The 72,089-nt window shown below is 36.5% G+C and overlaps 1 protein-coding gene across 1 annotated transcript; it reads right to left on the bottom strand.

Moving 5' to 3' along the window:
* Window positions 1-18,659: 18,659 nt before the first annotated feature.
* On the bottom strand, window positions 18,660-64,049 carry LOC147401642 (uncharacterized). Its single transcript, XM_086444427.1, has 15 exons — window positions 63,288-64,049; window positions 63,058-63,173; window positions 60,085-60,184; window positions 59,846-59,987; window positions 57,976-58,039; window positions 57,134-57,884; window positions 55,242-55,571; window positions 52,724-53,505; window positions 51,161-52,607; window positions 50,889-51,056; window positions 49,667-49,739; window positions 49,506-49,591; window positions 31,540-31,659; window positions 29,969-30,030; window positions 18,660-18,867 (listed from the first exon to the last, which is right to left on the bottom strand). The coding sequence occupies exons 1-15, from the start codon at window positions 63,879-63,881 to the stop codon at window positions 18,696-18,698; spliced, it is 5,007 nt and encodes a 1,668-aa protein (XP_086300553.1). The 5' UTR covers window positions 63,882-64,049; the 3' UTR covers window positions 18,660-18,695.
* Between the last annotated feature and the right edge of the window lie 8,040 nt (window positions 64,050-72,089).

The raw sequence follows: 72,089 nt of genomic DNA, 5'->3' as shown, positions 1-72,089 counted from the left end.
TTTGTCTCTTTTATTTTTTTCTAACAAAAACTCATAAAAAAAATGTAAACAAATCTCTCCCTCAACTCTCAAATGGATCAACTCATTTATAGAAAAAAAATTCAAAAAGTTTGATTCCATATTTTTTTACGAGAACCTTTATGCCATGTTTATTAGATGAAATATACTAAACGGACCTAGACTTGATTCGTTAATCTACCATTTATGGATTAGTTTCCTCACTAATCCAACCAAAATACCAATTTTAAAATTGTAATATTTTTTTAATCTCATTGAGCTTCATCTAATTTTTAATTTATATAGATTTCAGTCAAAATTTAATCATAAAATCATTTTCATTTTAAAAATAGGCATTATTTATTATCTGATCCAAAAGGTTCCTCTTTTGAAAGAAAAAATACTAGTTTTTCTATTTTAAAAGTATGAGAACCGAGAACCAATCCGAACCAAGGTTGGTTTGGATTGGTTCGGTTCTATCGGATAATTGGATTGGTTCGATTCCAAATTTGTAGAATCGATCATGTTTGGTTCAGTTCCAATTTTGTAAAAATCCGAACCAATCCGAACCATGTGCACCCCTAATTTCTACGACCTTGTTGTACAAATTCTATACATATATCGATAAATGTCTTGTGAATTTCTCGAGTCTAGACACATTTTGTTTTGTTTGATTCAGAAGTCAACTCTTTTCTCTTACGTTGGTTTTCAGATATTTTCTGTTAACAATTAAAGTAAATGTACAAGACTTAGACGACAATAAATTCAAGGACACTTTTTTTCCTATTACAACAATGAGATTTTTAAGGACAAATCAAAAATCTATGAAGAGATATGACAGGAAAACAACCAGGAAGGCTATCAAAATAAATTTAAAGCATAAAAATTTGAAGAAAAAATGAAAAGAAAAACATAATTTGATTAGAATGTGATTTGAAGGATTAGTAAGCTCATTGGTATTATTACTAAGAATTGTGATAATCTGACTTGGGCATGTGGCATACTCAACCGAAAAATGCAGACCTACAGTCCTCGAGCCTGTCACGTCAAGGGTGCTGATTGAATATGCCACGTGTCTAAGTCAGATTATCACGACTCTTTTACTAAACGAGGATTGATCAAGTAATGTACGGTGAATGGTGATAAAATGAACAATGAAGTATCTTACATATCTTAATGAAGTAATATAGGGTGTTGTTGAAAAATGGAAAAACAGCTAAAGCTCTACAATCAAAATTCAAATATCTTAAATAGTGTTACCATATCAATCAAATATTAAAAGACAAATGAAGAGGTTTACCTCTAATTTTTCACTTACAGCTTTCACAAGGTCAGTAGATTGTCGCAAATCCTTCAATTTGGCTTCGACTCCAGAAAGCAAGGCTGTACCCACAAACAAACAAAAATTCAAGTATTTTTTACTTCAAAGTTTACACTTTACACTCATTGAATTACAAAGTAACAAGTCTTGTTTATGTAGATTTGTGACTGGTGATGGGTAACAAACCAATCATCCCATACTCTATGATGCTAGGCAATCATGGCATATCATATAGAAAATAAAGAGTACTCATATTAAGTTAATATGAAGCAAGACAACATATGATCTTTCATCAAGTTTTCTCACATGTAGTATGAGTGATAGCGAAGTACAAATTGAATGCTAATAACAAACAATCTCATGAGGCTGCCCATGAGTGATTCAAGAAAGAAGGTTTCATCTAGTCTATTGTAAATCGCTGATTTATTATCAATGAAACCTGCATTTCTCGGTGCTGGTAGGATTTGAAACCAGGTCACTGATATAAAACCCAGAGAGTTACTGGATTAAGGCCATGCAAACTAGGCAACTAATTACCATTTTTCCTAGTAATAACAGGTATGCATACAGAATGCATAGCAACAAATAACATGAACACCTTGTAAAAATTATATGATTAATATAGCCTTCTAAACGGTAAAGTAAATTACAACATATCCAATAAATCTATATATGATACTCCCTGCACTCAATATTGCATGCTTTCTAGAAAGTAATTTTCTATAAAAGGAACTATTGTATTTGATCACTTGCTGCCATTATCCTTCAGTTTTTTGTTGAGACCCACCAACTTATCAATTTGGATAGTTCGACCAGTGGACCATCTTTCGGAATGTGGATGATTTATGACATCTAACTGGTCATCCTAACATATGAACCTTTTACCAATTATTAATCTTATGTATAATTTTACATTTTACCAACCAAGTTTAGTGAAAAATCAGTTGGTTAAGACCATTCAACCAAGGTATTCCCATCCAACAGATGATTAACTTATTTCAAGTTTGAAAAGTCTATGGATTTCATCTTCTGTATAAAAAATGTAGCATAAGACATTTGTTAGTTGTGGCCCTAATCTCAAGTTACTTCAATGGAGGTATGTAGGACTTGGGTTTGTCATTTGTTACTTTTATCTATTTATTTTAAAAGAGATTCCATTACCACACCAACTTTTGCTAATACCACCCCAATTCATATGTAAATCACCAAAGAATTAACACATATACTGTGGTGGCATTAGCAAAAGTTGGTATAGCAATAGAAGCTGTCTATTTTAATAGCCCTTAAAAATCCAAGCCATCCAAAATTTCATAAAGAATCCAATACATTGAGCAACTATAAGCTAAAGTAAATCTATAAGTAACATCATTTATGCCTACCTCTTCATTCACGAAAAGGTGTAAGGTGTTGTTTGTTAAAAACGCCTTGGCCATACATGTAGAAAAGACTAAAATCAAGAAACAAAATAGTTGAACAAATCATTTAGGATGGGTAATATTTCGTGGTTGTAACAATGCAAATTATATGGCATGTAAAACTACATTTATAACCAAAATTTTAATCGATAAGCATCATAAATTGCCGTCAATTCATGACTCTAAAGGCTAAACACATAATCATCAATTATCTCTTTTAGATGATTAATGCACCTTTTGCATAAAATGCACATGCAAAAAAACCGTGGTCCTTGAAAGGATTAGAAAATTTTCTTGTCCCATTGTGTGGATACTTTAGTCATGGAGGGCGACTCATGCAGTAATTTCTAATTCATTGCCCTTGTTCTTGGACTTTGTGAGATGATATTTTTTTTATATTTCAAGCTAGTTGAATTCTACCCTCTTCACTCCATGTACTATTTGTCTGTTGACACTCCAAGGTATTCAACAAGAAAGGCAATTTAATTTAGAAGCTAATTCCCCTTTTTTAATGTAAGTACATTGGGAATGAGGGGAATAGAAACTCTTTTTTATAAGGTGTTTGACGATAAAGAAGACAACATAAAAAAATGTATTTTTCAAGCTAGGTTCTTTGTATTGTCATTTGTCTTTCTCCTCCTAATAAGTTATAACATCTCCTTTTTATGCCCATAAAAATAAATATTTTTTTTTAGAAGCATTTACTTACACCCATGAATCAGAAATAGGAAACTTTTTTAAATGGATTTGTGCCCATTCGATAAATGAATAGTACTAAAGAATAAGCTTCTAGATATGAGGGGGGGACAAATCCGTTTGAAATGGGTTTTAGTTTCCATTACATGTACTCTATATCTTTGTAGTTTATAATTTAAATTTACCTTGTTTTAAGGAATATAGTTGAAGTTGATTTCAGTTTTGAGACTACTTAGCGTGATTGAAAATTTTAATGGGTATGAGTTGATTAATTACTCAACTCACCAATAAATCATACCAATGAAATTTAAAAAAAAAAATTATAACCCCTTACATACTCGATGTCAACCATTTATTGAAGGAAATTTGTCCTCTGAAAAAGGCAAGTAATATACAAGCTGCCCTTTCAAACTTGAACAGGTGGTTCTTTGTGCCCCTTGATATGGAAAATCATCACCAAGCCAAGGTGTTCAAACAAATTACCACTATGTTTGTATGTGTGTTTATTTTGATTCTCATTTCTAATAGAAGTCTTCTTGAAATTTACTACATATATGTTTAATCAACTCAGGGAAATGAAGGCAAGAACCATGGGCATAATGTACTTCTTACAATATATTTGTTTGCTAAGCTTGGTTCTATACTGAAAATCACTCATGATAGTTTCCAAAGTGAGTTGTCGATCAAACTAGATCCTTGAAACAAAATACATAATCTCATTTCAATTTGGATGGAAAAAAAATCATTTTCAACTCAAAGAGGGAGATATCGAATGAAGGTTCGTACCTTGGCTTTTTGTCTACGGAGAGAGGGAGAGAAATTAAAAAAAATCTGAAGAACACATCGGTGTTCTGGTTGGCCGAACGAGCGAAGCGTTTAATCTGCAATAAGGGCAAAAATATAAATGTAAACCCTTTTGTATATGAATAGAGATCTCATTGTCTCACAAAAAAAATCAAATCAAGATCTGATAAACAAGCTTATTTCTCCCCAATTACTTTAATGGCGACGATGGAGGGAGGGTGAAGAGAACAAACGCGCCCTAGCTTCGTTTCTCTTCTCAGCTTCGCACACTGTAAGTTTTTCTAAAATGATAAAGAGACTAGAAAGGGAAATAATGGTGACAAGGGAGGGCGAAACACCACGAAGGTGTTCTACTGACCGAACGATTGCAAGCGACAGAAAGATGAAGAAGAAATGGGTGAGTTTCCTTTCTTCGTATGGTTTAAGAAGCAAATAAGGTTTGGATATTCTCGTGAAAAATTATAAAATTGAGGGTATTTCGATAAAATGAACCGTTAAAATTTTACTCCCCGCAAGATACGAAACTGAGAAGTAGGTTTTAGCGACTTTTTCATAAAGAACAATTTTTTACTCTTGTGCGGAGTAATTCTTCGAAAGAGTTGCTCATCTAAACTATCCAAACAACTTCTAACTCCCCACAAGAGTCAAAAGTTGTCAATGAGTCCTATCCAAAAGCCATCTAAGTTTCTAGCCATAAATACATGCATCAAGGTTGTGATCTCAAGGGAACTCCATCATGGAGTCTCTCTAAAAGCTCAAACCTACATTCATATTCATAAATTTAATGTGACTACATAGGTCATTCGTTTCCATAGAATGCCCTTAATGTCACATTAAAATCAAAACCCTTTGTTAAGGGGACAATTCATTCCAATGCACACACCATCCTTATCATTCATTCTCATGCATTTTAGTATTTTTTTTCCTTAAGTTTTACAAAAATAATGACCAAGAAGGGTAATCACTTTTGGAAATGGGTGCCTTACACCTTCTCTATCATCTAACCGGACCTCATTACCTAAATCTTAGGTAGACATTGCCATGTCCAACACATAAGAGTCATTACAATGCCATAAAAAATAATTTTCAAAAAATCGATTCAAATGCTCATTCACACCCATTTCCAAAAAAGAATGGTGGCGACTCCAAACAATGTAAAATTGAAGTTCATGGAAAACATTTCATGTTTACATCTTCCTTCCAAAAATACCATCATCCCAACTCTAAATTTCGCACCCCTCACCCATGTCATTCTCTACTCTTATATCTTTTCACACTATTTTACCCTCAAAGTAATTTTCCACACCTATAAATGCCCCCCTCACTTTTCAAAATGGACATCAAGTCTAAGTCTAAAAAATTTATCAAAAACTTGCTACTATCTTCACTTCATCTACTTTAAAAAAAATTGTTATTCTCACAACTCTACTAAGGACTCAAAAAGAAGAAGAAGAAGGAAGGAAAAGAAAATCAAGCTCAGGTCTCAAGGTGGGTCAAAGAAAACTTTTTACGCCCATCTCTATCTCTTCTTCATTTCCTTCTTCTACCTCCCCCCTCACCTCTTTAATTTCCCTTTAGAAAGACTTAAGATGTGATGCTCCTCCTCCCCTATCTCCAATAGATCGGACTTCGATTCGATTGAAATTATAGGGGTTATAACCCCTTTCAAAATAAAATCATTTTAATCCTTCAATTAGTTTTGAGGCGACCGGTATTCGAGTCCTTCTCAACCCATTAGAATGGACCCTTAACCATTAGCCAACACTCTCCAAAAATATGTTGTTTCCTAAGGCTAGGTCCATATAAAAATCATCTCCTTCAATGAGATGATCTTTATAAGTTAAGCCGATAGAAAATCCCTACTTAGGGTACAATTCGTCAACACGTGGCAATTTCTTTTCTATTTGTGTTTTCATCCAAAATGATTGAATTCTTTTGAGGTTACCACCACGTGGTGGATAAAAATGGGTGCCTAACACCTTCCATTTTCTCTAATCGAGCCACTTACCTCGATCTTAGGTTGATTGGTATTTATCTGTACGAGAGTCACTAAACGTCAAAAATGACAATTTTTCTAAAAATATACATCGGGTTACCAATCACACACTTTTACAAGAATGAATGGTGACGACTCTAAACCTTCGTAGAAGTTGTACTCGAAATCTAAAAATCACGTATCTACAAAGCTACCATACAAAACTTAGGAACTATTTAGAAATAAATCCCTCTACCAAGGTCTTTTAAGTCATTTTCCCCATTTTAAATCATGAAACATAAGAATTTTTTTAAAATACATTGTCTTTTTTCAAATTTTATAAAATATAGAGGATGTTTTAAGATATTTTTCAAGTAATTAATGGTTAAGTCTTTCATTTAGAAAAGAAAAAAAGACAATTTTCTAAGTTATTTATTTATATATTTAGGGTAAATTATGCTTTTAAACCCTTGTGATTTGGTATAATTCCATGCTTACCCCCTAACACTTTGACAATAACACTTACCTCCCCACTAACATACCATGTTAAAATTCAAATGTTATCTTACTATTTTACCCTTTTATTTTTGTTTTTTATACAAAATAAAAAATTAAATTTTAAGTCATCTACACTCATGCAATGAACTCATTTATTCACAGGATATTTTTGTTTATTAAAATATTAACATTTTAAAAGTGTAAAATTGTCTATACAAAAAGTTAAAAATAATTTTTTAACTGTTTATTTGATGGCAAGTGGACAAAAGTAAATGAGATATATTCAAATAATAAAAACTTTTTTGGAAGAACTATGGTCCTTGTGATGATACTTTAACAGGTCTACATAAAAAAATCTTTCAAATTTACCGTAACACTTTTGATTGCAATGGTTGGAAAAAAGAAAACATGATCCTTCTGAGCTTTGAGTCTGACAGGAATGGAATCTACTATAAATAAAACGTATCCCAAGCTATGAGTCTAATAGGGATTAAACCGATCGTGGAAAGTTGAGATGAGATTTGCAATATAAATATGTACCGACAAAAATGATTTAACGTCTTTTGCTTTGAATGAAGAACCTGTGAAATCTAAAGGAGATCAAATTTCTTTTTTTCTTGATTTTTTTTATTTTTTAAAAATATTGAGAATATCGTGTAGTTTATACTAATATGACAAGGAGCAATATGTAGTTTAGGCTCTAATTGAGGAATACTAGATAGTTTTGACTCATACTAGAGGGCATCATAAAGTTTAGGCTCTTGTTGAAGAGCAATACGCAGTTTAGGCTCTTGCTAAGGAGCAAATGTTAAGAAATTATTTATGCAACATAGTTTTGATAATTATTGACCTCGGGTAATTCAATAACTTATTTTTAAAGAATAAATAAAACTTTTCGTCACAGGCCCAAAATATTAGTTTGGCATGATGCATGTAGAAAACTCTTTATTTTTTTTATTTTAAATCATCATTTTAATATTAGCAAAATGACTAGACCAATAATCTGACATTATTGAATACTGACCAAGGTGTATCTATCAAATAGATAGTAGTTTTCTTCAATTTTCTTTAAGGTCTTTTACAGTCATCCCTACCATCAAATATCGACAAAATGATAGAAAGACTATATGGGCAGATAGTAGTTCATTACTCTTTCACTCCGAGTAGGTAGAGTAGAACTTCCCAAAATAATTAGTTCATTACTCTTTCACCCTGGGTAGGTAGAGTAGGACTCTCAAAAAGCTTAGTTCATTACTCTTTCACCCAGAGTAGGTAGAGTAGAACTTCCCAAAATAATTAGTTCATTACTCTTTCACCCTGGGCAAGTAGAGTAGGACTCCCAAAACAATTAGTTCATTACTCTTTCACTCCGAATAGGTAGAGTAGAACTTCCCAAAATAATTAGTTCATTACTCTTTCACCCTGGGCAGGTAGAGTAGGACTCCCAAAACAATTAGTTCATTACTCTTTCACTCCGAATAGGTAGAGTAGAACTTCCCAAAATAATTAGTTCATTACTCTTTCACCCTGGGCAGGTAGAGTAGGATTCTCAAAAAGCTTAGTTCATTACTCTTTCACTCAGAGTAGGTAGATTAGAACTTTCCAAAAAAAAAAAATAGTTCATTACTCTTTCACCCTAGGCAGATAGAGTAGGACTCCCAAAAAAAAATTAGTTCATTACTCTTTCACTCTGAGTAGGTAGAGTAGAACTTCCCAAAAAAATTAGTTCATTACTCTTTCACCCTGGGCACGTAGAGTAGGACTTTCAAAAAATTAGTTTATTACTCGTTCACCTAGGGTAGGTAGAGGAAGACATTCAAATTTTGCTCAGATTATGCTCACTTTGCTCATATTTTACTTAGTTTCACACAATACATACATTCACACTTGCACTTTTAGTCAGGGAGAATTCACTAAAATTCAAGGATCTGATACTGTCAATGAGAGCTCATGCTCAAGGACCTGATAACTTTTTAGTTTGGGGAGAGTTTTACCCTCAAGGATCCGAACACCCCAACGAATTGCTAAATCAGGCTGCAAAATGAACTGTCACTAGCTTTGACATTCAGATATCGCACTATCTACCAAAATAGATTTGCTATCTAGTTTGCTTCAACCCTCTACCAAAGAGGGGCATCTGTAGACACCCCATTTTTGCACTCGCCTGATTAATCAACTCGTCAACCCGAACACAATGATTCCCAATGATGGATGTGTATTCTATTGCTTTATTTTGTTACCAGATATATTTCAGAAATCCGGATGAGGTATCTCGAACTGACAAAACCTTAGAAACCATGCTACGCTAGGAAAATACGACTTCAGAAACATAGAAATCATCATCATGCAGACCCAAAAAGAAGTTTCACGATAAAAATCACTAAAAATTGACCAAATTACCAAAATACCCCTAACATCAAAATAACCCTAGAGCCTACGTTACGATTAGGAAAACCCTTTCGAACACATAAAATAACAAATCGAAACCAAATAAATCATTTTCCCAATTTTCACAAATTTTGATAAAATTACGAAAATACCCCTCATAAAGTTCACAACCATTTCACACAAAAAATTTACTAAATGACACAAACCAATATTTCCATTGAATTCCTTACGAAAAATCGATTCTAAAACATCCTAAAACATAAAAAACCGACTTGAAACGTGAAAAGTCCTCTCCGGGGGTAAAACGATAATTTCACAATTTTCATAATCAAAATTTTCAAAATTAATAAATAAAATATTAAATAATTAAAGTGAAATATTAATGAAATTAATTTAAAATTTTGAACCAAAAAAATCGATAAATCGGGTTCTCAAGCAAAATTGTTGAGGGTTCGTGAGATATTTATTTAAGGACCCATCCATTTTGGGGTCCAAAGAATTAAAGATATAATAGAGGAGGGTTCTCCAAAAAATTAAAGTCAATCAAGCAAGACTAAAGTCAAGGTATTAAAGTCAATCAAGTGAGACTAAAGTCAAAATTAAAGTCAATTAAGCAAGACTGAAGTCAAGATATTAAAAGTCAATCAATTAAGACTAAAGTCAAAATATTAAAAGTCAATCAAATAAGACTAAAAGTCATAATAGAGTTCTAATTAAATAATAACTCAATCTAATAGAGTTCTAACTAAAACACAACTCCACTTAAAACAATTCTAATTAAAACACAACTCTACCTAAAATAATTCTAACTAAAACACAACTCTAATTAAAAGAACTCTAATTAAACACTAACTCTATCAAAATCAACCCTTAAAAAAATCTATAAATAACGGTGCTCACACCCTATTTTCGTATAAAATCATAAACCCTAAGAGAAGTAGGTCTAAAAGCCCCCTAGCCTCCCATAAACCCTAGTTTTGGAGTCCCAACTCCTTACCTAACATCCCTTCTTCGATTTTAGCCTAAAAAATACCTAAAAGCCCTTCAAAAACACCCTAAAATCCATCACAAACTCGAAGAATCCAGATCCAAAAAAAGAGATATACCTTGCCTTGGAGATCAAAAATCAAATCCGGAGACAGAACGAAGCAAGGAGTACGGTACAAGGAGTAATTTTTGTCGGATCTGAGGGAATAAGGTCTTTGCTATTGGAAAGGTATAACTTCTTACTTTTTTTATTATTATCTAGGTTTTTTTAGCAATGTAACCTATTTGGAAAATTAGTAGAGACCGGCTTTGGCCGGGCGGGGTTGGTGCCTAACACCTTTCAACCCCGTAACATGATCCCCGAATTCAGTTTTTTTCTGTTATAGATTAGTTTTTTTATCCATTTAAAGTCATTGATCGGTTCTTAGACCGTAATAACTAGGTGGCGACTCCCAAACCTCAAGGGTCAAAAGCGGATCCGCGCACCCCGCGGATCGAGGACGTTTTCAGTTGCTTTAAAGAATCAGGATTCGATACCGATGATTTGTGCAGTACTGTCTGGGCTTGTATGAAATTGGCCTTAGCCAACACGGTTCTTAGCATCTTTTCTTGTCTCTTTATGGTTTCTAACAATGCAGGTATTTTTGCGTCGATATCTATTGTTTTTATTGTTGCTGGTTGCAGTACCCCAAAAGTATTCATTATCTATAAAGATCAAATAAAATACAGAGATTTCTCGGGATGTTTGTATTTCTTTCACTTGGCTACCTGTGAATACAAAGAACTAAGTGATAGTATATTATTTATAAAAAGGTAAGATGCATGATGTTTTATTAGGTCAAGTTAAGTTATCTATTTTAAAGTAAGTAATTTTTAAGAAAAAATTTCTTTAGCGTGAAACTGGCATAACACAGAGTTGACATCAGTACGGAATTGGCATTAGCACAGAGTTGGATAGCGTATTTTTGAAAATAATTATATCAACATGGGACCTAACATCAACATGGAGGTGGTATCAGCATGAAGTTAGATTGTATGCTCTTGAGAGAGCGGGTTACATCAACACAAAGTTGACATCGGCACAGAGCCGACGTCAGCGCAGAGTTAAGTGGCATATCTTTTTTTCTTTTTCTTTTTAAAAATGGTTACAGCATTACAGAGCTGGCATCAACACGGAATTGACATCAGCACAGAGCTAGTTGTGTGCTCTTTGATAAAGCGGGTTACATCACACAAGACTGGCATTGGCATGGAGCCGGCATCAACTCGAAATTGGATTGCATATTTTTGGAAATAATTACATCAACATGGAGCTGGCATCAACACAGAACTGACATCAACACGGAGTTGGCAACAGTACGAAGCTAGATTACATGCTCTTGAAAAAATGAATTATATTAGCACATGACTGGCATCAGCATGAAGTCAGCATCAACGAGAAGCTAGATAACATATTTTTTATTTTATTTTTATGATTTTTTTTTCTTTTTAAAGATGATTACATCATCACGGAGTTGGCATCAATACGAAGTTAGCATCAGCACGGAACTAGATTGTGTACTCTTTGAAAGACTAGGTTATATCAGTAAGGGGCTAGCATCAGCGCAAAGCAGGGTTACGTGTTTTGTGAGGTTACATAAGCACGGGATTGACATCAACACGGAGTTGGTATAAATTAAAAACAAGGGACTACATCAGCATGTTGTTGGCATCAGCATGTTGCTGGCATCAACATGGAGTTGGAAAATATTTCGTAAAATAAATCATTGTGAAGAAATCAAGTTGGAAAAACACATACATTTTTTTGTTAACTTCCAATTTAGTTATCTGAAGTCAAGATCGACCAGTCAACTCCCTAGGGAAGATATGGCGCACAACGCTTTCACAAGAGAACTTTTTAAATCATCTCATTTCCTTTATTAAACGTAGTCTATTTCCCTCGTATCAACAGGGCAAGATCATTCTTAGTCTATTCCCCTCATATCAACAGGGCAAGATCATTCTTAGGCATCGAATTTGATCAAGAAATGCAATTGGCACTTTAAATAGCTTTTTTTTTATTTTCAAATCTATTTTTTTTCTTTTAAAATTGGTTGAAATCATTTGGGTTGATGATTGATTGTTGACTTTGTTGGATCTCATATGGATACTAGACTTAGCTCGGATCAAAGTTGGAGGATGGACTTGGTTTGGGTCAAATTGGATTGTGGATCAAATTCGGGTTGACTTTAGATCATTGACCTGGTCTGAAATGGATACGAGTCATAAACCCAGCTTAAAATGGATACGAACCATGGATCAAATTTAGATTGGATATAGGTTATGGACCCAATTTGGAATGTATATGTGTCATGGACCCGGTTCATAATGGATACGAGTCGTGGACCCAGTTCATAATGGATATAGGTCACTCATATTTAGATTGGATACAGGTCGTGGACTCGATTTGAAATGGATATGGGTCGTGGACCCGATTTAGATTGGATAAGGGTTGCAGATCCTGTTTGAAATAAATATCAATCTTGAACTTTACTTTGATTGAATATAGGTCGTAAATCCGATTTGAAATGGATATAGGTCGTGGACCTGATTTGGATTGAACATGAGTCGCGGTCCCAGTTTGAAATAGATACGAGTCGTGGACCTGACTTGGATGGATATGGGTCGTAGACCCAATTTGCATTGATACGGGTCATGGTCCCGATTTGCAATAGATACGAGTCGTGAATCCGATTTGGATGAGTACGGGTCATAGACCCGATTTGGATAGATATGGGTGCTGAACCCAATTTGGATTGGATGCAGGTCGTGAACCCGATTTGCAATAGATACGGGTCATGTACCCGATTTAGATGGGTACAGGTCATAGACTCGATTTGGAATGATATGAGTCGTAGACCCTATTTGGATTGGATACGAGACACGGACCCCATTAGGATTGGATACAGATTGTGAACTCGATTCGAAATGGATATTGGTCATGGACTCGATTTGAAATAGATACAGGTCGTGAACTTGATTGGGTCTCGATAGAGAATAGGCGAACTCAATTAGGATAATAAATGGATACTTTGGAAAGTCAAAATCCTATTTAAAATGGTGACGAGTGGAAGATCCTAAACTTAATTATTCAAATGACCCATTAAAGCATTTTTAGGCCTTAAAATTCAAAACAAAAATAAACCCCAAAACAAAAGTTGTCAAGACTGATATCAGAAATGAAATGAGCAAATTTTTTTTTTAATCTATATTTCAAGTATGGAGCAGGGTATTTTATACATGTCCATGCTTAAAACATGGATCAATATGACTTTCTGGCAAAAAAAAAATTTTTAAAGTTGCTTAGGAGAGTAAGTAAAGGAAAAAAAATAAATAAACCTCAAACTATACAACTTATCTTTGTAGGCTTACTACTTGGGCTTCGAGACTCGAAAACAACTAAGCAAATACATTTTGATTTCGGGGATCGATACATTCTTGAACTCTTGTGTCCTAAAATATCTAATCGGGCATATGCATGCGGCTCATAGGTGGATTTACAATTACCTGATCTTCAAACCTCGATGCATACTGGAGTACACACGTCATTAGTTGGTGATCGGATTTGATGTGTTCATCTTCGACACTTGAAATAACGATCTCAAGTCGTAGAACTACTAAGCATAGGGGCTTGATATTTTTCAGGGTGGGGTGGTTTGTGCAATTGGTTATGTTCACAAGTATATAATGAAAGGAAAAAAGGTAAATAAATATTACAACATTTCATATGTAACAAAAAAATAAACCATGTTAGCAAATAAAATAATATCTTTTTGTTTTTTTTTTCAAAATGGTCAAGTTGACATGAGGGTTGAATCTAACTTCCCCAGCGGAGTCATTAGGTGTAGATGCATGATTCTTTATTTCCAAATATCACTTCTACGAAAGTTTGGAGTTGTCACTATTTAATTTTGTAAAAAGGTGTGAATGGTCGCCCGATGTATTTTTTTTTAAAAGTGTGTCATTTTAATGTTTAGTGACTCTCGTTCAGATAAGATACTGATCAACCTAAGTCGAGGTAAAAGATCTTATTAGAAAGAGGGGAAGGTGTTAGGCACCCCTCCCTCTCCATCAAATGCTGGTAAACTCAAAATAACTCAGTCATTTTTTGGATGAAAACGCAAATAAAATAAAAGTGTCAGATGTTTGACAATTTGTACCCTAAGAATGGATTTACTTTCGGTTCGAATTATAGGATCATCTCAATGAAGGAGATGATTCCTATAAACAATTAGCATTGGGAACTATGTGTGTTCTTGAAAAGTATTGGCTATGGTCATGGGTCCATTCTCATGAGTTGAAAAAGACTCGAATACCGATTACCTCAAAATGATTTAAAAATTTTTAAATCAATTTTATTTTGAAAGTAATTACAGCCATTATACTTTCAACCGATCTGAAGTCCAATCTACCGAAAATAGGGGAGAAGGAGCATCACAACATAAGTCTTTCTAAGATAAAAATTAAAGTGGTGAGGGTGATAGTAGAAGAGGGATATGGAAAGGAGAGAGAAGGGGATATGTGTTCCTTTGATACACCTTGAAGCCTTAATGTCTTCTTTGTTTCCTTCATTCTACTTCTTCTTAAGTCCTTCGTAGAATTTGTGAAAATAGAAATTTGTTAAAGTAGATGTAGTGAGGGGAAGAGATAGTTGAGAGAATTATTTTTTATTTTTTAAACTTAGATTTGGTACCCATTTTATAAGGTAGGGGGTATTTATAAGTGTTGAAGATTGTTTTTTAGGATAGGATAGGGTTAAAAAGTAGAAGAGTTGAAAATGGCATAAGGTTTTAAGGGTGAGGGTATGAAATTTAGAGTGAAGATGAGGGGTATTTGTGAAATAGGGTAGAAATGGATAGTTTTTTATCCAAATGGTTTGAATCCTCCCGAACCCATTAGGTTGAGTATTTTGTGAGGTAAAATGATGTGGCATTTTGTTGAAAGAATGAGATTAAGTATTAGGTGAAATGAGAGGGTATGGTGATTGATTGAAAGAAAGGGTTAGGTGGTTAGGTTTTGGGAGGGTGAAGGAGATGGTGACATGTGTTCCAAAAGATATGATGATGGAGTTGATTGGAGAAAAGGGATGTGGGGATGGCTTGTGATAATAAGTTTAAAGTAAATGATAAGGGGAGGTATGGGTTGTGATGTGGGTTGGTGGTTGTGTTAGAGAAAGGTGATGGGGTAGGTTTATGACATTGAGGATTGGGGTAATTTTGTTAGAGAAAAGTGGTGGGTTAGGTTGGTAGAATGATTTTTGGTAGGTGAGTTGTGGTGAGGAGTGTCCATTTGATGATCAAAGGTTGATTAGTTGATGTGGATAATAGTTTGTGGATTAGGGTGTTAGATTTTGAACTTTGATGTGTTGGGCTTAGGTTTTTTGTTGAATTGACTTGGGTTTACGGTCTGGGTTGTGTGGGATTAGAGTTATGTCAGGTTTGAGTCTTGGCTTGAGTTGAGTTCATTTTAGAGTGACGTAGACAATGGTTTTTAGGGAATTGAGGGTTGGTGGGCTTCAAGTGGGTTTAGGGTAATTTTGATTCCGAGAGTGGAGCGGTGAAAGATGGTGAAGGTGGGGGTATGCCAAGTCTTATTTTGGGTCCATTAAACCTTTAGGGGTCTTAAGAACCTATGAATTGATCAAAATGTCACGTTTCAGCAATTTGGGCTTTTTAGGCCTGTTGATAAATTTTATTAGAAAATCTGATTTTTTAAGTCTTTTTGAGTGGGGGCCTGTTTAAATTGGAGTATCTACATATTATATACAAGCCTTGAATTGAACCAAATTGATCGGTTCTCCATTTTGGTAACCCAAAACCAAACCCAACCAGTGTAAAGTTATTGGTTTGGTTCGGTTCTCGGTTTGAACTAGCACAAGTTGCACCCCTAATGGACACGCAAGCAAGAAAACAGATGCACTAGGCGCTGATCACTTATTTGTTTGATCGTATTAAATGCAATATTGCTTTCTCGGTTGCACTTCATTTCTATATGTAGATAGAAGTGATGACTTAGTCATTGATTGCAGTCATTATACATTCAAGATTTGCTTGTCAAGCTTGAAATGTGGAATCATCACGAATAGAAAAGAAATTATCCAACTCACATAATCGACTTAGACTCAAAAATAGGAAAGTTAAATTCATTTTTATTTGAGTTATCCTCTCAATTCCTATAAAATGCAATTGGATCTAATATGAACTGGCGATTAGAACGTATGTGGATAGAACTTATAACGGGGTCTTAAAAAATAAGTAATTTTTGTTGGGTTGTGTATCGTTTTTTTAGGTTCACTAGGATTCTTGTTGGTTGGAACTTCTAATTACATGGTGGATATATCAAATTACTGTTGCCAACCCCTAGTTATTATTATAACAAGGGATAAACAAAAATCCAAAGCTCTGATTCAAAATTATCTTGATTCATCCTCTCATAAGGAATTGCCAAAACATTTGACTCTTCACTCATCCCGGTATAAAGGATTAGTCAATCAAATAATGGATAACAAGTTGATCGGTTTGAAAATAAATGAGTTGATAGTCAGAAAATATTATTCTCGCCAAACTTGAACCTAACTAAAAATAACAAAGGTTCGGAGAATTTGACCCTTTTTCACTGAAGTAAGTCGAAGGAGTTTGTCAAGATATTGATTCCTGATATGGTGATCCATGTGGTTGATGAAACTTAATTTATGTTAATAGATATTGGTTTATGGTTTGGCGCAAGGGAGGATTTACAGTGGGGACACTTTCCCTCACAAGAATTTTCACAATCTGTAGATTAATGAGCTATTGCAATAGATATTAGGAACAAATAAAAAAACCCGCCACTACCCCACAATTTGTTTTTCTACTCTTAGTTATTGTCACAAATATTTTTTTCACTCTAAGTTGCCCCACAAAAAAATTTCTACTCTTAGTTGCCCTTACATGGGCAAAGCCCTGACTCCGACCCTGGTTGGGCGACTTTATTTTTAGTAATGGTATCTTATTATTGGTGGTGGAAATGGAACTTGTTTTTTTCAATTAAACTTAGAATTTTATTAAATAAGTTACATGAATCGGGTAAGGTTACCTATTTAATAAATGTGTTGGGTTTAAGTTTTTGACACAATTATTAAATGGGTCAAGTTTGGATTTGGATTTGATAAAATTTTATATTGCCCTTGCCTCAACATGACCCGACCCATTGCTACCTCTATACTTCAACCAAACCAAAACACTCATTTTCATCTTAATGGATTTACATATGAATTGGAGTGGCATTAGCAAAAGTTGGTGTGACAATAGAAGTTCTCTTAAAGAAGTGGGACATTTATGTCATTTTATTAATCTATTCAAGAAGACTATGGTCAAGAAGCATGTTATCTTTTGAAAACATTGAGGCCACACCAACTTTCAATAACAACATCCCAATCATTATCTATTAATTGTAGAGAGCTGCTTTTGTCACCCCAACTTTTACTTTACACCAATTTCTTAACAAACAATGCCAAGGTTTGACTTGAATTATAATCTCAACATTACAAAACATTATTATACCCTATTAATTCAGTACTTGTTTACAAATATGATTAGGTTCATAAAATCCTAAACCCCAAAAATTTGAAATCTAGCAAAAAATTTGAGAGCACTTCTTTTGGCACCCAACTTTTTTACTTATTCTCAACCATTCACTTATTTTCTTTATTTTTAATTGGTATGTAATAAATAAAAGTTGGAGTGCCACTAGCAGTACTATAATTTAATAGGCCCAATAAAATATATGGTTGAGTCATACTCTGTATACGGAACATTGTCACCAACAAATTATTCATTCTAACATTACCAATTTACAATGTAGAAAACGATGAAAAACGAAAAACATATATATAAAAGAATGGTCCAGATTTTCTTTTTTCGACTCTTTGTTGAATTAGGTGTATATCATGACTTAAGAAAAATAAATCATAGAATCTTGAGAAAATGTTTGCCGTGTCTGATTGCATTAAGGAAAATACCAAGAGTTAATTTTGTTTTGGGAATGGGGGCAATATTGACAAAATTAATTTTTAAATTTTCCACCCTGACATTTTTTTCTACCGACCTTCATTGGTGAATTTTGAGAAAAAAAATTATTTTTCCAGAAAAATGGAAGTGAGAACTTGAAAGTATAGACTAATATATTACAACAAACTACCACTGCCAACTAAAGTAATACAAGCACTCAGTACAATATCTTTTTTTTTTTCTTTTCATAATGCCTGTAAACAAAGGTATAATGTGGCACATTACAGTTCTCTATCTGTAATTTCCAAATTTTTAATCCGGTATAAGAATAACTACTCAAATTTGACTCACAGCGTCCTCTGCACTTTACTTACAGCCAAAGAGATGGAAAAGGGACTTCCAGCACAAAAAAGGTGAAGGTAACTTACTACAAAAAAGGCACTTTGTTACACATGATTTGGCCCCCATTTACAGAGCAAACGGTCAGCCGAAAAAAAAAAAACAGTGGAGGTGAGACAAGACCTCCTCACAATCTAAGATGATGTTCAGTTCAGTTCATTTTAGTTGGGCGACAGGTTCACCGGGTTTCAGGTCTGGAGTGCATCCAAGTTGTTCAGGTGCAGGGGCCAATGGTACAACTGGAGGTGGTGAAGTCGTTGATGCTGGAGACAATGGAAGTCAGGTTCCGAAGGTTGGGATGGATCACTGGAAAATGTCGTGTCCAACTTGGGCTTGGCATCTTCTTCAACAGTATCACATCTGAACGTGCAAATAGCCAAAACACTTAAATTCCTGAAATGTGAGATAACCAGTCTAATAGAGGCACAGTGGCTTATTGTAATGAACGTAACCTAAGAGATAACCCATCGAAAAAAAATCAAACCACATGAATAAACTGGTCCCAACCCCACTGCACACTAGAGTGCTAAAGGGCCAAGCTGGCTTTTGATCATTTTGAACTGGTTTGGCCCAGTCCTACAATTCAAATCAGGTCCACAAGGGCCACATTGACACACCAAGTAGTAGTTGAAGATCAGCAATCTTATCCTAACAAGTACCCTTAGGACTCTCAGAAATTAATGATTACTGATATCTATACACAATTGGATTTAAGAACTTGGACCTCTTTTCCTAGAATCTATTCAGTGAAGCTTCATCTATTTGATCTTTGACCTTTAGACATACTGATTTAGAAGCCATGCTACTCCCATCTGCATCATTAACCCTCTGAATAAAGATGAAATTGTAGGAGAATCAGGAAAGCTGATCTCATAGAATCAAGAAAATAAGATATTCTTTTTTGTTATTCTTGATCACTCTTGACTTTCTAAAATATTCCTGTAATCTTCTACAATAAGATAGTTGGTTTATTATTTTAGATTATTCTTGAATTTCTAGATTATTCTTGTAATAGGATAGTTGATATATAAATACCACTATTAGGGCATTTGTAATGATCATCCAAGAATTCTCAATAAATTCAATTTTTTCTACATGGTATCAAAGCACTAGGTTCTGATCTAGGGATTACCTATGGAGCACCAAAATCCGTGGAAGACGGCTTTAACCGGTGCGACCAGCAAGTACTCAGCGGCGTCAGGGGAAAGCACCGCAAGTTCGAACCTGAACTCCCCCATCTCATTCAGTGGTTCGGAAGGGTCCACGAATTCGTTCCAATTGAATATCCACCGTCTAAATCGAAAAAACCTACACGGAATGGTCGCAAATCGTTCGTTTGATTTTGGAAGCAAGGGGTATATATATCTCTGCTTGTGTATTATGTTATACAACCAAATTTAATTTTAAATGTTATCTTCTCTCTCAACATAAACGCAAGAACAACGAGCAGGTGGGTTTCGCCGTTTCGAGTGCACGAGCTCCGTGGCCAGTAGCCACCTCTTCTCCGGCGGCCGGCGAGCATTAAGTTAAGTTCTTCCCTCCTCTCTCTCTCTCTCTCTTCTCTCTCTCTCTCTCTCTCTCTACACACACACAGAAAACCTTTTTTTCCCCTTCAAAATCCATCGACTTCAAAGTTCAACCTCAATCAAATAATTTTGATTTATTTTTTGCAAATCTATTTCTTCAAGTTGATGTAAAAATATTGATGTTTTATCAAATTTTTCATCATTTTTTTTTCAAAAATTAAAGTTTATTTGATTTAAAACCATTTTTTTATACAAAAAATCAAAGTTTATTGATTTTAAGTATGAAATAGACTGAAGATTTTGAAAAAAATACGAAAATCGATTTGGTTTTTACAGATTTGTAGAATCGGATATTATCGGATATCCGATATATTTTCGAATTCGAATTCGAATCTTGGTTTGTGATATCCGATCGGATCGAATTCGAATTCGGATATCAATATTTTTTCGGATTCGAATTCGGAAAAAATAACACTATCCGATCGGATATCTATCCGTTGACAGCCCTAGTGCGATCACTACAAACGTCCGTGGCACACACGGGAAACCTGCTGGAAAATTCATGGCAAGCCTCAAAACTGGAAGAAGAAGTCTGGTGGAGTAAGGCGTGCACTTCAGGCTAGTGTCTCGGATCAAGAGCAGTAGTCTTCTTCAAGTTCGTTTCCTTTCACCAAGAAGCAGATAGACCAACTGTACAAGTTTCTCGAGTCTCAGAAAAATTCTTCTTGTTCTTTGGCTCAAAAAGGCAATTACCTGAAAACAGCTCTCATTGTTGTCAACCCTGATCACACCTAGATCATCGATTCAGGTGCAACCGATCATATGACAGGGTTGTCAAATCTTTTTTCTTCGTATAATACTTGTGCAGGTAATCAGAAAATTCATATTACAGATGGCTCTCTTTCAGCTATTTCAGGAAAAGGTTCTATTATAGTATCTCCATCACTCACTCTTCACGATGTTCTTCACGTTCCCAAACTTTCCTGTAATCTTTTGTCTGTCAGTAAGCTAGCCCGTGATCAAAACTGTCAAACTAATTTTTTACCAACTCATTGTGTGTTCCAGGATTTGACCTCGAGGAGAATGATTGACAATGCTAAACAGAGTGAAGGATTCTACTTCCTTGATGATGGATTTGAATCGAGGCAACAATCTCAACAAATAAGTTCCTGTTTTGAATCTATTTCTGTTTCCAATAATAATATTATGTTATGGCATTTAAGATTAGGTCATCCAAGTTTCAAATATTTAAAACATTTGTTTCCTATGTTGTTTGGCAATAAAGATCCATCTATGTTTCATTGTGAAATATGTGAATTTGGAAAACACCACCGTACATCTTTTCCTTCACAACCATATAAACCATTAAAACCTTTCACAATTATTCATAGTGATGTTTGGGGTCCTAATAAGATAAGTACACCTTCTAACAAGAGATGGTTCATCACATTTACAGATGATCATACTCGACTCTGCTGGGTGTATTTATTGATAGAAAAATCAGAGGTCGAACGCATTTTTAAAAATTTTTACAATATGGTGCAGACTCAATTTCAAACTAACATACAAGTTTTCAGGAGTGATAATGGGAAAGAGTATTTTAACATGACCTTGGAATTTTTTTTTTAAAAAAAAGGAATAATTCATCACAGTTCTTACATCGATACACCCCAACAGAATGGTGTTACAGAAAGAAAAAATAAACATTTGTTGGAAGTGGCTCGCGCGTTACTTTTTGCAACTAAAGTTCCCAAGTATTTGTGGGGAGAGACTGTTTTAACTGCTGCGTACTTAATAAACAAAATGCCCTCCAAAGTTTTACAATTTAAAACTCCTTTCCAAGTTTTCACAAATTGTTTTCCAACTGCTAGACTTTCTGCTGATCTACCTCTAAAAATATTTGGTTGTACGATTTTTGTTCATGAACATCGAAAAATTGGAAATCTTGAGCCCAAAGCTATAAAATGTGTCTTAATTGATTACTCCCCAACTCAGAAAGGCTATAAATGTTTTGACCCGATATCGAAAAAATGTTTTGTCACAATGGATGTTACATTTTTTGAAAAACAACCATATTTTAAGAATATTCATCTTCAGGGGGAGATTTTTAAGGAAGATTCATTTAACTCGGGCAATGTTTTTCTGTCAAATGATGTGTTTCTCTTGCAAGAGTCTGAGTCTAGTATCTCTACACCTATAGTAAATGGCCAAGATTCGTTCCTTGAAACTCCTCCTATTATGAGTGATGTTTCCCCTGAGTCTAGGCCTACATTTGAAAAACAATCTAAAAATCAGAATTCTGAACAACATTTTTTGGAAACCGAAAATAAGGAACAGCCTACTATAATGTCACAACAGGATAATAGATTCAATGAAGGTGATCGAACTTGGAAAGGGATTGTTTACTTGAAGAAGAATCATAAGAAAATGAAAGACGAATTGACTCTACAGCACAGCCATCATTCTGAACCAAGAACGAATCAACAATCTGAATCTGTCACAGGTAATTCTCTTTCTCTTCCCAACAATCAGTCACAGCCTTCTGATTTAGACATTCCTATAGCTCTTCGTAAAAGGGTTAGATCTTATACTAGTCATCCACTATCTAAATTTGTGTCATACTCGAAATTGTCTTCATCTATTGCTGTTTTTACCTCTCAATTGTCCAGTGTAGAAATTCCTAACAGTGTACAGGAGGCTCTAAAGGTTCCAAAGTGGCAGGAAGCAGTGCTTGAAGAGATGAGAGCTCTTGAGAAAAACAATACTTGGAGTGTTGAGGCATTGCCAGCTAGGAAGACCACTATGGGTTGTAAATGGGTCTTCAGTGTGAAGTACAACTCTAATGGGTCAGTGAAAAGATACAAGGCTAGGTTGGTGGCAAAGGGATTCACCCAGACATATGGCATTGATTATTCTGAGACTTTTGCTCCTGTTGCAAAATTAAACACAGTGAGAGTATTTGTATCTATTGTTGTTAATCTGGACTGGCCCTTGCAACAACTAGATGTGAAGAATGCCTTCCTCGATGGTGACTTGGAGGAAAAATTGTACATGGATAGTCCGTCGGGCTTTGAGGAGAAGTTTGGCTCAAGAGTATGCAAACTAAAAAAATCCCTGTATGGTCTCAAACAGTCTCCAAGGGCTTGATTTGAGAAGTTCACATAGTCTGTCAGAAAACAAGGATATTCTCAAGGACAAGCTGATCATACCTTGTTTTTCAAGTTCTCTCATGAAGGAAAGGTTGTTGTGCTAATAGTTTATGTTGATGATATTATTCTCACAGGTGATGATGTGATCGAAATAGAGAGACTGAAGAAGAGCCTTGCATTAGAATTCGAGATCAAAGATTTTGGAGCGCTAAGATATTTCCTTGACATGGAAGTTGCTCGTTCAAGGAAAGGAATCGTTGTCTCTCAATGAAAGTATATTCTTGATCGTTTGAAGGAAACCAGGTTGAGTGGTTGCAAACTGGCTGAGACTCCCATGGATCCCAATGTAAAGCTTTGGGAAGAGGGAAGTGTTCCTATTGATACTGGTAGATACCAGAGATTGGTTGGAAAACTAATTATTTATCTCATACTCGACCGGATATTGCCTTCTCTGTCAGTGTTGTTAGTCAATTTATGCACGCACCTTATGAAGAACACCTCGAGGCGGTCTACCGAATTTTGAAATATTTAAAGTCTACTCCTAGAAAAAATCTGTTTTTCAAAAAGACAAATCAAAGGAGTGTTGAAATATTTACTGATGCAGATTGGGCAAGTTCGATGAATGACAGGAGATCTACTTCAAGGTATTGCACCTTTGTGTGGGGAAACTTGGTTATCTAGCGAAGCAAGAAGCAAAATGTTATTGCCAGAAGTAGCGCAGAGGCTGAGTTTAGAGCAATGGCTTAAGGGATCTGTGAGGTATTGTGGATATACAGAATCCTAGAAGAACTCAAGATGACTATGAAACTTCCTCTAAAACTGTATTGCAACAGCAAGGCTACAATAAGTATTGCTCACAATCATGTCCAGCATGATAGGACGAAGCACATTGAGATTGATCGACATTTCATTAAGGAAAAAATTGAAGCTGGTCTGTTTGCTTGCTGTTTGTGCCTTCTAGTCAGCAAACAACCGACATCTTGACTAAGGGGCTTGCTAGACCTAACTTTGAACATCTGATAAGCAAGTTGGGCATGATTGACATCTATGCACCAACTTGAGGGGGAATGTAGGAGAATCAGGAAATCTGATCTCATAGAATCAAGAAAATAAGATATTCTTTTTTATTATTCTTGATCACTCAGGACTTTCTAGAATATTCCTGTAATCTTCTACAATAGGATAGTTAGTTTATTACTCTAGATTATTCTTGAATTTCTAGATTATTCTTGTAATAGGATAGTTGGTCTATAAATACCACTATTGGGGCATTTGTAATGATCATCCAAGAATTCTCAATAAATTCAATTTTTCTACAAAAATGATGTGGAGCTCTAGTAAGAATGGCCATTCTCAATAAGTTCATTTTCTCTACTTTGCATATTACTCCCAAATCTCCTTTTCAATTGTTTGTGGTTCCCACTTTTCTTGAAAGGTGTAATTATATTAATAAAATCAACAGAACTTGTTAGAGTTTCTATTTTTCTTTTTAAGTGTGCAATAGCCCCTACAGCTGTTTCTGTTTTCTCCTTTGTACAACAGCCCTATGGGCCTTATACTATTTCCGAACAGCCCTTAGGGGTCTTTTATGTAATGGGGTGGGCCCCTACAGTTGTTGTGTGCTCTTCTTCTCTTCTTTTTGCTCTAGGCTGTTTTATTTAGTATCAGAGTGGAGTTATCTTCCTTCTTTCCATTTTTTAATTTTTTTGGGTTTTTAAATCCATATCTCTGCAGTTGAATTTTTTTTCTGCAGTTTTGTGGTGAAACAAACTTTGGTTCATTGTGGTGGTGCAAGATAAAAATGATGTGTATCTAGGGCGTGGTTGTGATTGCGTTTTGAGGCTCCGTGGCTGTATTTGCTCCTCTTCATGGTTGTTTTTATGGATGAACGTAGCTCTCCGAGTGATGATTCAACCAAACAGATTACCTCGGTACAGTTGAATGGAAATAATTATCTCTTAATCCCATGATATAAAGGTGTTCCTACGAGCTAGGAAGAAAGCAAAGTACCCTGTTGAAGATCCTCCTTCTGAGGATTCTAAGAACTACGATGATTGGTGGAGTGAAAAATTCATTGGTTATGACCTGACTTTGGTTAAGCATGGAACCATCTGTATCTTCCGTCCAACCCCTTAATACTGCGCAAAAGATTTGGAGCTCTCTTGCAGAGATGTATTCTCTAGAAAGTAATGTGACTAGGGTGTTTGAGTTGTTTGAACACATGTTCACTACCAAACAGGGTGATAAACCCATAAATGAACATTACAGTAATCTGAAAGGTATGTGGGAAGAGTTGTTACTCTATCAACCACTAAGCACAGATTTGGAAGTTTAATGACGTCAACGTGAAGAATTCCAAGTTATATTGTTGTTGTCTAGTCTTAACTCAGAGTATAGTATCTTCAAGGATCAAATTCTGATTGGTGAACGACTTTCAACTGCAGCGAATGCATATTTTCAACTTTAGGGGCCTCACTTACACACCCAACTCCATCTTCTCTTAAGGAGTCATCTGTTTTAATCACTAGTGATGGTACTGATGGAACTCCTCGTAATGGACGTAGTAGTACTCATGGTGTTGGTCGTAGTGATAATCGTGGTGGAAGTCATGACGTTCGTTGTGATGGTACTAGCTTTGGGCGTGATACTGATAAATCCACTTGGAAATGCAACTATTGTGGTAAGACAGGACATACTGAGGCTTACTGTTGAGACAAATGAGGACGTCTTGACTATACCCATAATGCATCTACTGAGATATCTCCCACACCTATCCCTTAACCATCTACTTCTAAACCACCGGTTATTGAATCTCAGTCTCAAACAACCTTATTGCTCAACTTAGTCAAATTCTTCAAAAGTTGTCATGTCTACCTTCTTCCTCATCTACTCCCACAACTATGGTCAATACAAGTAATTCTGCTTATGAAGTTGCTCGATCCCCATCATCTTTTTGGGTTATTGACTCTGGTGCTAGTGCTCACATATCTGGTACCTCTTCCATCTTTTCCAATTATCATTCCTCTAGATCTCACATTATTTTAGCTAATGGTTCTTCTCGTCCTATCCTTAACACTAATGATCTTCATCCAACAAATTCAATAAACTTACGCTTGGCTTATTTATTCCTAACTTTCCTTTTAATATTATATCTGTCAATCAACTAACAAAATCCACTATACCATTCTGTAACATTTTATCCTACCTCTTGTATTTTTTAAGACCTCAAAACAAAGGAGATTGGTTTGGGAAATGAACATAATGGGCTATATTTTATGGACTGTGATGCGCCAGTTATTGCTTTGAGTGTTGCTATCTGTCCTCTACAGTGGAATTATCGCTATGGACTGTGATGCGCCAGTTATTGCTTTGAGTGTTGCTATCTGTCCTTTACAGTGGAATTCTCGTTATGGTCACCCGTCATTGCAGAAGTTGCGTAAAATAGTTCACATATTAAGTCCAATTTCAGTTTTAAAATGTGAAGCTTGTCAGTTAGGCAAGCATCACCGTAGTAATTTTCCTCCTAGTCAAAAAAGTCGTCAATTGAGTCCTTTTTTATGTAGTCCATTCGAACATTTGGGGTCCTGTAAAAATAAAGAGTATTTCTAATTTTTTTAGCCTTTTATAATAAGATATTTGTTCAGTTTGAATGTCGTGTTAAAACTTTTCATTCTGATAATGCCCTTAAATATACCCAAAACTGTATGTCTAATTTCTACAAAGACCATGGTATCATCCATCAAACTACATGCCACATACTTCCCAATAGAATGGCACCACTGAATGTAAGCTCCGCCATCTTTTGGATATCATTCGTACTTTATTGTTCAACATGTCAGTTCTTAAACTTTATTGGGTTGATAGTGTTCTTACTGCTTGTTACCTCATTAATCGAGTTCCTACACCTATTTTGGGTAACCAGACACCCTTTTCTCTGTTATATCCTAAGGTCAAGCCCTATCCTCTTGTTTCACGTGTCTTTGAGTATGTATCCTTCGTCCACGTTCTTCGAATTGATCATGATAAGTTGTCACATCGAACTGTAAAGTGTCTTTTTGAGTGATTCTTGAACTCAAAAGGGTTGTCGTTATTTTGATCATGTAAGGAGGGTGTCGATATTACACTAATACTTGTCACCTTTTTTTAAGTCTACATTTTTTTTTCCATTGTGAGTCGTCAATTTGATTCTGATCTGGTTCATTCTCGTCAGGGGGAGTTAGTTTCACCTACCATTCCCCTTCCAGTTTCTTCTTTTCCTCTTCGCTTGCAGGTTTATCAGCACTCTCAGCGTCGCCTAATTGTATCTTACGGCCCAACCGCAACCAAACCATCACCTAACTCACTTGAGAATCCTCCACCCACTGCTTCGTCTGAGGAACTTCCACATCCTCCCATACAACCCTCATCCTCTACGCTACCAATTGCATTGCGTAAAGGTATTTGTTCCTGCACTCACCATTCTATTTTTAATTTTGTATCTTTTCATCACCTTTCCTCTACTTTTCACTCTTTAGCATTCTCGTTGTCCACTATTTTTGTTCCAAATACTTATCTCCAGGCTCTAACTTCTTATGGATGGAAACTTGCTATAAATGATGAGATGCATGGCCTTTATCAAAATAGGACATGGGATGTCACCAATCTTCATTTTGGGAAGATCAATGTTGGTTGTTGTTGGGTGTACATAGTAAAATATCAACCTAATAGCTCTATTGATCGTCTTAAGAATTGATTGGTGGCTAAAGGGTATACTCAGACTTATAGTGTCTCAACTCTGTTAAAATTCTTCTATCAGTCACAATAAATTTTAACTGACTACTTTACCAATTAGACATAGAAATGCATTTCTTCATAAAGATTTACAAAAGGAAGTGTATATGGATCAACCTCCAGGTTATGTAGAAGTGAAAAAACATCCTGTGTGTTAAGTTGAAGAAGGCATTGTATGGACTGAAACACTCTCCACATGCCAGGTTTGACAAATTTAGCTATGTGGTGCTTCAATATGGTTTTCAACGTTCCACCTTTAATCATTTTGTATTTACTTGACATTCTACCTCCGGTACTATTGTTCTTATTGTGTATGTAAATGACATTATTATCACTAGTAGTGACTCTGTTGGTATTGCTTAATTGAAGATTCATTTGAGTACTCTGTTTCATACAAAAATCTTGGGTCTCCTTCGTTACTTACTTGGGATTGAGGTTGCATGTTCCGAGGATAGACTCACTTTGTGCCACACAAGTATGTGTTGGACTTATTATCTGAGACTGGCACTCTGGGATCTCATCCAGTTGACACTCCCATAGATCCTATTGTCAAGTTTGATACTGAACAGGAGGAAGTCTTTGAAGATAATGTGAGGTACAAGCAGTTGGTTGGCAAACTCATCTATTTCACGATTACTCGTCCTGACATTGCTTATGCTCTGAGAGTGGTCAGTCAATTTATTAATGCCCCTCGACGACAAAATTGGGAAGTAATCTGTCGTATTCTACTTTATTTGAAGGGTGCTCCTAAAAAGGGTCACTTGTACCGTCCTTCCTCCTCAACTATTTTTGGATACTTTGATGTTGATTGGACTAGGAGTCGTTCTGATCGTCGATCCACCTCTAGTTATTGCACATTTATTGACGGAAATCTTGTTATTTGGCGTACTAAGAAACAAAACATTGTGGCTCGTTCTAATGTTGAAGTTGAATATCATACAATGGCCCACACTGCTTCTAAAATGTTATGGGTTCATTATCTTCCTTGTGATATGGGTGTTGATGCTCTATTACCTATGCAGATGTATTGTGACAACCAAGTTGCCATCTTTATTGCCAACAATCCTGTCTTTCATGAACGCACCAAGTATATCGAAGTGGATTTTCACTTTGTTCGGGATTTACTCATACATAAACAGATTGTCACACCCTATGTGAAGTCAAATGATCAGTTGGCTGATCTTCTCACTAAGCCCTTATTTCGCGTACCTTTTTCTTCTTTATGTACCAAGTGGGCATCTTTGATATATATGTTCCAACTTGAGGGAGAGTGTTAAGAGTTTTTGTTTTCTCTAAGTGTGTGATAGCCCCTAGGGCTGCTTTTCTGCTTGTGCGAAAGCCCCACATACTATTTATTATTATTAGTTTATTAATATTATTGAGGAGAAGCCGAACCCTACAGTTTGGGATCTAGACTACAAATAGTCCCATTTAAGTAAAGTCTGAAGAAATAACCCCTGAATTCCCAAAATTTCTTACACTAAAAAAAATAGTGACTCAATGATGATAATGATTGATCTTTCCTTCAAAGATCCAGGAGTTTCTCTCCTTCCAAAGGCTCCAACAAATAAGAAAAAGTGTTAGGAACCATAATATACTCTCCCCAAGAAAGTCCGAGATTGCCAACTTTTGTACAAACATAAAATGAACTTCGAAAAACAGTTAGAGAAATGGAATTTGGACAGAAAGCAAAAGGACAATGAATAAGAAGATCAATTGATTCCCCAGGGGACTTGCACATGGAACAAAAATTGGCAAGAAATACCACAAACCCTCTAACATTGTCAATGGTTAATATCCTGTTTAAGGCAGATGTCCATAAAAGGAAGGGACATTTGAGGGAAATTTTTTATTCCCTCAAAGGGACATTGTCAATGGTTAATATCTCTGTTTGCATTTTTTATATTTATGAAATTTATACCAGTTAACAACAAAATAATAAAAAACAGTCCATGGGACGAAGTATCATACAAAGTTATGAATGACTACTGTATTCTTTGGTTTAAAACTACTCACTTGGTAAGCATCTCCATATCCTCCACAGCTTGGTTGATTGCATGGAGGGTCATTTTCTTTACCTAATTCACATGGCACATTTGAAAACAAGTTATCACAAAATAGGCAATCTGAGCAATCAGATCAAAGCAGCATTGATCATACTCAAAACTTAGAACCATCCAAGGAATAATTCTGCTCAAATTCTGTAGCCCCCATAGACAAGAAATCCATCAAGTCAATTTGTCATACTTGCATAAATAATCTGAGAATTATGTGTTGCTACATATTTAACATCATGAAACACTGACAAAAAATTGTCACACTTACCTTCTCAAACCCTATACACAGTACATCCATACAGTCCATTCCACATGTTGAGAGATTTCTTTAGATATGTTAGTCCAAGGCAAGTATATAGTACATACATTAAAAAGGTATTTAGATAAGCTGACATAATTAAAACCATATAAACAATAGCTGAAAATAAAATATTGAATACATTAAGTATAACTCAAGATATTCCATTGTCTACAATGGTAAGTTCATAAACAGTGCCCTACTAATTACATAGGACGCAACTGAAGTATTTGCAATCCTAACCGAGCCATTCAATCGCTGGGGGGATCCCCAATCACACACAAACACACATTTTCTAAGTCCTTGGGATCATCAAGTCAAGAAGATAATTAAACCAGGAGATCTCTAAGTATGATGAAGATAGGCTTGCCGATACTTATCTCAATGCCTATGATCAAGTTAAGCGTCGAAGAAAGAAATCAACAACATTTACTGAGTCAAACAAGATTGACCGAGTCAACTCGACCCAAGCTTTGACCAGTCCTCAAGATCTAGTCCACCTTCTCTTAGGACTCTTTCTTTTATTGAGTTTCTATTTTTTTAATTGTTGAAGTAGTCATAGCTATTTCTATTTCAATTTTAGAAAAGTTTATTTTCCTAGTTAGTTTCTAATTTGTTTTATGTTCTCTAAATTTGTTTTTATTCTTTAGGCTATAATTAGAAATCCTTTTAGATGTTTAAATTGAGTTCTAATAGGATTAGAAGGATAATAAAATGTTTTCTATTTTAGAAAGTTTCTAAGTTGTTATGAAAGAGTTATCAATAAAAGGAGCTCCAATAAACAAATTCAGTGAAGTTTTTTAAAGATTGATTAATAAAAGAAGAGACTTTTATTCCTTTTCTTTGTTGTTTTTAGTATAAGAGTCCGATATTGGTTCTTAATTTTAGTGTTTGCGATTGATTTCCATTAATCTCAAACCTATATTGAAATTTCTAGTCTGTTTTGCTTGACATAGAGATTCTTCATTTACTCTTAGTTCATAGGATTTCACCCTAAAACCAGATTTTTAACATAAACTCCAGGTTTGTGTCTTATACCCTACATTAAAGTAACTCATCAGTTACAAGGTCAAATGTACCACGTGTATCAAACATTTGTGCTAACAAAATACTTCAGCGTGACTCAGCCCATTCCTCATTATATCACTTGCAAACCACAAATATGACTAGAAACATTCACTATTACATATATTATCAACATTAAGTACACCATATGGTTAAAAAAAAGTTACCTCCAGTTTGTCTTCCTTTGCCCTATGATTCTGGGGAAGCACACGAAATTCCTCAGTCAAACGAATGCATTCATTAACATTTTCAGGTGAAACAAAATCAACTGCAACCTTTATGCACGACTGCAAAAGATAAACTTGAACTTCAGAACATGACTTAAGCAAATATATAGAACAAAATTACAATGTTTTTTCCTTATTCATTTACATGTAAATAAGACAGCTTAATTATAAGTATGTTCACAAGCGTTAAACAAGGCAACATAAAAAATGTGAACAACAAAGTTGAAAAGAACATTGGGTGACAAAATATATGCATTTCTCTAGTATATTTTTATTTTTCTAAAATGGATTCTGGTATATGTACCAATATTGGAAGACATAGTAGATTTGAGAGTTTTAGGGTTAGGATTTTTGTGGAGATGAAGAGAGAGTTGTTTTATTCTCTCTCTCTCTCATATATATATATATATATATATTAACATCATAAGAATATTACTAATAACAAAAGAACCCTTGGAAGATTGTAAATAACCAAAAAACCCTTATAAGAATTTCTACACTCCCCCTCAAGTTGGTGCATATATATTTTTCATGTCAACTTGTTAACAATGCTATAAAAAAGTAAACTACCTAGCCCATTAGTAAGGATGTCAGCCAACTGATCTTCAGTTTGCATGAATGGAGTACAAATGTGTCCAGACTGCAACTTTTCTTTGATGAAGTGCCTATCTACCTCAATGTGTTTAGTTATATCGTGTTGAACTGGATTATAAGCAATACTAATGGTTGTCTCATTGTCACAATACAAACATATAATAAACCTTGTCCAGAGGAGTGGATTTTAAGTACCTTAGAATTCTATAAGCAGCATCTAAATAAGTTGCAGTTGGTGCATGCATAAACTGGCTTACCACACTTACTGCATAAGCAATATTTGGACGGGTTAAGGTGAGGTAGATAAGCTGGCTCACAAGTCTCTGATATCTCTCAACACCAATGCAGGGCTCATCATTGGACTCACAAAGCCTATGGTTTGACTCAATGGGAGTATCACAAGACTTGCAACCCATCATACCTATCTCATGAAAGAGATCCATAACATACTTCCGCTGCAAGATGAAAATACCCTTCTTTGATCTAGCAACTTCAATCCCAAGAAAGTATTTCAATTGACCCAAGTCCTTCATCTCAAACTCCTTTGCTAACTGGTATTTTAATTTTTTCATTTCATCATGGTTATTACCAGTCATTACAATATCATCAACATAGACTGTGAGAGCAGTAATTTTTTCATTGGAATGTTTAATAAATAATGTGTGGTCAACTTGACTCTGCTTGTAACCATACCCCACCATAGCACAGTGAAACTTTTCAAACCATGCTCTAGGAAATTGTTTCAAGCCACATAACGTCTTTTAGTCTACACACTTTCCCTTCAATAGCTGGACATTTAAAACCAGGAAGAGGTATCATATACACTTCTTCTTCCAAGTCACCATGCAAAAAAACATTCTTCACATCAAATTGTAGCAATAGCCAATCTTGATTGGCTGCAAAGGATAACAAGACTCTAATAGAGTTCATTTTTGCTACCGGAGCAAATGTTTCACAGTAGTCAATGCCATAAGTTTGAGTGTAACCCTTGGTGACAAGTCTGACTTTATACCTATCCACTGATCCATCTAGGCGATGCTTCACAATAAAGATTCATTTACATCCCACTGGTTTCTTTCCTCTAGGAAAAACAACCATATCCCAAGTATTATTATTCTCAAGGGCCTACACTTCCTCCTCCATTGCCTTTTTCCAACTTGGTTGAGATAGGGCATCAACAACATTACGAAGAATAGATATTGAGGACAAAGCAATAACAATAGCGTGATAGGAGGAAGACAAAGCATCATATGAAACAAAATTAAAGATAGGATTTCGAGTACATGACCGAACACCTTTTATAATTGCAATGGGAAGATTAAACCATTTTGCCAATTTTCACCAAATTCGACAAAATTACGAAAATATCCCTCATAAGGGTTGACAATCATTTCCAAAAAAATTTCATAAATGACACAAACCCATAATCCCATGGAATTCCTTACGAAAAATCGATTCCAAAACATTCTGAAACATCAAAAAACGACAGCACTTGTCCGAGACTCTAAAGATAGATCCATTCAAAGTCGTAATTCTTCCTGCCAAAGTTTGTATTTGCTTCTAGTCTCTCGGGCTCGGCATCTCAATCAGGGCTCGAATTTGGTTGGGGTTGGCATCAATGCCTCTTTTGGTAACGATATGACCGAGAAACTTTCCCGAGGACACCCCAAACACGCATTTCTTCAATCGACAACTCGCGATGAGAAGGTTTCTCTCGAGCATGTTTTCAAACAACCATGCAAAGACATCTTTGTTAGCCCTCAGAAACTATACTAACTCTCCCACTTTTCCTTGAGAATGTTTGTCCTGATATTCGTTTTTTCTTCTTCCCTGTGGTCCACTTCCAAAAAAAGTTGGAGTCTTATTTCTCGGACTCAAATTTACTAAGCCATGTTTCTCAGACTTAGATTTATAGGAACTTAAACAATCCTATTAATTCATTCTATGATTCAAAAAAAGTTGGAGTCTCGTTTCTCGAACTCAAACTTACTAAGCCACGTTTCTCGTTCGCTGCTGTCAATCACATTGAAAAGGAAAAAAAGAAGGTGAAAGCGGAACTATCAAGGGCAAATCTAATGGTTGGGCGAGTTCTGAAGAAAACAGGTTACCGACCCAGACAAGGGCTAGACCAGGAGGAAAAGGAAAAGTTACGCCGGTCGAAGCAAAAAAGCACACTCAACTAAAGTTGTCAAAGAACCTTATAAATGAAAAAAGGAGAGCAATTTGTCAGGAGACAAACCTATCAGTCAAACCCACAATCGCAGCCTCTGCTAGTACATAACTTCCAATGTGAGAAAGGAAAAAAATCAAAGCAACCTGAACACATTTCATTCAAGTTACTCATGATTTTTCTTCTACTTTTCTATCAGGAAGTTCTTCTCACCACGGACTTATGTTAAACCTTTTAAGATCGTCAGACCCAAGCATCTAATGGTCTCTGCTATCTCAAGATAATGAATATGTTTCTCGCACAACATCTACATAGTTGACTAGAAAACCTCTATTTAGAGAAAAGATAAGATGAGAAACTTTAAATCATTCGGCATTGTCTTTTATGTCGCGATTGGTCTTGAAGATTCATTTATAGTTGACTTTCTATTTTTAGAAGTCACTCAACGAGATCCCAAACATAGTTCTAATCTATAGATTTTAACTATATTTTTATGACATTCATCTACTTAGAAGAATCATTACTTTTTGTAGCTGGAGGATTTTTTGTCAGAGCACGGAGCTGGAGGATTGTTAGCGCAGAGGTAGGGTTTGTCAGCACTAAACTAGAAGTTCATCAGCACAGAGCCGAAGGTTTTGTCAGTTCGAAGCTGAGGTTTATCAGCATGGAGCTAGGTATTTGTCAGCATGGAGATGAATGTTTATCGGCATGGAACCATTGCCAGGTCATTTGTCCAAACAACAAGGTAGAGTAAGAAATATTTCCTACTTTTGATGGTTTTTGCAAGTTGTTGAGTTTGCTTTGTTTCAGATTTGTCCTTCATGATGCTTTATTAGTTGATCTATAATTTTGTTTCACTATTTAGAGCATGAACAACCGTACACCCACCTTAATCATTCTTGACCATATGTCAAATCTTTAGAAATTAGAATTTAAATGAGGAGAGTGTTAAGCTCATGTTGTTTCCATTATCCTTTGAGAATCACACAGTTACATGGTTAAACTCCCTAACTCTCATAGATTTTATACCAGAAATCACCTGGTGCGTATGGGGAAGGGGACTCCATATGCCCCAAGAATTAGTTGTGTGCTCTAAGAGTCCTGGATACCTCTTCATCAAAAAAATAAAAACAAAATACTCACCATTTCTTTTTCTTTTTTATTTTCTGTACCCATTTGCTCAACCGATTTCAAAATTTGACACATGTTATGACCTTTCAGGGAACACGAACTTCTTGATACCAAAGGTAATGTTGCATTTCGAAGGTGGTGTCGATTAGGATCAAAATCTGCTTGGTATTCTTGTTGGACCAAGTGCGTCACAATTGTGTTCAACTTGAATGTTATTAGTTTTCGTCGCACATGAGCATTACATCTCAAGGCATCTTAATTATGCATCACGAGCCCAAGAGGGTTGAAGATGGCGACAAGGGCTAATGTGAGGAAGCTGAAGGTGAGAATGGACTCAAAGGTGGGAGTTTAGAATTATCAACTTTAGGAGTAGGGATATTACCTATGACGGATGGATTTTGGGAGGATTCTTGGTTGGGCTTATGAGGACTCTCTTTAGTGCCTTTGTCACATCGCGAATACATAAATAATTCTTTCTCTTCTTGTATAATAGGAATCTCCCCCTGGCCATTATTATTGTCGACATATAATTCTTTCTCCTGGCCATCATTACCACTGTTATGACCACTATCAACATTGTCAGAGGGAAGAGGAAGAGGACAAGACAAAAACTCTTGGGGAAAAAATATATCTCCACTTTCATTTGTCTCCCCCTGAAGAGATGTGTTCCAAGAGGAATAAAATGAGGTAGACTCAAAAAATGTTACATCCATAGATACAAAATATTTACGAGAAAGGGGATGATAACATTTATAACCCTTTTGATTAAATAACCACGTCATTTAGTTGAGGGGTATTTACACAAGTGGTTTGATGAATGATACCATGCTCACTAAAAAATGAAGCAAGACCATCAAACATGTATTCTCTACCATTATCAGATCTAAGGACATTAATTTTTACACAAAATTGTGTTTCAATCAATTTGTGAAAGAGTTGAAACACATAATACACATCACTTTTAGCTTTGAGTAAGTAAACCCAAGTAACATGAGAAAAATCGTCCACAAACGTAACGAAATAATGAAAACCACGTAATGAGGTAACTGGGGAAGGTCCCCACACATCAAAATAAACAAGGGAAAAAGGTGAACTGCTTTTGTATCACTGGCAGGAAAAGAGGTTCGACAATGTTTAGCAAATTCACACATCTCATACTGAAGATCTGACACAAAAATAGAACAAAATAACTGAGGAAACAAGCGTTTAAACAACAAAAAAGAAGGATGGCCAAGGCGCATATGCCACTATAATAACTTCTCAAAACGATGATCATTCCAAACAGTAGATGGAAGCTTCTGGACTGAGGTAGCAACCCGTGATAGGAGATCCAAAAAAAAGTCCTCCTTCCTCATGCCCCGTACCAATCATCCTCCTCGTATCCAAGTCCTGGAAAACACAATGAGAAGCAAAAAAAATGACTACAATTTAATGATTTCGTGATATGACTCACAGAAAGGAGGTTTAAAGCAAAATTAAGGATATGAAGAACAGATGATAAGGTTATAGATGGATGAGCAATAACACTACCCTTGCTAGCTATAGAAGAATAAGAACCATTGGGAACTTTTACTTTGACCCTACCATAACAGATATGATAAAATGAAAAAAAAAAAGACATACTAGTGATATGATTCCATGCCCTTGAATCAATAACCCAAAAGCTGTTAGGAGTGGAACCAGATGCACTGAAGGCCAAGATCGAAGTACTTGAGTAAGCGACCGCTGTTGTAGAAGCAGTACTAGGAGGCTCCAATTGAGCCATAAAATGTCGAAAAGCCTCAATCTCACCTCGAGAGAGGTTAGTACTATCTGATGTCGGTGTTAGAGTTGGAGTAGGCCCTAATGTCTCCATGGAAGTAATAGAAAGAGTGTTTGAATCCCTTCCACTAGTGTAACGACTACCTCCTCGACCAACGGCGAATGAACCTCTATGTGATGGACGGCCATGAAGATCTCAAAAAGTATCCCTAGTATAACGAGTACGACCACAATTGTCACATTTCAACTTATCTTTATCATCAACAGTTGTCCCTGAACGACACCGCCTCGAGCACGACTACCATTGCGACCTCCTCTTTGGGACATCAAGGCTAAGATTGCTCTCTCATGAATGGTAGGTTGGAGCATAGCATTACGACGACACTCCTCACGATGCAAGTAGGAATATATTGTAGTTAATGATGGAAAAGGCTCTTTTCCTAGAATTTGAACCCTGACTTGTTCGTACTCGGAGTATAAACCGGCAAATAACTCAAATACACGATTTTCTTCAACCAACTTCTTATACGCAATAGCATTGATAGAACAATGGGCTCAAAATGTCTGACAATGATCCAACTCTTCCCATAGATGTCAGAGAGTGGAGTAATATGTAGACAAGGGCTTATCACCTTGCCTCACCTGTCAAATACTATGGCGCAACTCATACACATGATGTGTTGCCTACTTCTGAATATGTCTCTGTAACTACATCCCATATCTCATTGGCAATATGCAAAAATAAGTAATTATTGCTAATGTTGAGTTGCATAGAAGGGAGAAGCCAAGACATAACAATAGCATTCTCTACATCCCATCTGTCAAAGGTTGGATCTTCAGAATCAGGAATTGGTAAACTAACAGTCAAATATCCCATTTTGTCTTTTCCTTTAATGTATAGTATGGCTGATTTAGACCAAGCAAGGAAATTATGACCATCTAGCTTCACTGTAATGATTTGAAGATTAGGAGTAATACTTTGAGGATTACTCATACTCCCTTCACCATTCAAAGGCACATTCGAAGACTGACTAACTTTAGACATTGTAAAAAAGTCTTTCGAAAAAAAACAACAAACACCTTGTGAGCACAAAATACACTCTACTAGATACCCGAAATTGATGTACACTTTACCCGATAGAAAAACACACTTATTATCCTCTTTAACAACACATGGCAAGCATTAGAATATGGAGAACAAGTCAATCCAAATCAGAAAATAGCACACAAGATCAGCTTTGCATAAAAAACACCATTTTCAACAAAAAATTCAGAAAACGGGTCCAAAGAAAGGATCATCGAAACTTCAATATCTGACCAATCGATCAACGGCCACCACCATTAGATTCCTCATAAAAAACGACCAAACTACTCAAGTCCAAACTCAGAAACAAGTAATCAAAATGAACAAACGGAGAGAAAATGACAGATCCTAAATTTTCGTCATTTTTGTTGATTTTTCACTAAAAACATTATAACTTGCTCAAAACAACTCCAAATCGCATGAAACTTGTTTCAAAAATTCTCTAAAATCATCCTCTTAGAAACAATCAAAAAATATCAAAATATCTGACAAAAACAACGTCAGATGACGTCAACACGCCGACTACTGACGTTAGATGACGCAGCAAGTAAGAGAGTCTTCTTATCTCTCCTTTCTCTTTAAATTTGTCTTTAAGGTCTTTTTTTATCTTAAGCTCTGATACCAAATAGATTTGAGAGTTTTAGGGTTAGGGTTTTTGTGGAGAAGAAGAAAAGAGATGAAGAGAGAGTTGTTTTATTCTCTCTCACTCGTATAAATATTAACATCATAAGAATGTTACTAATAACAAAAGAACCCTTGGAAGATTGTAAATAACCAAGAAACCCTTATAAGAATTTCTACAGATATATCAACACGGTAGTTAGAAATTCCTTAATTCCATGTTCAGTCACATGGGTTATGGGGTGAGGTAGATACGGTGGGTGATAATGTGTCTCATCCCTAACCTTCTCCATCCTAGCTAATGAGTCTCCATATGGGTTCTTCAAGAGTTCTAGAGGCTTGAGACAAGATGATCAATTGTCACCCTTTTTGTTCCTTGCAATGTCGGAAGCTCTTGGGAGAATGATTGGAAAGCAGAAGAAAATAGGGACTTAGGTGGGTTATCATTGGGTCATAGTAGGCCAAAGGTTTCTCACTTGCAATTTGTATATGATACATTGATTTTAGTGGAGGAATTTGACAGGTAATGGGAGTTATTGTGGGATTTGGAGTTGTTTTGAAGCAATATCGAGATTGGCGATTAACTGTTAGAAAGAGCAAGGTGTTTGTAATGGGGTAGGTCAGGAGAATTGGTATATTAGCAGTAGTTTTAATTTGTCAGGCGGATTATCTCTCATCATCTTACTTAGGATTGTCGTTCAAACTGCCTTAAAGGATCAAAGCAATTTGGGATCCAATGTTTGAGAAGGTAAGTGGAAGGTTTAGGGGATATTGACTCTTGTAACAAGTATATGTGAGTTGGCTAGTGTTCTAAATTATTTTCTCCAATTATTTTTGTTTATTTTCAGAACTCGTCACTGAGATCAAATATGATCTCAGTGTTGTCTGAATAGGATCAATTAGTAACACAAATCAGAGAAATAAACTATGAAAGAGAAGATAAAGAAGAAAGAAGAGAGAAAAGAGAAAAAGGGGAAACATGACCAATCTAGGTATTTTTTCCCAAGAGAAGTCAATGCAGCAGCCGCTTTATGAATATTAGGTCTTTTTTCATGTAAATAGAAAAAGACCAAACTACCCATATACAAATAATTAAAAGAAAAAATTGAGTCCAACTATTTTTCCCCACATTCAACCACTTTAACACTCCTCAAGTTGTGCATAGATGTTAATCATGCCCAGCTTGACTAATACTTCTCGAAGCCATTCAGATGAAGTAGCTTTGTGATGTAGGACATCTACAGGGTTTTTTTTTTATATAAGTATAAAATCTTAGAAAAGAGAGAAGATACAAGAGGAGGCTGAGGTAGCCCCCAAACAAGGAAAAGATAAAGAAAAAAAAAGGCCAAAACAAGCAATAATAGAATCACATAAAAAATCCGATTTGAACACGAAGTCAACAAAAGAAACACCCAAAAAATCCTTGCTCAACTTCGACCGCAAGTATAGCAGCCCCAAAATTTCCAGATACACAGCTTGAGACATACTTTACTTTCCCCGGAGCACCATGTTGTTTCTCTCTCTCCGAATAGCCAAGCAATTGCCAATGGAAGAATAGCCAAAAGGTATCTTTTTCTAAGAGAAGACATTTAAGGTCTACCCTTCCAATAATGAAAAGAAGGTTCGAGGTAGAACACAATCCATTTGAAACGAGGAGAGAAAGACTGTCCAAATACCTCTAGTAAAATAACAAAGGATTAAGGTGTGATTCATAGGCTCCCAATCCCTCATGCAAAGGGGACAAAAGTTTGGAGTAATCGAACCATGAATTATCAAATTATCCAAAGTTAGAATCCTCCTTAAGGAAGCTAACCAAACAAATAAAGAAACCTTGGAAAGGACAAGAGCAGACCAAATGGTAAATTCCGAGAAAGAGTTAACAAACAAAGGAAGCAAGGAATTGTAGGAAGAACAAACTGTGAATCTTAAGTAGTTTCCTAATCCTAGTAGGATTTGTTTCTATTTTCTAGTTAAGTAAGATTTATATTTTCTAATTCTGATAGGATTTTTATTCCATAGTTATTGTAGAAGTACAATACCTTTTTCTTTTTTTTTTATAAGTGAGTACAATTCCTTATTAGTTTCTACTTTGTTTTCAAGTTCCTATTTTTTTGTCAGACTTCGTTCTTATTCTTAAGAATATAATTAGAAGTGCTTACAAGTATCCAATTTGAGTTATAATAGATTTAGAAAGTTGCTATTATATTATAGATAGGTTAGGAATTTGAGTTATAAGGAGCTTCATATACGAATTTTAAGATAACAATTCATTCCATAAATTTTGAATTTAGCTAATTCTCTTGTTTCAATTTATTTCCCAGTTTCCCTCTTTTTCCAAGCTTGAATCTATTTATTCAAACTAGTTTTGAGTGTTCCATTAAGCACAATCTTCCAATTCCTTTCGAATTTATTAATTCATATGCTTCCACTATGTCACTTCAGTAAAAATATCAGCTAGCTAACATCCTGTAGGAACAAACGTCAGACTTATGATCTTGTGTTGAACCTTCTCATAGATAAAGTGCCAATCGGTCAAAATGCACTTATTACGCTAATGGAAAACAGGATTGTTAGCAATGTGAATTGTTGTCTAATTATCACAATGTACAGGAATAGGGGTGTCAATCTGAATGCCCATCTCTTTAAGGAGAGAGAGTTCATAGAACTTCAGAAGTATTATGTGACATAGCTCTATATTTGGCTTCTATAAAAGATTGAGCTACCACATTTTGCTTCTTACATTTCCAAGTAATCAAGTTTCCTCCTAAGAAAGTGCAATAACTTGTAGTAGACTTTCTATCATCAAAAGATCTTACCCAATCAACATCAAAATAAACAGACACATTCAAGTGCCCATAGTCAAAATAAAGTAGCCCTCTACCAAGAGAATTTTTCAAATACCGTAGTATTCTATAAACAAAATCTAAATGGTGCTGACAAGGCCCGTGCATGAATTGACTACACACTCACTGGAAATGATATATATCAGGTCTTGTTATGAAAAGATACATAAGGTAACTCACAAGATGTTGGTACATACTTGGGTCGCCTAACACTTTAGATTATTTTCTAGACAATTGTTTATTGTGTTCAATAAGTGAGGTAATTGGTTTACACCCAAGTATTTTTGTTTTAGTAAAGAAATAAATTACATACTTCCTCTGAGATATATGGATCCTCGTTTTGGTTCAGGCAACTTCTATCCCCAAAAATATCTAAGACCAATATCTTTCATTTCTAATGTCTTCTGCAAATACCTTATCTGACACTTCATGTGGATCATTCCCTATCAAAACAATGTCAACGACATAGACAACCAAAATTGCAATTGAGGACACACAGAATTGAGTATGAGAAATAGCAGTGCCAAACTTCTCAAACCAAGCCCTAGCAAACTATTTCATACTATATATTTCCTCTCGCAACTGCAAACTTTATGTCTATCCCCTTTAGGATAGACACCTAGTGGGAGAGACATAGATTTCCTCCTCCAATTCCTCATGAAGAAAGACGTTTTTAACATCCATTTGATACAAAAGTCATGACTTCACAACTGCACTAGAGAGAAGAATACAAAAAGAATTTAACTTTACAAGTGGAACACGTGTCTCATGATAATCAATGCCTTCCTAATGAGACTATCCCTTTCCATCCAGGCGGACCTTAAACCTGTCAATGAAACCATCAAACTTGTGTTTAATTGTGAACACCCACAACATGTTTACCCTTGGGTAATTGCACCAGCTCCCAACTCAGTAAATATAGCTTCTCTCCAACTAGAGTCAGACAAGGCTTGAGTCACAAAAGACGAAATAGTGACATATGCAAGAAAGGAAATAAATGCATAATAAGGAGAAAGAATTGCAAATCGGATGTACAAATTTCATTTTCTTCCTTTCGAATGGAAATAGGAGTGTCTAAGGAATTAGGAACAATTAAAGAAGATTTACCATGAGATTCAGTTAAAGAATGATTACCTTAGGATTCAATTGGTGTGTGATCATTCCTCCTGATAGATTGTTCCTTATTTGATCTCCAAATGTATACCTGCAAAGATTTAGCAACTGGAAGACTCACAAGAGAAGGAATAGTATCATCAAGAGGAACACTTACGATAGGAAGAGGTAAGAGATTATTGCGAACATCTGATGTAGTGGAAGTGAAATATGGAACATTTTCAAAGAATGTTAACATCATTGGAACTAAATCTCTTCTTGGTGTTAGGACAATAACATTTATAATCCTTTTGAACAATCGAGTATCCCAAGAAAATACATCTCACTAATTGATTTCCCAATTTGCTCTGTGATGGCCCAAGTGTTCACACAAAACACACAGATCCAAAGGTTTTTGTTAGAGAGGATAAAAAGAAGAGTTATCAAAAAAACACAATTTTATGACGGTATAATCCATTCAAAACAGGTGTAGGCATTATGTTGATGAGGTAGTTAGTACAAAGGACAACTTCACCCTAATAAAGTCTAGGTACATTCATACCAATCAAAAGAGAATGAGTAACTTCCAAGAGGTGTATGTTCTTTAGCTCAACAACGTCGTTTTGTTGAGGTGTGTAAGAACTTGAAGCTTGATGTTCAATGCCATTATTCGTCAAATAATTTTGTACACTATTACTCATATACTTTTTGGCATTATCAAAACGAAAGACTGGCATCAAGATGAATTGGGTCTAAATCATCTTAAGGAAAGCTATTACTACATAACTCACTCCTTCTCTTCTTCTCAACCAATACCATCCCTTATAGACTAATATGTTGAGCAAATAAGAGCAAACCCCACCCCTGAGATCAAAACAACTACCTGCAATCATAAACACCTAAAAATGGAGTTTTCAAGGAAAGCCGCCCTAAAATTTTGACATGTCTTACACACGAAAAAACAACAAATACAGAATACTTATCAATTACATCCCTTACTCAAGCTCTTTGTCATCGAACACTCATGTCCCTCTCCTATCAAATGCCCTAGAAAATTACAAATGGAACAATACCTGACAAAATCATCTCCCAAAATATGGATGGAATAGGTGTCCAAAGATTGGAAAAGAATTTTTACCGATTAGGATCCAACTACTCAATACCTATGAGATAGAAAAAAATTGAACCAAATGGACTGTGCAAGACAACAATGAATAAGGATAAGATCCACATACTTAGCAATTGCTTGACATAAAAAAGCAACGATTGACAATGATGAAACCTCTAGAAACTAGATGATTTGCAATTGAGGTCTCATCCAATGTCGCAGACCACATGAACAATGACATTTGACAGAAACTTTGACCCCCAAGTGAATATGCTAGGAGAAGAAAGTGGCGAAAACTAGAAAGAAATTGACAAAACAATTCAACATAAAACACCCCATTACGCATACTTTTGAAGTAGACTTGGTAGATGAACTTATAAGAAAATCATAATTGCTTTCCATCTTTATAGTTCAGAATTCAATCAGACCTTCTAAACCACAAATTTAAATATATATATATATATTCAAGAAAGAAAAACAACATGGCTTGACAGATCCTTTCAAGAGTAAAACCTTTTCATTGGATCCTAGCTCTTGCCCGAACATATCAAGGTGCCACATCCCAAAAGCGCAAGGTCCAATATGAGGTCAATAACCATTTCATGTTGCTAGATCATCCAAAAGTCCATCCTTTCCCAAGATCTATTTTCCTTGTGTGGTATGTTGCTCTGGACAACATCCTAGCTCTCGAAAATCACATAGCTTGTGTAGGAAAATCATTGTAGACTTTTGTGAAGAGCAAAGAAAGAAGTGTAAACAACCACCTAATTCACTTTCATATGGCTAAAAAGGTTTGATCTCATTTCTTCATGTTGCTACACGTTCCATGTTGGCCATTTTCAACAACGGCCAGTGAAGATTTAATACTACAGGCAATCTTGTCTAAATTTATTACCACCTACAATTAGTTGGAGAGTTTGGAAGGGACAAATAGAATATCTTTGTGGGGAAGGAGGAAACTTGTACAACACTTTATTAATTTTTAAAGCTACCTTGGTTATTTGGTCAAAGGTGCCTTTTTTTTCAAGATTGAGTCTTTAAGTGGGACTCCATATTACAGAGGGTATTGTAAGATATAGGGCTGTCCCTGGATCGGATCATACCCGAAATCCAATCCGTTTTGATCCAATAACTTCAAGTCTGGATCGATGTTTTGGATTCCAATAAGGTTTCGATCTGATATCTTATTGGATCAAATCTGAATCAAACATGTCCCAATTGGATAATATGTTAGAAAGTATATAAATTATATTACATATGTGTTGAAGCATGTGAAGCTTATTTAGATTTTGTATATAAATTGGGTTTGGCCCTATCTAGACCCAATCCGATTGTTAATGGATAGAGTTTGGATTTTAATATGGAGTTCCAATAAAAACCTGATCCAATAAGGTCCTGGATCTGATCCGAACCAGATCCATTGACAGCCCTAGATAGATAAATAGCCTGAATTCCCTTTTCAATTGAATTCAAAGTCCATCGAAAAATGATGGAGGAAAATTGCACCAAAACTACTTATCTTCATCAATAAGTCTAAAAGGGGATAAATAAAAATCGTTTGGATTTACTGTTTATCCAATCGTTCATTCCTGGGAAGAGGAAGAAGCAGATAGAGTAAAGGCCTCCTCTTTCCATCCGCTCTTCCCAAAGTCAGCGAATTGCATGTAGAGATCCCTAGGGGCTTATAGTATATGACATTGTTTCATTTACACCGATGTATGGTTGCCTCCCCGCTTTTTCCTAGTGCTCTTGCTCCATCTACCGTCTTGGCCTATGGTTCCTACTTGCATTTGAAATGCATCGAATAGGTCTTCTCTCTCACAAGTGTTGTTTCCAAATTGAATGATTATGCTTTTTTTCCTCTCTCTCCACGATTCCATAAATTTGTTTTCCCCCTTCTTCTTTTTTCCCTTCTTGTTTTTAAGGTTTAATTTAAAGATTGTTGTAATCTCTCTCTATTTCCCTCTGGGTCTATCAGGCAAGCAGGCTATGTCGCATAGTCTTTCTCTCTCTTAGCTTCCATTCTCCACACTGTAACAAAAGGACTTGCCTTTGCGAAGGTTTGCACCGATCTAATAATATGTCACAAAGTATATAAATTATATTACATATTTGTTGAGATAGATTAAGTTGATTTAGATTTTGTATACAAAATTGGGTTTGACCCAATCCAATTGTTAATGGATTGGATCTGGATTATAATATTGAGATCCGATAAAAACCGGATCAGGTAAGGATCTGATCCGATACTTATTGGATCAGTCCCAAATCCAATCCGATTCCTATTGGATCAGTACCAAATTGACCTTGATCTGATCCAAACCCGATCCATTGACAGCCCCACCACCAATGTATAACACAGGAAAATGAAATTCCCACCCATATTCCATGTGTAATCAAACAGACCATAAGTGGATTCCGAATAGGATCCGCTTTTCTGTAATGTCAATGTTTTCTTAAACTTCCCTACTTTGTTTTTTTATCAGTAAAAGCAAAATTATATCATTAAAAAGTGATCAAGATGACCAACAAACAGTACCCAAAAAACAAAATAAGATAAAAAAGAGCACCCAAAACTTTTTAAGACAATCTACAAACCCAATACCACCCAATGTTTTAAAGTTCCTAAGGCGTACTTGAGGCATTTTGGGTTCTTGAAGCAAGGCATAATCCTCGAGGCGCAATAAGGCATAAGCCTCGACAATTTTATATAAAAAAATAAAAAAATACTAAAAATATATTTAAAATCATAAGAAATAAAAAATATATATCATAATGAAGCAACATTTTCATGGGAGCACCATAATATGCTCATTTATTTTGCAAACTTTCAAAATGATTTTAGCTAATCTTCTTATTATTCTTGTCCCTTCAATTATAAAAGCTTTCATTTTTAACATCTTCAGATTCAAGAGTATGGAGCAACATTTTTCTATTGCAAGCAAGTTGGTCTTTCAATGTCTTAATTCATCTTTACTACATTAGAACAATACAAACATCCTACATAAATGTACGACTTTCTCGAACCGTTATTTGATCCATCAACTTCAACCCATGCTTTCAAGTGGGGTCTAATTATCATCGCCACCTCTACCCACTTGTCTACCACTTCCTCTATCTAGCATCCACCATCAATAAGAGGAAGGACAAAACACAAAACAAGAGAAAAATATGAGATTTAATTATTTTTTTCAAAAATTTAAAAAGAAAATGTATATAATAACCACATACCTTAAATAAAAGGTGAAGTTTTGATTGATGGTTTTATTTGATGTAAATCTTCATGAGAAACTCATCAGAAGTGAGAGAACCAAACTCGAATGAATATTGAAAGCACAATAAAAAAAAATCTTTGTGCAAGGAGAAAATAGGCTTTAAGATTAAAAAAAAAAAAAACTTAATATGTTTGTCTAAAACATATTAAAACACCCCAACTTAAAGAAGTTTTAATAAATAAATGACATGAGGAATGGTATAGTAAAACAAAGCAAGAAAAGAAAAATTAAAAAATTGGAGGTTCAATTTGATTTTTTTAGAGTCAAGATGGAGGCTTAAGCCTCACATAATTTTGAAAAGGCTTAAGCCATGAGGCAAGGTGAATAAGCCTCGCCTTGAGGCTTAAGCCTTTTAAAACACTGAACCCACCTCCCCATGAAGTCCTCAAACAAGACTTCCTTTGAACTCCTCAAACACGTAACACCAAAAAATCATGAAACTTTTAATCAACACAACAATGTTCTCCAAGGTGGCCTCCTTCATCTAAAAAATTCAATGATTCCCTTCCTTCCAAACACCCCAGCAAACTGCAAAAGGAGTGATAGATTAAAGGATATGTTTCCCCACCAAAAAGGAGTACACCAACCTCAACCAAGAAACGAAGACACCTTTCATCGACTATGGCATGCATCCTGCAACCCCAAAAATGTCCCAAAAGTGCATCCAGATTTCCCAAACCAAAGACCAGTGCAGCAAGAGATGGCTAACTCTTCATCCAACTTACACATAACGCAAATGTTAGGGTACAAAAGTCCATCTGAATCAAGTAGTCCATCATCGTAATACTATCCCAAACGGCTGTCCAGACGAAGAAAGAGACTTTAGATAGGTCATTGGGCCCCCAAATAGCATCTGCCGTAAAATCAGACCTACACTCCTCCTGGAAGGATCTATAGAAGGGCGTAACCAAAAAAGTCCCATCTTTACACCCTCCACAACCTCCTATCACTGGTACCAACATCAATAGGAACACCTGCTTGTTGGGCAGTCAAGGATGCCAATTCTACCACCTAACAATCATTAACCTTCATCTGAACCCAAAGTCCCAACCACCTACCCCGTTTGTGACCGCCAACATACTAGATATAGATTATTTTTTTTCCTCAAAGAGCTCGTAAGACATGGGAAACGATCCTTTAAAGCACTCTCCCCATACCAAGAATCCTCCCAAAAGCTCACCCTCCTTCGATCCCCCACCATGAACCTTGTCCTTCGCCAAAAGACTTCTGCCACCTTTAGAATCCCTCTCCACACCCCACACCCAAAAGAACCCTTTCTCAATCCACACTCTCACCTATATTTACTTTCCCCAAACTTGGCAACGACCACCTTCCACCACAAATTATCGCATTCCACGCCAGACCTCCATAACCATTTCCCCAAGAGAGCCTGGTTTATAATCCTCAACCTTCGCACCCTAGGGCCCCTTTGGACTTTGAAGAACAAACCCTTTTCCAACGGACCACGTGATGCTTCTTCTTGTCTCTATCAACCTCTTCTTGTATTTATCAAGCTTCCTAGTATTTTTTTTTTTTTTTTTTTTGATAAGTATAGCGTCCCTGGTAATTCAACTCAACCTCTTAAGTCATCACATTATCTTCTTAATCCTTAACCACATTTTCTCTTTTTCTGCCTCTTTTCTTGATTTATTTTTTTTTATTTTTTATTGGCGTGTGTGTGTGTGTGGGTGGGTGGGTGGGGGGGGGGGGGGCATGTGTATTTTTGCTACTTTTCGAGAACTAGCTAAAGCCCCTTGTCTTGCCTTCTCAAACACACAAGACCCATATTCAGCAACTAGACCCAACCCAATCAATGTTTCATCTTCTTCTTAAATAAGGTTTTTTAGGTAAGGACAATAGTTATGGCATTCATTCATTGAATAAGTGATGATTACATGGTCCTTTGTGACCGAACCTGTCCAAAACGCCCAAATAAATAAGTTGTTCTCGCCAGGAGAGTACTCATGGAGACATAAAACCATAGTTTCTACCTTTTATTTCAGTCTTCTCAAACTCTTTACACTCCTCAAACATCTATTAAATGAATTGTTCATCTTCATATTATACATATCACTTTCTAAGTGAATAATGCATGCTCTGGCACTGATCTTTTTAATCAGTGTCGAGAGGCACTGCTGATGACCCAAATAATTTGATCTCAACATGCATGGTCAAGTCATTATATAAGTGGGACAAAACGGAACACCGTTTTCAGGGATCTACATACCTTTAGATTTCTAACTTGGTGAGGACATCCAGCTGGAATAAAGACCGCCTCTCCAAGTTTTTGCACAAACGTCCATGGTTCAATTCCTGCAAAATATATAAGTAATGATGTAAAGAAACTTGCATCAAGGCCAAATAGCGTCCCATGATTCACAAACTAACCAAATTCCTCCTTAAGCTTCTTTTTATGCTCTGAAGTCAAGTAGAAAGTCTGGTCATGAATGGGGTGAACAACCTGTATCATAAAGAAAGCGTGTAACTAATGATATAACAGCATAGATAACTTTAATAATCAAAACAACATAAGATGATGATGATGATTAGGAACATTTTTTAAGTATTAAAGAAATGGGTTACCAAAACCAGATTTTTCTTTTTCTTAATTGGGAAAAGAATTACCCTTCATCTTCTTGTTAATTTTAGGATAATAGCATGGTGATCAATGTCGACATTATTATTACTAGGGAAAGAGGCATGCCCAATACATGATTACTCAGGTACGCTACTAAGTCATTTTTTGGAATAAGGGGCATTTTCAATACAAGTATAAAATATTTTATTGAAAGGGTAAGTGGCAAAATTAAATATCCATTTTTATAAGTAATTTAAATATCTATATGACCACTTTGTACCATATTTTAGCCAAAAATTCAAATTGTTAGTGGTAATATATTCAATATATAAAAATATAACAACATATCTGATAATTTTGGTAAATTTCAAGTAAATTTTCCTTTGAAAACAACAGAGAAATATATAGTATTAATGAGGGAAGTGGAAGAAATGTAAGAAAGTGTATTGTTTCCTTAACACAACAAACCAAATTAAAGTTACAGAGATTCCTTTATTTTTACAAAGATTTTGGATAATAAATGATGACATTTTGATTTTCAGATACATAAAAAATTAATCAAAAGAAATAATTGTCACAAAGGGCGAATTTTCGCAATTTTGTATTTAGGGAATACTACCATTAACAGCAGTCCAATAATAAGAATGCATGTATAATGTACAAGATCATATAACTCAGTATTGTTAACAGTGTTCACAGTCCATAACTGGACGATAAGAATGTTTGGCTAAAATGGATTAAATTGGCTGCCAGAGACAATGGGTCCCACAATTCCCACATCAGAGATCACCTATTTCAAAACCAGCTTGACAACATGATTGTAAACATACAACCATATGTTACTGAACATTAAGATCACCATTTGAAATCAACTTTTGAGCTAGGAAACCTATATAGCCATTTCTTAAGGGTCATTACCATCAATAATAATCAGACTAGAGATTCAAAAAGGCTGCAGTGACTAAAATATAGGATACTAAGAAGATATTTTTCATAGACCTACACGCAGCTTTGAATTGGATATGTTTTTACCTGCTCCACTGGAGAACAGTGGATATGTCTGAATTCCCGACGGTGCTTTTTAAGATATTCCTGAAGCTTAGAAACATCCTGTCTGCGGAAAATATCCCAAAGAGCACCACCCTTTGCTGGCTTGGGTCTCTCCAACTTGGCAGACGCTGAAGGCCTGCCCCTCTTTCTCTTTTATTTCCAGCCATCTTCTCACTCACCTCATTAATTTTAGAAGCTTTTGGTGTATTTAAATGGTCACCAGCTTCTGTCATGGCATTATAGTCAGTTCCCACATTTGGTGGGGAACCTGAAAAACCCTCTACTCCTTTTGTCTGGTCAACTATAAGCGACGCATCTATTAAATCCCCACTATCAAGCAAGCTGGCATCACCTTCTTCATGCTTCCCATTCTTGGTGTTTTCTTCATGGTTTCCATCTCCCCTCTCATTCTGAGGGTCTCTCCAAGTAATTTTGGTTGAAGGTTTCGATGACTTGCTTCCCACACCTGTAGAGGGTCTCCCCCTCTTCCTTTTCCTCTTTCGACCTCCACCGCCTCGTTTATTTTCTACATGCTTTATATTTTCCTCAGCTACACCTGGGTCTTCCACTTTCTCTTCTGGCAGCAACCCAGAAAAATCATTTTCTGCACCTAGGTCATCAGTTAAAACATTAGAAACTTCTTCGGGTTTAGTTTTGGAATGAAAGAGACCGGAATTCTCCCCCAAATTTAACAAGGTATCATTGAATGCTCCGCTGAACTCAGTATTTCCACCAGATAAACAAGTGTTTTCTTTAAAATCATTTTCATTTCCTGCAAGCCCTTCATCTAAGTCAGCTTTGGCATCAATGACATGTGAGTCGCTTTCCTCCTGAACTCCAACATCAAGCATGTTACCATTAGGCCTAACATCAAATCCACCCATGTCTTTGTCCTTTTCATCAATTCCAGCAAGTTCATTCATTTCAACTTTAATATCCGCAACAGGTCTAACATCAATTCCACCTTTGTCTTTTTCCTTTTCTTCAATTCCGTCGTGTTCTTCATCCATTTCAACTTTGATATCCACACCATGAGAACTGCCTTCCTCCTGAAGACAAACATCTATTATCGTATGGTCAGATCTATCATCAAATCCACCAGGGTCTTGTTCACAAACCACGATATCTAGCATGTTAACCTCTTTTTCATGTCCAGCAAGTTCTTCATCTATGTCAGTTTTGTTATTCAAGACATGTGGGCTGTTCTCCTCCTGCACTCCAACAACAAGCATGCTACCATTAAGTTTAATATCAAATCCACCCATGTCATTGTCCTTCTCTTCAAGTCTAGCAAGTTCATCGTTTTCAGCTTTAATATCTGCAATATGAGAACTGTTCTCCAGCTGAAATCCAACATCTGGCATGCAACCTTTTGGCCTGACATCAAATCCACCTGTGTCCTTTTCCCTTTCTTCAATTCCATCATGTTCTTCATCAATTTCGGCCCTGTTATCCACACCATGAGGATAATCTCCAGTCATGTCCAGTTTTTCCTTGTCTTCAGTTCCAGAGAGTTCTTCATCTACTTCCGCTTTGACATCCACAATATGAGAACAGCCTCCCTGCTGAACTCCAATATCAAACATCGTACTTTTAGGCCCAACACTAAATCCATCAATGACTTCTTCCATTCCTTTTCCAACATGTCCATCTGCTCCAGCTTTGATGTCCACAACATGAGTACTGCCTTGAACCAGAATTCTAACATCTAGCATGTCACCATTAGATCTTATATCTTTTTCTTCAACTCCAGAAAGTTTGTCAGCTTTGATATTCACAGCATAACAACTGCCTTCCTCATTAACTCCATCATCTACAATGTTACCATTATGTCTAGGATCAACTTTAGGGTTATCATGAGATCCAACCCCGTCCTCTTCTTCAATTCCAGGAAGTTTATCCATTTCCGCTTTGATAGCCACAACACAAGAATTGCCATCCTCCTGAACTCCAACGTGCACATTACTTTAGTACAAACATCAAATCCACCCGAGTCTTCTCCGTTCACATCTGGAACACTACTGTGGAGTTCATCAATTGAAGTAGCCATATGAGAGACGCCACCAACCACTTGCAATACGCTCAGGCTTTTCTCTCCCACTTCTTCTCCCTGGTCAAACATCTGGCCATCCAGGCTAGAGAACTCATGTTCTCTCTCTTTTCGGTCATTTAAATCATCAAATTCATTAGTTACAATTTTGGTGGAGGGCCCAGCATCTTTCACAACATTGTCTGCACCCTTCAGGTCCTGAGAGGAAACGTTCGACTCATTTGCTAGGAGTTCAATATCAGAGGCAGTGGCACCATTCTGTTCATCAATGTACTCTTTGGGCTGTCTATAACTTGCAAGACTGGCACCAGACCCACTATTTTCTAATGTGAAAGCTTCACATTGGGGCGACTTCTCCTGAGTAACTGCTTCTTTGATCCCTTTCCCTGTGAATGGGGACAGGTGCTTTTCCTCAACCTTGTTGGACTCCTGAACAGTACCAAAAAGTTCTCTTTGGTCCTGGGATCTGTGCCCCTTTTTCAGCTTTTCTATCTTAGTGAGCTGCTCTGGGGAAAGAAACACTTCTGCAGTATGTGTCAAAACATTCACCTGAGAAGCAAATTGGCAATATTATTAAATTGAGAACATTTTTTTCTGGCTACATCTTTTTATCTCAATGATAATAATGTAAACCTTTAATATAAACCATAGTAAAATAAAACACTACAGAATCCATTCATGGTTTTCATATATAGATATGGTTTCCAGTTATTCAACTTACCCACCATACAAAAGGGGGGCAAAATTGACACATCAAAGAATCAGTACAACTAATTAAATTAATTGTTTAACACAAAAATGAGAAGTAAACAAGGTTCAAAAGGTACCATTATTGCACTAAACGCCATATCTTTGTCTTATCTAAGCATAGAACATAGTAGAGGTGGAGAATAGAAATGTGATTCTTTTCTGAATATATGGTTGTAGAGGTGGTTCAATTGCTTTAAACGTCATGTTTCAAGATTATTTATGACCAAATACAATTCAAGGAATCGATGCATATCTAAGTGTATCATGATTTTTACAGTATAGAGTATAGCATGTAGCGTCAATTTTTATTGGGTTTTCAGCCTATAGATGCCCCAAATGATGTAAACTATTAAAAATTGAAATATCAGCCAGCCCAGCAAAAACACACCAAAAATAAATAAATAAATAAAACACCCCACCCTAAAAGGGAAGGAAAAAAAAAAAGAAATGAAAAGAAAAGGGTACAGTACTGACTTTTGGTGTGATTAGGCAATAACCCATCAAAGAGATGGCCCAGTAACTAAATAGCCGAGATTGTTAACTTGGTGGACCAATGCATAAAATCGAGGTACCCAATTCTACCAACCTAGTTGACTCAAGTTCACCACATTCTATAGAATAAAAAATTAACAGAAGGAAAGATAACCCCAAAAGGCAACTAAAAAATAAAGCAATTCCATTTATTGGACAGTGAGCTAAAAATTAAATAGAGAAGGTCAAAATATAAACAAATGCAAATTTAATGCCAAAACATCATCTAACCCATTATTTTTCTTATTTTAGATACTCCACTTTCATGATTTCTTTAATTGTTGTATCATTATTTCAAGTACGATAAATATATAGTTTCTACACTACAATACATTGTACCTGCCAAAGTCTGCAAAAAAAACCCCACAACAGACCGTTTATTTATGTCCTAAACAGCATACATGCTGATGCCAAGTCCATAGTGTGACCAAGAATACTTGCAGCCCCATGAGAAAAAAATGCCAGAACCTTTCGTTCCCACCTTTATCTTACACATGCAAGGGAATCGGGACTGCCGACGATCCAACAAAATAAAATGCTAGAACCTGTCCTTCCTACACCAACATACATGTCAATGCCAAGTCCATAATGTGACCAAGAATACTTGCCCCATGAGAAAGGAACACTTGAACCAGTCCTTCCTACCTCGACCATACAAATGCCACACACACACATACAAGGGGATTGGGTGTTTCATAATCCCCCACCCACTCACCCCCACCGCCACCACGAGAGAGAGAGAGAGTTAAATAGAAGAGAAGACACGAAAGAAGAACAAGATGGATCAGCAGATTAAGACCTCACTAGGTCCATTCATCTTAAGAGATCTATATGAAAGGCCACCTAGCAGGGCATCAACCAAAATACCCAACTGCAAACAAATAAAGAAATGGGCAAGAAAGTTTCTTCATTTCATCCCAACTTGAAGCGTGTTCTCTACAAGTGAAAGGCATTTAATGCATGATGCATGTAAGCTGTCATAAACCATAAGAAACTAAGCTTACTGCGTCAGACATGTCACAATGAAGCTTGGTTACAGAGTCTCCGCGGCCTAGCTCTTCAGCAGTTCCATAAGCAATGTATGTCTTTGGCCCCAGGTCTGGCTTCAGAGTTTCCGGCGGCAACTTTACAGCAACATTAAGAAATCCACACTTGGGATTTGTGTACTCCTGAAATGGCAAGGCACTAATGAACTCCGCATTATGACGTGGCAGGCGCTCCTCAAAGAAATTAGCAGGAGGCCAATCTTTTAGTTTGAGCATCTCAGGCCACAAGTTGTCATGCATTCGACCTTCTGAATACCCTTTGAAAAATTGGTGAATATTTATCTCAACCTGCATTTTGTAAAAAAGTTTAATAATAGTGTATCACATGATCCATCAGACTGGGACACTGATGAACGTTAAATGTAAAAGTGACTACCTTGTAACGACCTATCAAGAAAAAGAAAAGTTAAATGTAAAAGTGACAAGCATATAATCACCTATCGAAATTCTGGACAGACCTTGCAACCATGGTTTAAAATCTCGTGTCAACACGTTGTCTCGGTCAGGGGAAAGACCAAGACCGTCATGGCATTTACATAACAAAATAAACCGCTATACAGAGACAGACAGACACAAATCGTAGACATTCCTCTAATGCCCCCCCCCCCCAAAAAAACTGAGACGATACCATCAAAAATACAAGCTTAGAGCACTAGAAAGTAATACTTACTCCACATAATTTTAATTTTAAGAACTAAGAAAAATGCATATCAAAATTATATCATGCAACCTTTCCTTAAGAAGTTAAAAACATTAGAAAACCAAATAGACGACCCTAAATAGTCAGCCATGTAATTTTCATCCTTCATTAAGTATCTAAATGAAAACAATGGCTAAGTCCTGAAAAAGGACCTAAGCCAACACCATTAGTTTTCCTAAGTTTCAATAATTATTAAGTAGGCCCTTCATATTGTCAATTTCAAGAGATTGATTCTTAGGATAGGCGATGTAGACATCAGTTTGCTAAACAATTCATGTTGATTGCAGAAGTATAGCATGCTGTGTCACAACTGGGTGTGAACGCAGCCTAATTCAGCAAAGCTAAGAAAAAGTGGAGAACACTTTGGATAACTCCCCAAGTCATTGTAATGTAAAGATAGGGCTTCAAGCATTCTAAATTTCATAAATGTGACGTTCTATAAATGCGTGCAAGTCATCAACGTGAAAGCTTATCCCAAAGATTTGGGGTTGGCATGTATCAGTAATTAAATGAACTTAAAAAGATAAAAATAAAAAGGAAATCTATGGTAACCACATGAGGTGGTTTGGTACCAGCCATATCTCACCTGGGAAAAACTATTTGAAGAATTCTTCTCTTCACAGTTTGCTGGGAGTTTTAAAAAAGAAACACAATTGAAGAATTTGTTAAGATGAATTGAAATCATTAGAAAAAGTCATAACGAATCAAATTTTCTCCTATGATTGGACATCATCTCTTCCCGAATTTAGTGATAAAAGATTTGGAAATTTTTCTTTTAGATCGGGGCAAATTTATATCGTACGTAATTATTTCTGAGTCATTGTTTTCTTTTGCCCATTGTATGGTTTAGTGGGGATCTCTCTTACAAATCTCATCCTTTCTGCAGCCTCTCATATACTGGGTTCTTTCTTCCTGTTCATCAAAACACTAACCTTTTGCTTACCCTGTCTACCCAAAAGAAAAAAAATGTATATAGTTGATTTCGGCCCAAAAAATACCCCCCCCCAATGGATGTGCACCACGTGGCAGCAAACTGTGAACAGATCAGGCTACTTGAAGGCTTTCTAAGGGCCTAAATAATAGCAACCAGCAAACATAGAAAGATTTGTTTCGATATAAAAGAACCAAGAGGTGTCACAATGGAACTAACCTCACACCAATCAAGGCAATCAATCGCCGTCACTGCCAAATGTGAGGAACCCTTTGAGACCCTAGAGTTTGTCTTCTCACGTAATGCACGCCACATAACCATCGGCTCCCAGCTTAAGCCAGATGTAAATTCAAGCACATTGCGAACAATCACTGGCTCACCATTGATCCAATGCTTCTGAAAATGCTCCAAGTCCTTTTGCTGCATATCCTTAGCTGTTGGACAGTACAGATAGTTGTCATTAGAATCTTCTCGACACGCGGCTTTGCGTAACTTCTTGCAACCAAAGTCAATCTCGCCAAGTGAGTTGAAACAGGTGCACCACTGTGTAGAAGTTCCAGGAACAGCAAGAAGTTTGTGTTTTTGGGCTATCACCTCAGCTTTCTTCTCCAGCTTTGAAACCCAATCTTCCGGAAACATACACTTCAGCTCAAGAATGCCACGACCACAACCACGCTTTTCCTTTGGAGGACAAGGGATACAGCCATTTTCTTTCACTTTCCACTCAGATGGCTTGATATGATTCTTAGAGATCATCTTACCATGTGATCCCAAAGCATGTTTAGACCTGGGAGTAGTATCTTTGTCATGCAGATAAGCTTTCCCACTGTCTAGATATTTCACAGTTACTTCTTCTCCACCTCCCTGTAGGCAACCATCACGAATCTCCCGACAACAAGCAAGGCAGAGATCGTATGAACACTTTGGACAGCTTCTGTGAAAGTCAACGATAGAAGTATTGCAGTTGTCGCTGCCCAAGACCCATGTGGTAACATCAGTTATCAACAAATTAAAGGTCCAATGGCCATTTAATATGGAATTTCTAAGGAAAAAGAACTTACCAGAACAGACGCTCATCACCAAAACAAACATCTGGTTGTACCTCTATCTCTGGTACTGATAATCCTGTAAACGTTACATCAAAATAGAAAATAATTAAACAATGAGAATGAGGTGTAGCACTTTAGATCGTGCATCTTATATGCATGTCTTGTGGGCATATTCATCTCAACAGCCCAAATGCCAGGGCAGCAATTGGAACAACTATAACCAAAAAATTGATTTTACTGGACAATCAGAACAACTATTAATATATGAAACTTTATCTCATGGTTCAAAATATTTACTTGCATTGTCTTCATGGTAAGATGATAAAAAATATTTTCCAATCAAGATGGAATGAAAAAATGGGGAAAAACTGAAATTGATGCATGACAATAAGATTAACCCATTTTTAATGTTCTTTTATATAAATTATAGTGAGAGGGTATTTGGGTGTCAAAGTGAAGTGTGAAAAGTCATCTTCTGGTTGTAGCATTTGGAAAGTATTGTTAGAATTCCAAAGGATCGCATTAAGGGACGACAAAGGTCAAAGATCAAAAGCAAAAGGGTTAGGTTCCGAGAAAATCAATGGTATGATGTTTTACCCTTATCTCTGCAATCACCATCTCTATATATTATCTCTTTCCAGGAAAAATAATACCAATGCAAGCTTTAATGAGTAGTAATGGGAGTGAGTTGTCATGGGATTATGGCTCCAATAAAGCTTTTAATGATGAAGCAGTTTAAGAATGAGCCAATGTTATCAACAGCTATCCCACGATCCTATTATGATGACAGAAGATGACCGAAGAGAATGGACATGCAAGGTAGAGGACTTTCTCCATTAAATTATTCTACTCCTTAGTGTTTGCCTCATCCATGGAGTTCTTAGTCACCTCCATTTTCAATCAAATATCTCAATTTTTCAAATGACTAGGCACTTCAGATGAAATCCCCACTTATGATCACTTGATCAATCAAGATTTTCTCTATCCCAATTGTGGTATCCTTTGTTAATCAATAGGTCATTTGTTGATTCAGTGTTCTTTTGTTAGAGAGAAGTAGTCCCACTCCTCTCGTCGTTCCATACTCATTGGGTCTTTCCAAGTCCAGTATGTCACTTTTCCAAAGTTAGCATATCATGGCCATTAAGCATAGAAAAAGAATCTTGTGGGCCCTAACACCATTTCCATTTGCTGGGGGACCTGGTAGGAACGGAAAAGAAACCTTTGAAGGGAATGAGCAATCTTTTCAAGAGACAACCCTAAGTATTTTACGGTGGTTTTTATGTAAGTTGTTTTATGAGCTCAAAGATGCGGGGTTTTTTTTTTTTTTTTGAGAATTTTGTGTTCAAATGGGACCTTACATATGTGGTTTTAGGCAAGATTAAGTTGCTTTACTTTGTGGTTAGGCAGGTCGTCTCAACCTACCACTAATCAATAGATGTATACTTGTTTAGAGTTTAGAAGACCTACCTAAAACACAAGATAAGCATAATACCTCGACAACAATCTTACACAATACACATGATCCCCGGCTAAAAGTATTTTTAATTATGCTAAAAATATCTATCTTTCTTGTCATAAAGTATACTTCTATAACAAGGTTCCAAACTAGTTTTAGTATTCCAAATAGGGCTTTGGTATGAAAAGTACATCCTTTGTGTTGACTTGGGTCTTGGTATATAACTAGAACACGATGTCTTGACCAAGGCCGCACATGACAGTACTATACTTTGAATCATGGATTCTCAAAAAATAAATCACCGTTCACCAGATAACCTTTTGTTTGTCATTGATGTTCCGTTCTATGAGACCCAGGACAAAAAACTTGTACTCAATGGACACCAAAGTAAAAAAGGAAGATTGATGCCAAAAGGTATGCAAGTACCTTGAATCTTAGCCTCCATCTCCTTTTCCATCATTTGTTCTTGATCAATTTGCTTCAGAAATGGAAGAAGCACATGTATCAAGTATGTAGAGTACTTAACTTTTTCACCATCCTTAATCTTTGTTTTTGCAATCTCTGGCTCCTACAAGTGAATCATGAAAAAGGTCTAAGATGCCATCGATAAGGTAAAGAACGTTAATGTATAATAAATAGCGAATGCCATGTACTACCCAACCAACCTTAAATGTTCCATTTATCCGCAAGCATGCTTTGCAATTGCAATTTCCATGACAAACTGGGCAAGCTTTGGCAATTGCAGCCTGTGACATGTGAGGATACCTATATTCCATGATGTAAAGGAAAAAAATTAAGCATCAGACAGCCACGGATAAAAGATAGATTTAGTACATCATTAAATTCATAATATAGTTTTAAATAGTAATATGGCTATTATAAGAAAAAGAGAATCACAGCTAACAAAAAGAAAAGAAAATCAGTGACAGCAGCATTATAGATGGCAACTTCCAGCTACAAAATGAATATTTTAACGTGTAGTACAATCCACAACCTAATGAAACTCGAAATACTAGGATAACCAAGACCGTCTAAGCAAGAGACCTATTCCTGATAGTTAGCAAAATTTCTCTTGATCGTCCAGAATAATATAGTAAGTGACTGATTTATTCCCAGCCAATTGGGTTGTGAACTGTGGTTTGCATCAATAGAGCAAACTCCGTCAGTAGTTGACTGGAAGTACCAACAACAGCAAATCAATTAGGCTCTGGCACCCGAGTGCCTGGAAAGCAGTAGTTTGCACCTTGAGATTAGGAACAACATTGAAATCAAGATAAATGCAAACTCTTTCTTTATTTTACGGAAATTACCCCCCCCCCCAAAAAAAAAATTTCAATATTTACGTCAATCATTTTAAAAAAATGACTTAACTTGCTGGACTGTCCAATGTTTAAGTTACTCACTGAACTATCCAACATTTTAAAACCATTTATAGGTTAAAATGGTTGACTGTCCAGCAAGTTACTAAAACACTGGACAGTCCAGTGAGTTTTTTTTTTTTTATTCTGCCAATCGTGGGTATCCCCACCCTTCAGGTGAGACTAATCTCACGGTCACAAGAACTGCCCCCTCGGAAAGTCCTACGTTCAACTCGTTGGGTGGGGGTCAACTAGACCATGGAGGGTGGCCCCAAGGAATTCATTGCTTCGTAGGATTACCCTTCCTGAGGAGCTTATCAAAGATCGGAAGCTCGGCTTGCCACTATCTTTTGAATTGCCCTACCAGTGAGTTGAATTGCCCATTATCTTTAGCAAAACTTCAAGTCGTTAGACTGTCCATCAAGTTATTAAAACACTGGACAGTCCAGCATTTAAAATCATTTGTAGTAATTTTTGAAAAAATAGAAGTATTTTGTAATTAATAATAACAATAAAATTTAACCCTCTTTTGGTAATTTTTCCTTCATTTTTTTTTATTTTTTTTAATAAATCAAATAAGAATGAACTCCATCAGGCGCTTGGACGTTGTCTTCATAGAATCCGTGTCTGCCTCGTATATCAGTTCCCTAACCACCGATAACGACTAACTGCAGCTTAGTGGTATTTGCCTCCACTAAACCAGGTCAACATCATCAAGCATAACAACTATAAGCCCGTAAAAAAGTTCTGCAAGCACCAGTGTCACCTTCCTTCCCTCTAATTCCTGAGATATCCAACAACCTGAAAAAGCTAAAACAGAAATTTTGGAGATCCAGCAGCCATGTTTTCCTTCTAATCTTCTTTAATCACTACAGACCAACAACTAGTAGGAACACTTAGGGACTAATAGCTGTCCTCCAGATTTTCTAATCACTAGAGACAAAACGATTAGTGTGAATCATTTTCTCCTTATTAGAAGAATCAGCATCTTTAAGTCCTGCTAAGAACCTAAAAGGATACATACAGGAATAACTTCTACCCGCTGTGCTACAAATCGAGTTTCGTTTAGAAAACTAATGGGGTGTTTAAATTATTCAGCCAATCAACTTGTAGAGAGAGATCACTAAACAATTGACTACATGCAATCCCAATAATACGTATATGGGGAAAACTTCTCCCAAGGATAAATCCTGGCCGTTGGATTCTGTGCTTACAAATTAGATGTCCTCAGAGACCCAATAATAAGCTTGCAGTGAAGAGACAATAGCTGTCCTTGATAAATTCCAGTCCTGCATACAACGATATAGAGTGCACCACTGGCACCAAGTTTTGCCAACTAAGGCTTTCACTTGGGGAGAGAGAGAGTAGCATTGTTTGTGCAAGTCAATCATTAATAAATTGGTCACCACGCTTCAAAAGACAAGATAATAAGTACGCATGAACAAAGAGAAATGGTGAGCTGATATTGAAGTAGTATGATATTCTAGATCCATTGATTTGAATCATTCAGTACAAAGAAATATATTACAATAATTATGAATACCAGAGAGAAACCTTAAAAGGTACATTAATAAAATTCCTAGTTCAGTCATCTCGTGCTATTGAAAGATTCCTCCTGAGGTCAACCGTAAATGGTAATGGTGACAAGATTGACAAAACAGCACAGAGTGTGTAACACTCAAATATGGGAAAAACAAGATTAGCATCCAATAGCTCATACCTTCTAAACATAATTTAGAATATCGGAATGTATCGGCCAATAAGTATCGGTATTGACCAAGATCGAAACGAAATATAGACCCCGGAAGATTGAATGTATCGGTTTGTATCAAATGTATTGGCTGATACCATATCGTTTTTTCTGTTAACCGAAACATTCAATCAATACAGCATTTTAGACCTTGCTTCTGAAGATTAGCTTGACAAGAAGTCATCCATCCATATTAATTACGTCAAATATATAGAACTTAATTCCGAAATGCCAGCTAAGCTAAGTTGGTAAGAAGTGTGGAAAGGTGTTTCACACCTCCGAGGTTCAAATCCCCTTGAATCCAATTTCACCATTCAAACCACTAACCCTTTAACTATCAAATAAAAAAGATAGAAATTAATTCCAAATAACATAATCTTTGGCATCCATGGAATATTAAAGAACAATAATGGGAAGAAAAAAAAATACCATTTTTTTTCAGATTCTAGACAATGACAATGCAAGACCATCCAGAGAGAATAAGAAAGCAATAAGAAGAAAAATAATAATAATAATAGAAGAAATTTCACCATTTTTGTATGCAAGGCACACAATATCGTTTCCTTTTACATTTCTTGCACAAAACAACCTTTCCTCTATCGTTCCTCTGACATTGATGGCACATTAAAGATTCCTCGACGATTCCCTGATTCATCCACAGTACCCATTAAATCAATTGCATGCTCCTTCTGAACTGAAAAGAAACAGACCAAAACCCTAAAAAAGATCCAATAACCTGATAGACTAAGAATCCACTTACATTAGCATTCCTCTTCTTTCCCTTGTTCGATGAACCCGGCTGTTTCTTACCACTTGAAACCCTAGCCACAATAGACGAAGAAGAAGAACCCAACTTGTTATTGTCCACAAAATCACTTTTTATCTCCTCCGCAAACTCAGATTCCTCAAAATCCTCGGATTTCACCATCAGCGCCTTTGATTTCTTCTCCGAAACAGTTCCAACCTTCTCATCCGAGCCCTCCTGACGCTTCGTCTTCTTCTTCTTCTTCTGTCGCGACGCACGCATCTCCTCCTCGTAATCTGAACCACCGCTTTCCTCCTCCTCCTCTCTACTTCTCTTGTGCAGTCGAGACCTCTGATTTTCCTTCCCAACTTCCTTCGATTTCGCCTTCACCTTCTTTTTACGACCCTTACGTCTAGAACTCTCAGAAACCCTAGATTTATCAAGGTGTTGCAAGTAATGTTTTTGGCAATAAGGGTTGTCTTCAAACCTAGAGTTCTTACACTGCCATCCCCTCCCGTCATTTCGAAGACAACGATCTTCATCTTCAGAAGAAGGAAGAAGAGGATGAGAAGCTGGAACAACATCAATACCTTCTTCTTCGTCTTTCATGGCTGAAAACTGCTTCTTCTTCTGTTTTTTTCTCTGCAAATCTAGTTTTAACGTTAACTCCACTATGACAATACCGCTTTTCTTTTTGTAACAGCTCCTGGAAATGAAAAACAACTTGTCCCGCCAACAGAATAAGATGCTCAAATTTCGTTTTTCTTATTTATTATGGAAATAAAATGGTGAGGCGGGAGAATGTGAACGATGCGATGCCTAACATGCCTTTGCTCTAACGTGCGCGGGTGTCTACAGTGGCCTTGTAGATGATCTTCAAGAGTTGTATTTGTTGTACGGTTGTGATCTGAGGAGTAGGCTATTGTGCTATTCCGAGAAGTACAGCTTACAGAATCGGATCGGGTGAGTGGGAGTTGGAACGTATTTTGGAATATTCCAAGAGAGATTTCCATGGTAGATCAGAAATATCGAGTCGGTTTGTAATTAGGGAGTTGGAACCTTTATATTTTATCAGTTTCGATTCCAATTTTTAAAATAAGTGGAATTGTAATCGAAACCATCAAAAATCACGGGTATCCGTCGGTTCTGATTCTTAATAATCAAATGAAAAAAATTATTTCAAAATCATTATAATAACAAATTTCTTTTACAAAATAACATATTATTTGTAAAGTATCAACTTAATAATAATTTGTTCCACTAAAATGATAATTTAATGACTTTTATTTTTAAATATTAAAAAGTATTTCTTTTACAAGTAATAAATTTAAAAAGAAATGACTCGTTTTAAACTCAAATATTTAGGGCCTATTTGGATACCAGGAGCAGAACTACTGTTCCAAATAACAGGAGCTGGAGTACTCTTTGAAGGAGTTGGAAAAGTAATTCTGTGCAGAAAAGGCGTTTGACAATCAACTCTTTGAAATACTGGTTGAAGTACTTTTGTGCTGGAAGTCTATTTAGAAACCATACTGATTTCTCATGACTTATAGAAAAAAGATCAAAATACCCTTATATTATACTAGTTACTATTTTTTATTTTTTAGTATCATAATATACCTTCAAACTATACTATTTTTGACATTTTAACTATAAATATTAATGTAATATAATATAATATTTTAAATATTAAATATTAATATAATGTGTTTAAATTCATTATACTCAAAATTAATAATAAAAAAATTTGACATCACCTCCCTTAAAAATTTGATGGTTTAACCTATCACCTGTTGAATTATCATATATATAAAAGATGTCTCAAACATACCAAATCCTGATATATATATATACATACTTAAACAAATCTCGTATATGCAATTTACATATATCTATTTAAAAAGGGTTAGGATCAAAGGACATATAAAAAAGCATATGTAAAAACAATGTAACATTAATAAAATTCCAAAATATAGGTTAGAAGTTTTGGATTGAGCTGATTTTTTGTGAGGATGATCTCTATGATGGGAATATCATCTGGAAAAAAAAAATTAGTCCAATCTAAAACTTCTAACCCCATTAAAAGTGATTTAGAATGTGGACCGTCGATTTTTTGTTAATTTTTATCAGTAATTTGTAAATCACTTTTGATGGATTTAGAAGTTTCTGATTAAGCTAATTTTTGGTGAGGATGATCATCTCATCATAGTGACCATCCTCATAAAAAATCAGCTCAACCCAAAACCTCTAACCCGTATTTTGAAAAACCATTGTTTTTACATATGTTTTTACATATAGCCCTTGAACCGCCCCCATTTAAGAAATAATATCATAACTAACATAGCTATTAAAATTAAAATTGTAATAAACTGCAATATATTGCATCTTATTGATGCATAAAAAAAATAAATCCTTCATGGTCTTTTGTTGTCCATTTTTCTTCACAAGTTTATTTTTACATCAACTTAGTCAACAGATTCAGCTTTATCAGCCCATAAAAATCCTCCAGTATGATTCTAGAATTAAAAAATAAATAAATTTCATTTACTTATAATAAATATATAACCGGGTACAATCAGATAAAAATGGCAGAAGAAAACCAAGAGAAAACAGCATTCATTACACCCTGGGGCACGTTTCATTACAAAGTTATGCCATTCGGGCTTAAAAATGCAAGGGCAACTTATCAGCGCGCAATGACAGCTTTGTTCCACAACATGATCCATAAAGAAATGGAAGTTTACGTAGATGATATGATCGCTAAATCTGGTATAGAAGAAGACCATCTGGTAAATCTGAAAAAGTTGTTCGACAGGCTAAGGAAATACAGCTTAAGGCTCAACCCAGCAAAGTGTGTATTCGGGGCAACATCAGGCAAGTTATTGGGCTTCATTGTCAGTAGAAGAGGCATTGAGATAGATCCAGCAAAGACCAAGTACATTCTTGAAATGAAAGCACCGGTATCAGAAAAGTATGTCCGAGCATTTCTGGGTAGAATACAATACATCAGCAGATTCATCGCACAACTCACGCCTATCTGTGAACCAGTATTTAAGCTACTCAGAAAAGATATGCCGAAAGCATGGAACGAAGACTGTAAAGAAGCCTTCGACAAGATAAAGAAATATCTACTCAATCCACCAGTTTTGGTTCCTCCTACGCCAGGATGACCCTTACTGATGTACATCTCGGTGCAAGAAACGTCTATGGGCTGTGTACTAGGGCAACACGATGAGTCAGGTAGAAAAGAGCAAGTCATTTACTATCTCAGCAAGAAATTTACTGATTATGAGGCAAAGTATTCGGCACTCGAGAAGACTTGCTGCGCACTGGTATGGGCATCTCAACGACTACGCCACTATCTCCTCAGCTACTCGACTATGCTCATCGCTCAAATGGACCCCCTCAAGTATCTCTTCGAAAAGCCAGCACTAACGGGTCGTACTGCGAAATGGCAATTACTATTATCTGAGTTTGACATCACCTATGTCACTCAAAAGGCCATCAAGGGGCAAGCCATCGCCGACCACTTAGCCGAGCATCCATTGCCTGATATGAACCATTGAAGACAAACTTTCCTGACGAAGTCATATTGCTCACTGAGATTGAAGACGATGATGAAGAACCGGGCTGGAAAATGTACTTTGACGGGGCAGCAAATCAGAAGGGAAATGGAATAGGAGCAGTCTTGATCAAACCAAATGGGTCCCACGTGCCAATTGCAATCAGACTAAAGTTCCAATGTTCTAACAACGAGGCTGAATACGAAGCGTGCATAGCAGGGTTGAAAGCGGCACTGGATCTCGAGGTAGATGAGATCGATGTTTTCGGAGATTCAAACTTAGTGGTCTATCAGACGACTGGAGAATGGAAGACTCGAGAGCAAAGATTGATCCCTTACCATGAGTATCTAGAGGAACTAAGCTTACGCTTCGATAGAATCTCATTCACTTATATGCCGAGAGCCAAGAATCAATTTGCTGATGCACTAGCAACGCTCGCTTCCATGATTAGTATCTCAGAGGACTTAGTCATTGCCCCTATTGAGATTGGACTTCAAGACGAGCCAGCTTACTGCCTACCCGTCGAAGTTGAAGAATCTGAAGAAAAGCCATGGTATTCAGACATCAAAGCCTATCTCGAAGATCGAACTCTCCCATCAGACGCAACGTCTAACGATCGAAGGACTATCCAGAAGCTAGCAGGCCAATTCTTCATGAGTAATGACATTCTGTACAAGAAATCACATCATGAAGTATTACTCCGATGTGTGGCAGAAATAGAAGCAAAACGACTGATCGAAACCGTACATGGTGGAGTCTGCGGACCTCACATGAATGGTCACATGCTTGCTAAGAAGATCATGAGAATGGGATATTACTGGACAACAATGGAAAGTGATTGTTATCAACATGTCTGTAAATGCCATCTCTGCCAGATTTATGCCAATAAGATCAACGCGCCACCTTCAGAGTTGCACAATATGACTACTCCTTGGCCCTTCTCACTTTGGGGCATGGACGTTATTGGACAGATTTCGCCAAAAGCTTCAAATGGGCACCGCTTCATCCTAGTCGCTAACGATTACTTTACGAAATGTGTAGAAGCAGCTTCTTATGCAAATGTCACCAAGAGCACTGTTCTGAAGTTTGTTAAGAACAATATCATCTGCAGATACGGACTCCCTAGTGCTTTGGTAACCGACAACGCCAATAATTTCAAGAATAGAGACATGATCAAGATGTGGGAAGACTTCCAAATCACTCATCACAATTTTGTACCGTATTGACCCAAAATGAACGGAGCAGTTGAAGCTGCCAACAAAAACATCAAAAGAATCATCGAGAAAATGGCAGTCACTTACAAGGATTGTAAGAACATGTTGCCTTTCGCCCTTCATGCTTACCGGACTTCATTTCGAACCTCAACTGGGACAACTCCGTATTCATTAGTATATGGAATGGAAGCAGTCTTACCCGTCGAGGTTGAGATTCCCTCCCTCCGGATCTTAAAAGAAGCAGAGTTGGAGGAAACAGAATGGGTTCAAGCTCGATTTGATCAACTAAATCTAATTGAAGAGAAGCGCCTTGCAGCTATTTGCCACAGACAGATCTATCAGAGACGAATAGCTCGAGCCTACAACAAGAAAGTCAAACCCCGAAATTTCTCACCAGGAGATCTTGTCTTGAAAAAGATTTTACCGATACAAGAAGATGCTAGGGGGAAATTCAGACCAAACTACGAGGGACCATTCATTGTACAGAAGGTGATGACGGGAGGAGCTTTGATCCTTACAGAGATGGACGGACAAGTCTTCCCTCAACCGATCAATGCTGACACCGTTAAGAAATACTACGCCTGAGATCTGACCTTGAGATGACGAAAGGCCATCGTTGCTACCCTGAAAACAACTCTCTAACCCTAGTCAACCCTTTTGAGCCATCACGTTCATTTTTTAACCTAAGACTAGGGCAAGCCAATACTTAAAAAAAAAAAACAAAAAAACAAAAAAATAAAAAAATAAAAAAATAAAAAAAGAGAAGAAAGTCAAAAGTCAAAGCATCAGTTACTCCTGGCCCGCATGAGGATAAACTGTGAACGGCTAAAATACAAAAAAATCAAAAAAGTCAAAAACTAAGACACTTGATCTTGAGCTCGACCCAAATCTCCAGCCTAAACAAGTTCGAGAGAAGCTGGGAGGAGACATAGATCACCTTTTCAAAACAAAAATAGATGAACCCCATGTCTAGCCCACTTTAGATAAACTCAGACCTTAACCTCTTTTGTACCTTTCCACTACACTTAGCCTTAGCCAACATTTCATCCCACCGAAAGTCCTTTCAGATCATGGAATGTTCTAAGGTATCATAATGGCGGTGGTAGCATCAATGATCCGGTAGCTTGATCCAGACCTCAAGTCTTACTAGTCGTTGGAAGATTCGAGAGGGGAGTCTAGGTCGGAAATTCAAAAAAAAAAAAAGAGTACTCGAAGAGTAGAGTAATTGATCTCGCGGCTCAACTTGAGTTGCCGAGCCACGAACAGTCATCAGCAAACTCGAGAGGGGAATCTAGATCTGTTACTCAAGAAAGAGTGCCACTACAAGAGTAGAGTCGTCGATCTCGCAGCTCAACTTGAGTCGCAAAGCCACAAAGACACAGAGGCTCCAAACAAGGTTTGTAATGTAAAAATCCAAAAAATACAAGCATAGTCTGAAAGGGCATAGTGAAAACCTGAAAGGGCGCTATGAGTAAAAGAATCAGACTATGGCAAGATCAAAACCACTGGCACGATGAAAACCCAAAAAGGCGTCGATGCGCAAAAATGTGAAAACCGGGTCTGGTGAAAACCGTAACTGGCACTAGGGGCAATAAGGGAACAAAAAAATAAATAAATAAATAAATAACAAAAAAAAAAAAAACAAAATAAACAACTCCTAGCCAGCATGAGTATAAACTGTGAACGGCAAAATTTTCTCAAAATCCTAAGTCCCATTGCTCAATCGATATTCACCCAGTACTGGGACACTGGGGATGACTCTAAAAAGAGCCTGAGAACTGCTGACATCTATATCCTCAGTAGTTGGCAAAGACACCAATATCATCGAGATAACAAAGGTTTTTCGAAAATCTTCATATTTTGGATCTACAATATCAATTCGACAAAGACAAATCACAAAAAATTCAAATGCTTTCAAAACTACTACTTTGGCCAATGATGAAAAGTCTAGGACTTATTCAAACATCATGTTTTCAAAGCAATAGATACACCTGAGGCCAAGTAAGTAAAAACCTATTTTCCTTCCATTTCAAAAGTTTCACATTACATTTTGTAAACAAAAAAAAAAAAAAATAGAAAAAATGGTGCCAATCACACATCTCGCCGAGAAATGAAGAAAGAATCGAGTTTCTCTTCTAAGGCGCGAATGCGGGCAGCTTGCCCCACCATTACCACCTCAGTGTCCGAAGCATCACGGCTCACCAGGTAGGATGCAAAGGCATCAAAACAGGGACCCTGGGCAAGCCTCTCCCGAAGATCATCGATCTCCGCCCTCAAAATGGAAGACTCTTCAATCCTCAAAGATTCGAGTCGAGTTATCTGGTTCTTCAAATCAGTCTCAGATCGCAACCAAATCTTCTCAATCCGTTTATGAGATATCTTCATCTCCGTCAGTCGATCACGATGGTCAAAAGAACGAGAACCAGAAGACATCCCTTGAACTGAAGGCGTGGCACAAGTTCTCTCAGCGATCTGTTGTTGCATCCAAAGCTGATAGTTCGGGAAAGAATAACCGGGGAACACAGGGCGGTCAAGAGTCACCACATTCTTCCAAGCCCTCTCTAGTCGATCACGCAATCGCCACGAGGGTGAAGACGGAGAAAAAGGTCCCACCAACTCTCTAAAGTCTCCATGAGACACTATGCCCTGTTCTTCACCAAATTGCCGCAACACGCAAAGAGGGATGTAGTGAGTGGCCCCAGTCAATCCAATCAATACGGCAAAACAACTCTTTGAAAATGAGAGAACCGGTGAAGCCGAAGGCTAGAAGGTGCCTAACCAACGTATCTCTTCATCTGGCATACCTTGCAAACCTTCAAACCAACCCAACAAGCCTCTTCGACCACCCAAGATCAGAAGAGAGCAAGAAGAAAGAGAAGACGAAGAACCAGAGGAGAAAACGAAGGGGAATAGCCAAGTGAAACGTCTAGGCGCGACATTCGATTTTTAAAAAAATGTTCTGGTCCGTGCATGAAGCACGGACTGAATTAATTTTGCGCAGTCCGTGCTTGAAGCACGGACCGAATAAAATTTAAATAGTCCGTGCTTCAAGAACGGACCGCCAATAAATATTATAAAAAAAAAAAAAATCAAAAAAAAAAAAAAAAATCAAAATGGTATTTTTGCAAAAGCCAAATTCAATTGCTTAAAGACACGCTTGAAAATACCTATGTCAAAGTTTTTCTCAAACCATCACAAATCCAAGGCTTCACACGAGCTCCGCGCCACGAGGTCGAGGAAATCAACTGGCACCCTGTCAGACCCCGTGCTTGGGTAGCCATCTCTTATCTATCAAATGAAATCGGTGTTTTCAAAACTTGTCTGAGCAAAATCCTCGGACCCGCACAAATCAGGGTTTCGTCTATTCTTTGCACGCAATTCCTGCAAAGAGGGGCAGCTGTAGACACCCGAATTTGAGCGGGCCCTCGACGCAAAATACCTCCAAAAATCGAAAATTGGAATGGGCCCCGAGGCCCAAACCTACAAGAACCCAATCTATTTTCAACTAATAAATGTCCGAAGTCACTCACGTGGCCCATGGACCCGCACACCTCACCACTCTCATACATCCTTAAAACCAACCAAACAACCTAAAACCCTACTCAATCTACTACTAAAGCCCAAAGCCCAAGTCCACTACCATTATTATTCAATCCCCTAACCAATTTCCCACCTAAGCCCAAACAACAACCTAAAACCCTACCCAATCTACTACTAAAGCCCAAAGCCCAATCCACTACCCAAATCCAATCCAACCCATCATCATCACATCAAACCAATCACCAAGAGATGACACATGTCATCATCTCCTTCCACCTCCCTCATCTAATCAACTCAACCCATAACCCTACCCTAACTTAACCTATTCCCCATCCTCTCATCATCAACAACCAACAAACACATACCCTACACACCCTAACCTATTCCCCATCCTCACATCACCAACAACTCAACCCATAACCCTACCCTAACCTAACCTAACCGATTCCCCATCTTCTCATCATCACCACCCACCTCACAACCCATACCCTACATACCCT

The sequence above is a fragment of the Akebia trifoliata genome, chromosome 5 (assembly GCF_017979445.1).
Source record: "Akebia trifoliata isolate Shusen 1 chromosome 5, ASM1797944v1, whole genome shotgun sequence".
NCBI lineage: Eukaryota > Viridiplantae > Streptophyta > Magnoliopsida > Ranunculales > Lardizabalaceae > Akebia > Akebia trifoliata.
The sequence above is the reverse complement of the archived record's forward strand: the minus strand, read 5'-3'. Positions and strand labels throughout refer to the sequence as shown.

Coding starts and splice junctions, on each gene's coding strand:
- LOC147401642 (XM_086444427.1), bottom strand. CDS start 63,881: ATGAAAGACGAAGAAGAAGGTATTGATGTTGTTCCAGCTTCTCATCCT. Junction 63,174..63,287: donor GAAAGAAGAGGAATGCTAAT/GTAAGTGGATTC, acceptor TGGATGAATCAG/GGAATCGTCGAGGAATCTTT. Junction 18,868..29,968: donor GATATGGAGATGCTTACCAA/GTGAGTAGTTTT, acceptor TTGCACGTTCAG/ATGTGATACTGTTGAAGAAG.